The sequence below is a fragment of the Parus major genome, chromosome 2 (assembly GCF_001522545.3).
Source record: "Parus major isolate Abel chromosome 2, Parus_major1.1, whole genome shotgun sequence".
NCBI classification, from domain to species: domain Eukaryota; kingdom Metazoa; phylum Chordata; class Aves; order Passeriformes; family Paridae; genus Parus; species Parus major.
This window is the reverse complement of record NC_031769.1, coordinates 56,028,462-56,100,269: the sequence shown is the minus strand read 5'-3', so window position 1 is coordinate 56,100,269 and position 71,808 is coordinate 56,028,462. Positions and strand designations below refer to the sequence as shown.

Here is a 71,808-nt window from a genome sequence, read left to right as displayed (position 1 = left end):
AAGGAAAGGAAAGGAAAGGAAAGGAAAGGAAAGGAAAGGAAAGGAAAGGAAAGGAAAGGAAAGGAAAGGAAAATATTTTCCCTTTGTACATTGAGTTGCAGCTCTGTAATATACTCTGTCCTTATATTTGTTTATCAACATCTAAGGCTTAATGTTTTGTTTTGGCCTTTCCAGTGGCTTTGTGCATGAATGATGACCAGACAAACTGTGAGCTGAGTGATGATGGCTCAAACATTTAGTAGAAAGATTTATGGGAATCTATTATAATAAAACCAGGGAAAATCTGCATATTTAGATTACTTTTTTTTAAAATCAAAAAATACACATATATGCTTATACATATATATGCATTTAGGGAGAACATTCATATTGCAAATCTGCAAAACATGATACCTGTTGATATTGAGACATTAATTTCATAGGAAGTATGCAGATTGATTTTATAAGGCAAAGACAGTGAGATTTTTGTGAATCAAAAAGTAATATCAACAAATCTAGGTAACAAGATTGTACATTCTCTCAAAAAATCTACCCCCTAAAATTGGTAAGTGAAACAATAAATCTGTGTTTCGATGATCAAAAGCAAGCCATATCCAGAGATTGCCCATTCCCTGCCTATGTGACTGTAGGATTTTGTTAGGCTACTCAATTTTTCCTTTTCATCTTGCAGAAAATACTTCAGGGCATTGCTTCTTTTCTCAAGGCATGAGAGTCTACTGTGGCACTTTCTTGAATTCAGAACTATCTGAAGAATCAACTGAAGAAATATTTGAAGAATTATAGAGATTGGGGAAGGGAGGTGCAGAAAGGGAGGTAGGAAATATTTTTAAAGAATGACAGATTTGACTTTCTGACAGATACTAGACAAGCTGGGAAAGAGATGGTGGCTAAGAAGAAAGAGAAAAAAAATAGGAACAATAGGGAAACACAGCAAATACTTCTTTACCGTATGTAATTGCTCCAAGGGAACCGGTTTAACTCTCTGACCTCTACAAAACCTAGATATACTATTAGCCCACAGCAGAAGTTTTCCATGAGGCCCTCCCTTATTTCTACTGTTTTAAGTGTAAAAAATTGGATTTCAAGTGCAATCCCCATGTTTGCATATTTTTTTGGCAGTGTCTTGTTAACATTTCTTCAGTTTAAATGCCTATAAAGTATTAATTGCTCCTTTTCAGGATGTTTTCTGTTTTTACCGGTAGTTTTACCAATTTTTAGGAATGTAAGCCTGTGCTAATGTGTTACAATAATTAAAATCAAACAAACTCTAGTCAAAATGTGACATGTAATTAGGAAATATTTGAATTTTGGACCTTTTTATTCAGTAGGACAGCAAGAAAACCGTCCAGTGCTCTCTCTAGAACCTCACTTGGTACATACAGTGCAATAGGCTCTGCAGTAAGACCCAATGATCAGGGAACATGGAGGGATGCTAACCAAAGGTACAGTCGAGCTAACACAAAGGGGATGAACACAGGCTGTTCTCTTTTTAACATATTTTAATATTAAATATTTTGAATGTGTGTTAAAATGAGGCATTTTCACAGTGGCTCAAAATTATTCCACTTAACTCCAAGGACTTAAATTGAACAACTTAATGAAGTGCATTATTTCCTGATTTAAATGCTTAGTTTGGGACTTGGGGAGCAAGCCTTTGTGAAAAATCTCAAGGAAACAACTTGGTTTCAGTATGCTGAAGCTCTCAGTGTGCAGTATGAGCTATTGTGGTGATGCTGAAGATTCTGAGTGGTTCTAACATCTCAGATGTATCATGAACCCAGACACAAATACTTGTAATAGATAAAGAATGGGAAAGTTTCAGTTTGAAATGATGATATAAATTATAAATAGATATATGATATAAATATATAAAAATATAAATAATTTTATACATATTTATATTATTCACACATATATGATTTTTATGTATAATTTCTATATAACATGTAGAAAGAATATATATTTAATTATCTAAATCTAAATCTAAATACAAATTATAAATATAAATATGAAATTATAATTCCTAACATGGTTATCTTGGTAATTTGAGCTCATATACGTTAGTGTTTAGAATGATCTAAGCAATTATCTGTTTTCTCTCATCCCTTGTTTTCTGTAAAAATGCATATTCCTTGCCCCCTTGATGCCTTCTGTCTGGGCACCCTCCCTGTCTACAATCACTCCTAACTGAAGAAGCACTGCTGAGTCACTGACAAAACAAACAATGTCTAATGGACAGAAATATATGTATATTTATATTTAAGGGGGCAATGTTTCTCCCTCATATCACAGTACATTAATTTCCAGCTTTATCCTTTATCCTATATACTATTTCCTATGTAACCCAAATATTAACAGTATAAACATGCTTTTTGCCTGGTCAGAGGAAATAGGCACTTTGATGACATCCTTAAGCCTCTGTTTTGGTGGTTTTTGACCTACATCCAGCTTCATGAAGTTCTTCATGAAGTTCACTCTTAGAGCTACTCTCTGTCTGTCAAGTTCTCTCAAAATGGCATACCATTTCAGTTGTTTTCAGTGAGGCTGATGATTAGTCAAAGGACTTGAAAACAATTTATTATAATACTGGGGTAACAAAAACGTTTATGCATTTCAGACATAAAGCAGTCCAGTATTTACTGCACTGTAATAATTTTTTGTACTGCAAATAGAGACATAAATGCAACATTGAATCACTGGAGAATAGCAATCCTTCAAACAGAATTGAGGTGTTTCTTGAAAGTACCATTTGAACACTGAGAAGGCCCTATGTTTTTAAATTAAAAAAACATTCACTCAAAAGTCAGAAACTTCACTATGTTGGACAACAAATGTGAACAAATCCTTGCAATTAACTCTGAGGTATAAAATAAATATTGATAGAAAGTCTATCTTTTCAGAATGAACATATGTTTTTCTTATGGCCTAATTTAATTCTCATACTTAATTTTTTATCATACAGATGGTGAGAAACCCTCAAGGTCAGGTACAGAAATTATAGTAGAAATCATGGTAAATTTTTAATTTACTTTTTCCAGTATTCCTATATGAATCACCTACTTATGTATATCTTGAAAATGCAAATGGAATGTCTGGTAGCACAATAGATACATGTGTGAATTTTGAACAATTGGATTCAGTGGTAGCTTTCAAGCCTCTAGCTTGGAATAATTCCTAATATGTGACTGGGAATTATTCACAGATTCAACAGCAAGAAGAAATATAGGAAAACAAATTAATGAAGACTAATGTGCATGAATTGCCAGCTGTCTATTCAGTTTCAAAGAAGATGCTAAGTGATCTAAAATGTTGAAATTTTTTGTCTGGTCTAGAAATCTCAAAATATAAGGCTTGTGAGATTTTCAGGAATAAATACCTTATAGTGTGATGAAACTGAAAAGATCAAAGGAAGATGAGGTTGAAGACCAAGGAAAGATCAGATCTTAAATTTTGCTAATGATTTTGTAAAAATGGGAAAGCTCTGAGCAGTAGAGGAGAACCACAAGACTATTTTGAAACCCGGATGTTTTTGCCTTTGTCACTGCTGCTATGTGCATTGTGATGTTGTATTTGAGATTCAGCCAAACTTCTGCTAAAAATCATGTGAATCTTGCCTCTTTTAGGTTTCTTAACAAACTTAATTTTGTTTGTTAAAAGGGTTGTTAAGATTCACAAATGTCTTAAATTAACTTGGGTACACTCAGCTAAAAATCACATGAAATTCGTTATTTTAAACGTTTTGTTTGCAAAGAAAAAACAAAAAAAAAATCCTTTGGCTTTCTAGGCTGACTTTGTTCTGACTTTTTATTCACTGACCATCAACCTTCAAGGGGGGAGTGATATAGATTCAAACCCCGGATATTGACCTGGAATATCTTTGGAGTGAAAGAGAGCTTTGGTACCAGTTTTCCTCGTTTTCTCTTGTTGGTGCTGTATAGAACACATCTGGGTCTCTGCAGGTAGGCCCATCTATGAAGAACTGGAAAAGATAATTACCTACTGCCTGCTTTTAGTGTTCAGGAATCCAAGAGGTGGGGATATTGCAAGTAAAGCTTAAGACAAATTGGTTTTATTTGTTAATTAAGCCCAGCTGATTTATATACTAAAAAGGGAAGGAAGGAGCACAAATTCTTTCAAAGATGGTAAGTAGACTGAGCAGTGTGGAACTTGACTTGAAGATTTGTCCAGAGCCATAACTCATTGCAATGAGAAAAATCCCTTGGTTTCAGAATTCTTTGCTTTCCAGAGTCACACAGTACATTATCCCAGTGATATGGGGGCTTGTTAGCATGCCAGGATGTTTGGTCTTGAGGATTATAAGACTGGATGCTAATGCTACATCTTATTTTCTTTCCATCATTTATAATTTACTTAAGTTCAGAAGCTCTCCCAACTTCTTGCACAAGCAAATAACTGCTATTGCCAGCCTCAGTGCCTCCTCTCCCATGTCCTCATCTCTTGTCAAAAGAGAAAGAAGTAATTATAATACATTCATTTTTAGCTGACTTCTTGGAAGCATTCTTTGAGGAAAAGCTGACCTTTACTACTCTATACTACCTTCACCTTTTCTTCTTTTAATCTGCAGTCTACAGTAACTTGTGGCTTTTCCTCAGTATCTTACTGAAGTAATTTCCATTCTTTCTGCCTACTGCAACCAAAATATTTAAACTTATGATTCCTGATTTCTCTCACTTTCTTAAGAAGCTTTATTTATGTCTATTTCTTTCACCAAATATAAAAACGTTTTACACTAGTTCTCAAACAGGCTTCATTTTCTCCTCCTTCCAGGTGTCAAATTTTCTGTCTCAAGGTACCCTGTTTCTCAAGATTTGTAACAGGAAGATGTGAAAAACAGAGCAAAATCTTTCATAATTTGGACCTACATGTACTTCAGGGAATGTTTCTTTCACTTTCTTAAAGGAAAATTTATCTTCTCTGAATTTTCAGTGGAAGCTTTGGCTGTCAATCATTTCAAGTCTCTCAGATTCTATTGAACATCTTCAATAAAAAACAAAGTCTTCATTTATCTTCTTTATCCAAAGCTGTATTTGTCCAATCTTGGCACTAATGGATTTCAGAGTCTCACTAAATCTGCAAGGAATTGCATTTGCTTATATCAGGAAGAAATTAACTTTGCTGAGTGGAGAAATTGTGCCCTGATGTTTGTGTAATAAGTTAGGATGAACTCTAAATATTTTCAGGATCCACCTAGTAGGGGAAATGGATGAGAAAAACTGCAACTATCATTTTACCTCGTGGAAGAACTAAAAGCAAAGTGATACTGTTAGTGGGGAAAAAAGCCCCAATGACTGCATGATCAGAACATTCTCTTAAAAATAAAGTGGATTTCTTAGATGGTATCACATAAAATTTTAATTAGTTGCATTGCTTTGGAATCTAAGCCAGATTATTCAGTGCTGGGGAATAAAAATAAAATAAATAAATTTAATAAATTTATTTAATAAATGTAAATATAAAATAAATTTATAAATAAATAGATTTGATAAATAAAATACATAATTGGTTTAATAAATAATAAATAAATTTAATAAATAAAAAGTTAGAAAAAAAGTAGGTATTTCTGGACAGTGAAAAATCTGGTTAACTTTGGCACTGCCAAAAGGACAGGAGAGGGTGATGATACTGCCATTATGGAGCAGAGGCATTTGCAGGCACAGAAGGGATTTAACATAGGGCCAGCAGGATTTAGCTGAGGTGCAGCTGCCAAGAGCTGCACCCAGAGAACCTGATCAGTGACTTTGCTTTCTGGCACACTGGTCCTACTAGCATATTGGTCACCAGATTTGAGGTAACAAGCTCTCACAGAGAGCAGAGCATAGTGCAGATATTCTGAATGGCTGTGCTTACATAAAACCAGCAGCTGATGTGTTACAAAACACTAGATTCAGACTCACTGTGTGAAGAGCTGATGCTGGCTTGGGGCAGGAGGGATGAAAAGCATCTCCCTCTCCTGCACACCTCAAAGGCATGTAGTGCCCTGCTTCTCATCCAAAGTGCCTGTGGAGCTTAGAGCTTAGGCTCTGCTGCTCATGAAACTTCTGTACCACCCCCAAACTGGGGGCTGCCCTGCAGCCATGTGTTTGTGTCCACACTATCCCAGCAGGGACCCAGCCTGGCTCCAGACCCACAGTGCATGGCATATTTGGCTGTGCACTGGCAGACATTTCAGGTTATGTCTCATCTAGAAGTGGGTCTTTGCACTGTGTGTGTGCTGCATGTTTTTCAGCTGAAGTCTTCCATGGCAGCTCTCTGCCTCAAATTACCTCCTTCTGACAGTGGGACAAGAGGAATTTAGCTCAATTGTTTCTTAAACTGGGATTGGACTGAAGTAAGCCTTGTTTTGCCATGTAGAAATGAATAATTTTCTGAGTATTTCTAGAACCTAAATCCACAAGACTAGGAATAAGAACTTGGACTTAGGCAAAAAAAAATCATATCATCCTGCTGTAGGTGTTAAAAATCTGACAAGTTTGTTAAAAATCTGACAGAAATACAAGTGCAGTGTTATGCCTGTGTGCTGCTCAAGTGTTCCATCATCCCCTGGTGCTTCTGCAGCAATCATGGAGCAAATCTCTTCAACACAACAACTTAATCTGCAGCTGTCCTGGGTAGTGTTTTCCTTGTGAATCCTTTTTCCACTTGTTGGGGACCTCCTGACATGGTGGAACTGCTTCTCCATGCTGTCAGGGTTACTTGTGGACAGAGATTAGGACTATCAGAGGAGGTTAAAGGATGTCAAGAAGACATGGGAGAGTTTAAAATTGGAGGGGAAAAAAGAGAACACAGAAGAGGAACAACAGAGATGAAAGTGTTGAGGATAGATAAGCTAAATAAGACAGGGCAGGGGCCTCTGGTGATAAGAGCAAGAGACAAGAGTCTAACTGGAAAAAAAGGAGTAATTAGAAGAAAAGATGGAATAATCTGAGAGAGGGTGGAGATTTTTGGAGTCATCACATGGTATGTGGAATTGAAGCCAAGAACTGTGTGTCCTAATAATTTCTTTGCTGTTTTTGCTGATCTCACAGCAAATTAAATGATTTCTCCAACACATGGGTCATACACCCCACTTTACACAGATTGCAGATTGAAAGCTGGAATTTTAAGAATGGTAAGTCCACTCTGAATGCCTCACACTAGTCATATTTTTAGAGGAGAGCTTTCACAGAACTGTTAGGTATGAGAAGATTCTGAAGACCAGAAATGACAAATAAGGAATCTAGAGGATAGAGAGTTATCACCCATGATCCAGCTTGGAAGGGTGTTGTGAAAGTGGCTAGCTTGGTGCTTGCTGGAAACTGAGGACAGTATTTCTGGACTGCTTTTAAAATGAGACTATTCTGACTCCTATCACCCATCTCCCTGGTTTTAGAAGTCCTATATATCAAGCACATCACAGAAATGGGTTTGTTCACTCTATAGCCCAGTTACTGTCTCAGGGCCAGAAGCCAGTCTTATAGAAAACTTAAAATATGGCAGCTTTTCACTTGAATTTGCAATATCTTGTAACTGAGTTGTCATTGAATATAATACTCAGTATTTATCTAGCTGCAGTAATGTTTTTTTGTGCTGTGTGTAAACACAGCAGTATGAATGAAGTCTGACTCTTTTACAGGTGTCTGTGTCATATCCTCGCCATTTTAGAGGTTGGGTACTAAATTTCCAACAAAAAAATTTTGGTCATAGCTTTTAGTATTTAGTGTTTCTTTTGTGGGTTGTTGAAGTGAAACAAGAGGAGGTATGTGTAAGTAGGCTTTTATATTTCTAGAATTAATGGTGTTTGAGAGGAAAATAGATGTTTTACAGGCATGAAACTGTTCCAGAGAGAATATATTCTGCTGTGTGCTAACAAACTGCTATTCATTACACATTGCATGGATGAAATGATGTAGAATAAAATGCTTTTGGGGAAGAGAAATAGCTTCCCCTCATAGAGAAGGCTTATTTTCATAGCAGTGTTTGCTAGGAACAAAAAAGTGTGCTATGCTATAGATATTTTATAGACATACAAACACAGATATGCAAATCTACATATTTATACATTCCCACTCTCAATTTGGAAAATCTCCTGTGTAAAGCCCTGTTTGAAGTATAGCAGCTTCTTCTAGGATATGTAATATCATAAAAAGTTTGAAGATATCATTTCACTTACATATTATTTTCTTTAGCTCAAAGACAGTCGAGAACTTTAATAATGTGTATTTGTGTGTGCTGGTAGTCCTCTGATCTAGAAGCCCTTAATAATTTGCATGATTTTGGTCAGAGAAGAAGCTGCCTGAAGGACAGGAAGGTTAATCTACAAGTATCTGATCGTTATTAGGTTTATCATCCTTTGACAAGATATGGAAATTTCTGATTGTTGAATAAACATTCCTTGAGTTCATTGAGGAATATAAATTATCTAGTAGTGGTTTGAGATATAACAAATCTCACTCTGTCTACTAAGCTCGTAAGAGGGCAGCAACCTATTCACTGGTGAATATATTCCTTAGAAAATCGCTTAACTAGGAAAGGAATTGTGCATTTGTGTTTAGCATTGAAAATACTTTTATGAAATTGTACTTGTTTTTGAAATAATGATGTCACTAAACCAAGAAAAAGTTTGATTAGAAACCAGTTAATGATTTATAAGGTTTTCCCCTTTCAGTCATAGGCTGGATTCTTCTCCATTTTTCCCATCACCATAACAAATACAAACAAATAAATTCATGGATATTGTGATGAAATATATTTCCATTCCTTTAGCTAAAATTCATTTTAGGACAGCCCAGACTTTTAGCTGCTCAAACAAAACTTCTAATCTGAAGTATGCTTCTCTCTGTCCTGCATCTTGGAGACCAACAAAAATAAACTGACAACACGTCATGGCCCTTAGGAGGTGCTATAAGTGAACAAATTTATTATATTTTTCTTTTTGAAAATAAGGGTTTTAAAAACATTTACAGTAAATGAATGGCATGTGTAGCATGAAAAGCTCTGAAGCAGATTGAGGTTACTCTGTGTTTAGAAAGAATACAAAGGACTGTAGATACTTCAAAAATCACCAAAAATAATTGTCTTTGGTAAGTGTATTTGTGTTGTTACCTTGTAAGGATCTACACATCTACATCTCTTCTCTTTCCTTCTTTTTTTCCTTTACTTCCACCTAATTAGTAAAACTGCTACCTTTTTAAGTAATAGTTTCTGGAGGTGGGTGTGGTCTACCACTTTATTCAGATCAAAGTTAGAGGGTGCTGATCTTTGAAAGAGGACAATTAATAGAGACACTATTGACTATTAAATGAGGTTTCGGTTTCAGAGCTTTCATACACTCTCATCTTGAGAAGAACTATCTCTATGCTTTGTTTCCTTTCTAAAGATGATCTATTATACATTTTGTAAGGATGGTTTATTTCTTTAGGGTGACAAATATATATTACATGTTCTTCCCCTTTTTCCTTTGGCAAGGACTTTTTTTTCTTGCGGAAGGTTTTGAATCCCAGACTAAGGTTTGAATGTCAGACTCCTTAGTTTGGACTTTGAAAGCTGTGACAGACACTTCCACTGCCCATGGTTATGTGTTAGAAAGACCATGACAGATATGTGGGTTACTTGGTCCTTTTACACAGTGAACTCCTTGCCTTTGGAATGGGATTACCAGAAAGACAGTGGGTTAATAGCCACAGATCAAGATCACAGCTCAAGAGCAGCCACGTTTGTTGGACTGCTGCTGGTGAGTGTTGGCTTTCACACTGCAGGGAGAAGTTGCTGAGACAAATTCACGTCCCTGTTATGCAAACAGTTACCAAACTACTAAACAAGTTGCCTGCTTTCTTGAGGAAAATGCTAAAGCACATACATCATTCAAATATAAATTTACAAAATATGTGCATACTGTTTTAAACCCATTCAGTGAATGTGTAATGGTAAAAAATAGATTTTCCCCAGAAAGGCTAATTTCAGAACAGTCTCGTGTCTAAGAACACTAGGTTGCCTCTAGGTCAACCAAGTGGCAATGGGAATGGAGGTGAAACTACAAATGTGTCATTGGATTTAAAGCCGGTGTTGTTCTGGGTTACATTTGAGTGAATTTCACTGAGTTAAGAATATTTATATAGTACTCCCTCAGAAACAGAAAAAATTCAGTGTTCTTGCCATGACACATTTCAACTATAAATTTTAACTACATTTTTACAATGCAGTGTTTGGATAGCTGTCCTAAACAATAAAACTGGTACATATATCAGGAACAGATGCTGACCTGGGGTATACTGTAAAATGAATAAACAGTTTTATCATTCTCCTAAGGCTCTGAGTGACCTTCCTGAGCAGAAAGACAAAACTGGGTACCAAATACAAATCTTATCAGACTTCTGGCAGGCTGAATGCATTTAAACTGACTCATAATGCTGGCTTAACTCTCTTATCTATGCTGATTTATGTCCACAAAAAATGCAGATTATAAGAATATCAATGCAGAAAAAGATAGGCATACATTAAATAATTGAAAGAGGAGATAAATTTAAAATATGAAGATGTAGAAAAGGAGAATCACATTTCATCAAGTAAGCACTAAATCAGAATCAAATCTAGTTCATCCTATCTACGAGAGGTAGTGTACCATGGTTTGGCATTTACTCTGAAAACATAGTCTTAGAAGTAAATTCTGCTTATTTTGGAAGTTTATTCTTTCAATTCAACAGAATTAACATTTGGCACATAACAAAAAGCCTCTAGACTGCTTTAACAGCTTACTGTGCTCACTAAGTCTTTCAATCAGTTAAAAGACAAATTTATTTTTATGGCTGGTTTTGGATGTGGCTATGAATTATAGTCAGGTTTAAATATATTTCCTTTTTCTTTTATAGATTTATGCTGAAAGTCTTTGTTTTTTGCTGCTGAGGATGGTTTTTATTCTCATGACTAGCCTACCAAGTAATGTCAGTGGCAGAGGACATGGAAATTACACTAGAAATGTTACTAGTAATGAATTTCTTTAAAGTTGTTTCCTCTCACCAACCCCCAAACCTTTAATGCTGGATAGTGAAGCGCACACTTATACTGCCAGGAATAAGAGCCTAAGACTTTAGGATGGATTATCTGTATCTCTCTGGCAAGCAGTGACAGATGAAAACTATTTAGCTGTCTCTCAGCTTTTACTCTTTTGCTGTCTTCTTTCTGCAAGCTTAAAAGCACACAGACAGACTCACACTTCTTCAAAATTCTCGACACTTGTGCCTGCAGAACCGCTTCAAAGAATGCTTAATGGTTGGACGGGCAAGAACAAGATGAGACTATACTTGAGCAAGACGATTTTGTAAACAGAACTCTGGTTAGGAATCAGAGATGTTACTTAGTTCAATATGTTTTGGCTGAAAGGACATCTTGAAATAATTTATTTGACTCAGGAGTCCTCAGGAGCACTCAGGAATTCTTACTGCACATCCATTTGCCCAAAGAATAACTCCTGTTGTCTGTTATAGAGAGACACCATCACCACCAAGTGAATGACAGTTGACATCAATTACATTTACTGCAAAATATTTGAAGTAACCCTCTGTCACAAAATAAAATCATCTCCTCAACCTGATGAGTGACAGCAGCTACTGCCTCCTCTCTGTAAATGCTTTGCTGTCACTGCAGTGAGAGGGTATGTTGCAGTATGGTTTCTTATGTAGGATGTACCAGAGCAGTGTGAAAGAAGGGCCTTCTGTTGGCCTTGCTGTGGCTTCTGTGTAACCTGACTCAGTAGGAATCACTGAAGGAATAGGGGAACCCCAGGATCAAGACAAGCAAGGCTGGTATTGATTCCTAACATTTTATTTTACTGCACTTTGCCCATAATATCTTCTCTTTTGAAGGGCTGTCACATTGGTATTTCTAGTCTGAGAAACTGGAATTCCCTATGACTCTTAGTGGGGTTCATTATGAGAAGAGGCAAGAAACTGAAAATAAAGCCTTTGGCTAACCTGCAGTTGCTTCACTCTTGGCTAAATGCTTTTAATTATGCAGCAATTTATGTTTTATTCTTCTAGTATAATTCAGGAGCAAAGTGTAGGATAGTATAAATGACTCCTTTTTCTTGTGGCTGGGTCTTGTTAAGCCCTCCTTTTTTCAACATATATGGAAGAGCTGACATGGGTGTAATCCACAAATGCTGGGTAGGAGCACCAGGGAAAGCAGAGCTGTGCACAGTAACAAGGAAAGGCTTTTTTGAATGTGACCCTGCATGTCCTGAGGAGTACTAGCCAAATTATTACCTGTGTTTGTTTGGGTCAGTGTTGAGCAGGAGTGGAAATTAAGACAGTTAACTTGTTTCTCATTTAACTGAAAACATCTTCCAAAATGATGCTGCTTCTCACTGCCTGAAGGGGTTGAATGTGAGGAAGAATGATCACTGAGAAAACATGGGTAAATAAAGAGGTTGGAGAGCATTAACTGCACCTTGTAATATTCAGTTGGTACTCCTTTCTGGAGAGCATTTCTACTTGTCTTGATGTTATTGAAATCTGGATTTAGAAATCCAGTGCAAATATCTTAACCAGGTGTGGTGCCAGAAGAAGCTCTCTTGGTTATGTCTTTTTCTTTTTGTTGCCCTTGTGAATTAACATTCTCAAACATCCGAGAGATAAGAGTGCAGAATATTATGGTGTTAGGAAATGCAAAAAAATATAAGAACATAAAATATTGCAAAAGGCTGAAAGAATGCAAACTTTTAAATTGTTTGAATTATGAAGTGATTGGGGAGAATGGGAAAACATGACGTAGGAAGAGCTAAAGGACAGATGAATGTGAGGAAAGGCAGAGGCAGCAGGTGGAATGTCCCTGGTGTCCCTTGTGCAGTGGGGGCACCCTTTGAATCACCGACCAGGTGAGCAAGAGGGGAAATACAGATGGTGATGTTTGCAGTAAGTCCTGAGGCTTTTCTCTGCTAAAACACCCTGTGAAACCTTGATTTGAAGGCTGGGATCAAGGAGCACTGATCTTTTTGGAAACCACATGAACCTTCAATGCATCTGGCCTGTATTAGGGACAATGGATTCATTGAAGGGAGCATGATAACTCTACCTGACAAAAGCAACACTGGAGCTCTGTGGGGAAATTAAGCTGTTCTGATTTTAGATTTTTGATTAAACACACGTTACTTATAGTGTATATGTAGAAATATAAATAATTGGCTGGGAGAAAAAATATTTTGCCTTAATTGCTGAGATAGGTATATCAGAGGCACACAGTCTTTGGCACTTACAGAGACATTTATAAGCCTGCAAGAAGAGAGCATAGAATTGTCTCGCTATGGTACAACATCAGGCTGAAAGAAATTTTATTTCTCTATAGGTCTGCTGCAGGGGGAATGAACACAGGGAGGGGTGTTGAGCAAAAGTTCCTCCTATGGAATGGCTTGAAAGAAAAAAAAATAAAAGTCTGAAGTTCATGAAGTTTGAGACCACTGTGGCTAAGAAGGAGTCCAGATGACCTCTGCTGCAGGGCCTCACACAAGTTTCAGAGCACTCTAATAGCCACCAACTGAACATTTCAACAAGTGACATTTCAAAGCAGTTACTGGGGTGTACACTTCAATATATCCATGAAGAGACACACAAGGAGAGATTGACTTAGACAGAAGGACTAAAAAGTGAACTCTCATTTTCAGGAGAAGTTGTGACTGTCTTTTCTGAATTAGCTTCTGGCAGCTGAATATGAAAGCTTGTCAGTAACTTCTGTCATATTGTCCTGAAAACAGGATTTCTGAAAATTTCATTGACCATACTAGTTTTTGCTATTTCCATTGAGCAGTGGAAATAGCAAAAAAACTGGTTTATTGTTAAAAGCAAAAACCAAATTAAAATAATCTTACTAACTATATGGTCTGTGAAGTATTGAGCAAGGCTTTAAAAAGGACTAGTGTTTCATGTTGGGTTTCAGTTTGTTTAATAACGTGATTATTAATCATTAATGTGATTATTAATTATTAATCACATTAATAATGTGATTTGTCCCAAAATGTTAAAATCAGATTGAGCTCAGAACTTACACAAGAGTAACATATTGAAATGTAATACCACCAATAAAACATGCTGTTTAACTAGTCTTCAGTTTATGTTTTCCAGCTTGTACTCATAACCTGTTTCATAGAGTCACAGAATACCAGGTTGGAAGGAAATTTCAAGGATTATCTGGTCCAACTTTACTTGTAAAAAATCTGGTCTAGATAAAATGGACTACTTTGTCCAGTTTAATTGTAAAAGATTCTAGTTTTGAAGAATCCACCACTTCCAGGAGGGGATTAGTCCAATGGCTGATTTTTCATAGTGAAAAATCATAGCCTTTGTTATTGTTGCTGCTTTGAAGTTTCTGTGAAGAGTGTGTTTTTTCCTATTATTATTTCAGGTTGATTTTCATAACCTTTTTGGAAGTCCAAAGAAAGTGATAATTTTTTCCAACAGATTTGCCAAATGTGTGCAATGAGCTTGGTCTGAAATGCAGACAGCAGTAAAGACTTCTCAGTTCAGAGTTCAACTGATAATTTATTCTCATCATTTTGCTCCTTCACGTGGTAGCTCAGATGAAAGTTAACTAGAGGCAACAGCTGTAAAATACTCTAGCAGTATTTACTCCTTTGTTTAAATGAGCTTACATTCCTCATTTGTATAATTTTTACATCTTCTGTTTATTTAAGTGCTTAGGTTTTGTTGACACGTCTGCTCTTGGGAATGAATTCCTAAGCACCAGCCTACACTGGCTCAACAGGCTCAACTCTGCACCAGCAATTTCTCTTGTCAGGTAATGCTTATTCTTCCTGTTATGGTAGCGTCAGCAAAGTACCCACCTTACATTGAAAAGTTAATGTGTGATGGAGGTCAAAAACAGGTTCACCACTGCTAACAAATCAGTGAGTGGACAGCTCAGATATTGGTAGATTTCAGTATTTATTTTATACCATTAAACATAGTGACAATAGAGGGCAGTGGGCAAGGAACAGTGCAGCCAAACATTATTTTTCTGGTATGTTTTCATAATATGTGATAATGACTAGTAACACCAGTGAAGATGAGGTAATAAAAACTTCTATTTTTGTTTGTTTCATAAGCTTTGTTCTATATTTGGTATTTCTTGTGACTCCAAAGCACCTCTGAAATGACAGTTCAGACAATCTCTGATAGCAAGAAACTAACATCATGAAAAAAAAACAATCTCTGAGTGAACTTATTTTCTTTCTTTGTGTTGCTTTCTCCTTGGAGGGGAAGAGGGATAAAAAAATGTGGCTTGCTGTTCAGACTAAACCGAAAAATTAATATTTGCACTATTCAGAGAAAGACTTTGGAAAAGACATTCCAAATGCTTAACACCAGAGGTGAAGAGGCAGCTTTCTGCTTCTGAGAAGACCTTAAGTATTTCTGGAGAGGCGTAAATGTAAGAAGAAGGCATCTGATACTGATTTTTTACAAGAAGGAGTAGTTGAAGAATAGTTAGCATAAAAAAAATTGTACATATTCTGATTCTCTGTTTGATGGAGACCCTTCCCATGGGCAAGTTGATTTACAGAGATACCTAGAGAAAAGCCAAAGTCTTCCTGATGTTCACCTTAAGGAATGCAGCAGGCTGGGATCTGAAATCAAGGAGCAGATCATTTTCACACTGACTTCTTTCATGGGCTTTTTGTCTGTTTTGAATATGCATGTGGGAGATTAGACCTGACAAACGATGTTTCTTTGTGTCCTGTTTCTTTGTGACCATGTTAGCTGGTAGATAGGGCTGGTATGAGACTTTGTGGTCCCCAAGAAAACAATGTTCCCACCTGGCCTTTTGAGGGCAAGGGTTGTGGTCTTGTCACATCTAGGAATGATGTCTGTCCAACTTGGATTTGAAAGGATCCTGGTAGCTACTGCACACTAGCACAAAAAAAGTGCTTATGCTATCACTAAAGAGATGAAGAAGCTGTCTAAAGTAAAAAAGTAAGCCTTTAGCTGCTGTTAATTAACACACTTTTCCCCTTTGGAAAGTGTTTGGAGAAAAAAAGAGCTGCAAAATTCAATATATGTATTTTGCTGCTATATAAAAAGAAGGTAATGATAAAGGATAATTCATAGGAAAGAAAGAAATTTTCACTCTAAAATGCTGTGCTTCAGAAAAAAGAAAACATTGATATCATTGAAGAGGAAGTCAGAGAAAAGTGTTTACTGATGAATGAATGAACATAAACAAGATTCTGTGATTTCCTCTGCACAATACTTGGAAATGCATTTAAAATGGAAAAGTACTTTAGCAAATTAGATTGATCATTGGAGCATCATCTGAGCAAATTTTAATCTTGAACCAGTTTAGTGAAACCCTTTAGACTGCCATGAAATGAAATTATAAGAGGAACTATTCAATAATGTTAAAGACTTGCTTTCTTTATTACTTTGCAGAGCTTTATGGGATTATTTTTTTTTTCTTTTAAATAAAATATGAGAAAATACTTTATTCCTAGTTTCTGTAAATACAAAGAAGTTAGAAATATGCATATACCATGAGAAAATCTTATACATATATATACATTTACACTGTAGGAAAGAAAGCACAATCAAAAATATAAGAAGAGATTGCTCCTCCTTTTGATGCAGTAAGCAGAGCTGATTGAAGGTTTCAGAATACCTTTGTTTCGTTTGTTTGCTGGAAAGCCAAACTGGTTGTGCATAAAAGGAATTCACTTAGAACTCAGTGGTGAGTAGATTGAACTGTATATATATATTCCTGTTCCTAACCTCTTTTAAATGAGTAGCATCACAGGAGAACACTTGGCTGAAACACTAAAGCAATCTTCAGTAATCCAGTGGGATGCAAGTTAGAGCCCTTTCAAGACTGCCTGCAGGCTTGATGTGAGAGAGTATCTTGTTCTGAACAGGTCCTATCTTGTGCAGCTCAGCTTGACCTGGAATGTATGTCCAGCTACGGTTTTTGCTTAATGGCCAGTTAACTACTTCTAAGCTGTTGTATTTGTTTGCCATATTTAATCAGTAGTCAAGATGAACACTTTCCAGACATGTTTAAATCACTCCAGCTGTTCCACATTATGTTGATTGGTCATGTAACTCACAGCACTGCTTCTGTTCTTTGATAGTATGACAAAAACATTTAAATCAGAAAAAGTACTCTAGCAGGTAACTAAAAATAGCCACTTATTCATTCACAGTACTATTGTTTTGCCAAACATTTAGTGTTTAATCACATTTGTGTAATAAAAACCCCCATAAAAATTCCTGATCTTCCATTTCATTTGTAAGGATGGAAATTTAACACAGTTTCCTTTGCTTCTAGAGGAAATTGGTATAATAATCAATTTGGCTTTGCTTCTGTTGGGATTGAAAGATGTGTTTTAGTTTCACTGGAAACAAAATTAAATATGAGATTGCTCAACTTTTAAATTTTTTTTTAAGTAGAGCAATGAAATAACTAAGATAAGCTTAAAGTGGACTCTCTTTTACCTTAGGTTGCTGTAAACTAAAAACAAAACAACTAGCTACAGTATCTGTGTTCTGCTAAATAATTTACTTGGCACTAATACTAGAATATCTGTTTCTTCACGCTCAATGGAACAGGCATTCAATATCAAACTTAAAAACATTCTCCTTGAGTAAGATATTGAATTCATACCTAACATAATGGATCAAAGTCATAATTTGTCAAATTTCTAATTAGTTCACTATGAATTTGGAAAACAAATTGACCCTACTAGTATTTACAGATTAGGAGTTTAATGAATGAAAGGGAAAAACAGTAAATTGCTTGATTTTTATGCTACCTGAGTTTTTGACTTATTTTCATTTTAACAGTGACTGGTGAGGAAGACACCTTATTTTACTTTGCTCTTCATGGGATTACTGTATATGTGCTTTCAATGACAGACCATATCTAAGGCAATAGGAAACATGGAGACAGATGCTTTGAGGAGACAAAGCAGAAGCCACTAGAAAGAGAACATGAAATTACTTCTAGGACCAAGGAAGTTAACATTTCAGTTGCAAAGATGAATAGCTCCTTCCTCTGTAAATGTTTGCCTGCAGAGGACAGACCTTGATTTAATAAAAATGTCTCTTACTGATGTTGAGATATGGCAATCCTGAAGCTCAGGTAACAGGGTGTGTGCAGACCTGTGGTTTCTAGCAAGGCTGGAGAGCTGTTTATTTCTACAGTTGAACTAATGAAATGTCATGATAAAATGACTGGGAGCAGATTGTTCCCTGTCTCTAGGCAAGATGAAGCAGGATTAAAATCCCATCACTGGAAGTAAACATGGCTGGATTTTTCATGGTATGCTGAGTTGACCTAAGGTGCAATGACCAATCTTCCACCCAGTTTCAGGTGTGCAGAGAAGATAAGAACTGAAAATAGCAGTGGACAAGTGGAAAGATGTGGACAGCATGCAGGTACAGTGAGGGATACTGAAGCAGAAGTACCATCTCTGTGAATTACATTTTTACAGATATTAAATTAACAACTTGTGTCACCTCCTAACATTTCTAAATTGACCTAAGATCCTCCATTGAAACTGCCTATGTAATGTTACATTTTAATTACAATGCAGAAGAAACTTAAACCTAGTGGCCTTCTATGATGGAGAGAGTACATCAGTGGGCAAAGTAAGGGCTGTGGATGTTAATTATCTGGACTTCTGTAAAGTCTTTGACATGGGTTTCTACAATACCCTTCTCTAAATTGGAGAGAGACAGATTTGATGAGCAGACTGTTAGATGGATAAGAAAGTGCTTGTATGGTCACATCCTGAGGCTGAGGTCAATGGCTCAGAGTCCCAATGGATATCAGTGACAAGTGGTGTCCCTCCAGGATCCAAGTTAGAACCTGTGTTATTTAATATCTTCATTAAGGGTATAGACAAAGGAATTGAGCGTACCTTCAACAAGTCTGAAGATGACACCAAACTGAGTCATGTGGTTGCCAGACCTGAAGGATGCGATGCCATCCTGAGGGACCTGGACAAGTTTTAGAAGTGGGCCCATGGGAATCTCATGTGGCTTCATAAGACCAAGTGCAAAGTGTTGCACTTGGGTTGGGGCAACCCTTGCTGTAAGTACAGGCTGGGGAATGAGCAGAAAGCTGCAAGAGCAGCCCTGCCAAGAAGAGTTTGGGGTTGCTGGCAGAAGAAAAATTGAATATGAGCCAATAGTATGTGCTCACAGCCCAGAAAGCAAATCACATCCTGGGCTGGATCAGAAGCAGTGTGGGCAGTGGCACAAGGGAGGTGATTCATCTGCTTTCCCCTGGTGACATCCCACCTGCAGCGCTGCATCTAGCTCTGGGTCCCCAACACCAGCTATCCAGTACCTGAAGGGAATCTACAGGAAAGGTACAGAGAGACTTTTTAGGAGAGTGGCAGGAGATAAGGGGGAATGGTTCTAAGTTGATAGAGTAGGTTTAGATTAGATATTAGACAGGAATTTTTAGCTAAGAAGATGGCGAGGCACAGGTTGCCCAGAAAAACTGTGGATGCACAGGGGTGGTCATGGCCAGGCTGGATGGAGCTCTGGGCATATTCTGATTTAGTGAAAGTTGTCCCTGTAATTGAAAGGGGGATTGGAACTAGATGATCTTTGAGGTAACTTCCAACTCAGGCCATTCTATGGAATGGAATTCCTGGAATTTTTCTACAGTATGGATGGTAACTGTGAAGCAGGGAGAACAGGGGCTGTGGAATAGCAGGCCACATAACTTTCTCAGTCTTGCCTGAGAAAGTGGCCTGGGAAATCATAAGGAGGAATTAAAACAATCGTCAGAGATAGAGGACAGCCTTGCAGGTGCTGTTTGTCTGTTCTTTGTTTTCTTGCAAGAGAAGGTCGAGGGGTGGTGAACCCCACTGACCAATGATGGTGATGTGTTAGTTTACTAACCAATAAGAGTTTTACTTCTCTCTACTTTCATGTATCAGTCTATAAAAAAGATCTGCGGCAATAAATTGGGAGAAAATTCTCCTGTCGACTCCCAAGAGAGTCTGTGTCGTTCTTCTCGCCATTCCCAATAGAGCGACGCTACAGTAAACTTGAAGATCCTGAGGCAGATTGATCAGCTTCTTTAATTATTATAAGATACTACATTATTCATTTCCTGCTCAAAGTAGAATAGGTGAAGGTGTGCAGTGTGAGACATTGGCCATGACAGAGATCTTAAAGGAAGAGGTCCATTACACAGACAAAAAGGATTATCAACCAAAAGGCCATATTTTTCCACTGTGAGGGAAGATTTTCATCACAGCTTGACAGCATTGGTGGGCAACCCAAGTGTTGCAAACTTTTAAACTCAGTTTTGAATGTCTGATCTCTGTCAGAACATAATAGTTCCTGATGTACATTGACAGCAGTGGGATCGCAGTCAGGGCCTGGCAGAAGAGCAGTTCACTGTTAACTTCCCTGCTAACTTTTTTATTCTCTAAGTCTCATCTGCAAAGGAAGCAATTGTTCTGTTTTCCTTCCTGAAAATTGCAAGTGTCTGCTTCTCTTCAGCCCACCACCTCCAGGTTATATTTCCGGATAATGAGTGACTATCAGATCTGTCACTAAGCCATGATCTGTCTCTGGGAAACCTCATGGTACTTTCTAGTGGTCAAATAGTACAGCAGAGATGTCAACAGAAACAGTGCTACTATCCAGGAACCCTTACTCTTTTGTTTTGTTTGAACTCTGACTGTGGGAAGTGCATTTACTTTGCACGTGGCTTTGGTCACAAGGAATTTGCTTTGTGGCCTGTCTTGGTACAGTTCCCACAGTGATCTGACTTCTCAGTATGCCACATAGGCCAGATGTGTAGTGCTTGAAATTTTCATCAGTACTTAATGATTTTTAGCATTTTCTAAATAAAGAAATAATAAAAAAAAATACAGTAAGGTGAGTGAAAAATAATTTTCATATTATATAGCAAGGAGACAGTTAATTGGGGGTTACAATTAATTTTGGAGGTCAAATAAAGGTCACTTTGGATGGGTAGGTTCTGAAAGAGGAATACATATCAGATAGAAAAACTGCAAATCTCCCAGTTTTGCCGTGTCTTTGGATGAAGTCTTTGATTTTTGCTTTGTGATTGCATACTAGTCTTAAAATACACATAAATGTTTACACATATTATGCAGGCCACATGAGACTCAGACCTAGAGGATAAAATATTAAGTTAAAGCATTCTTTAGCTTAAGCATCAAAGCTCCAGTAATACAGAAACAAATAACTAATTGAAAATACCAGAAAACTTGGACAGAATGATGATGAATTTATATTGGCTTAGCTCCAATGGTTTTGGACACTAATATTTTGTGGATAAAGCTGGTAACATTCATTCTGAGTTATCTGTTCCCATTTAACCACACATAACTTGCAGGAGAGAAAATGTGTCATCTACTGAATTTCTTGCTGCTCAGAGTCCTTATAATAACACTGTGCCACTGATGTTTCACTAGAATGGTGAAGGATAATATTGGGTGAGTTCACCTATCAGGGAAGGTGATAATCCCCACCAGCAAGGCAAGAGTGTAACTAATCTTTAAAACCTGTCAGTCTTTGCTCAAGAAATCCAGAACATTAAGAGTTTAGCCAATAGACATTTTCAATAACTGTTCCATCACTGAGTAATAGGCTTTCATTAATTGTGTCTACTACTTGGTGTCTAAATGCCAGAAAATCTCCCACTCTGGTTTGTGTAGGTGCCAGATGACTGAAAATCTGAATTTTCAGTGGTGTAGGAAAAGGTAATTGTTGCCATCAGGGATTATCCTTGTCTTGAGGAAGTGGGTAGGAAAAGAGAATACCAGCTTTTGTGGTTTAGAATCAAAATTTAATTTCTATGTGGTCTCAAGCATTGCAGGCAAGGCTTTTTCACTGAAATGTGAAGCATTGATTTCCACATCAACATTTATGGATGGTTTGTCATTGTAAAAGGTCACTTCCCTTCCTGTGTTTTCCTTCCCTTCTATAGATTTTTACAGGGACTATTCTGATCACATGTGCCTTGTGAAGTAGAGGAACCACACATAATTCTTTCCATGAGAGAGGGACAGGGATTTGGCATTTGTCTCCTTGTGGTTCAAAGCAGCTTGTGGTGCACAGCACTGGACTAAAGGATAAAGTCCTCAGGTTATGCATTTTGCTTTTTGGAGACTGTGACCACAGAGAAAAGGATGCAGGTTCTAAAATAAAGCAGCTTTGTCTGGGTATTTCTTGTTTTCTGCCACACTCTGTATATACAGCAGTGTGGCTGCTTAGCATGTGTTAAACAAACACAGGAATTTACATGGATGCTCTTTTGTTCTCAAAATCAAAATGTATAAACAGGACACTTTAAATGTGCTTCTGTCAAGGCAGATAGACAGTATGTTTATATTGGGTCAGTAATTATAGCCTGTAGAGGTCAAACACTTTGAGAACAATTGGGTTGTGCTCTGACATTTGTGTTTAGTATAATGTTTAGTAGCTGGGATGTCAGGAGACATTAAGAAAGAACCAAGCACTCAGACTTTGGCCAAACAATTTGAGTCATGTATTTCTTAAAGCATTAGTAATACTTGCATTTAAGATGCTAAGTAAAAAGTCTTACAAAAAACAGAACTATCAGAAAGGTAGTTTGGTAAATAGCTTCCTTATATGAAAGTGCTTTAATAAGTGTCATTTGCTTGATTTATGAACACATTTGGGTATAAAAATAATTAGGTCTATTAATAGATGTTATATTAGGAAACGCAAGAGCTAATTTTACAGCTGTTTCCTGGTATCAGTTACTTTGACCTTGACATGTAGTGTAACAATTTCACAGAGGTTTTTTGTTGCCGTTAAGATAAGGAAATTTTTCAAAAGTCATGAAGAAGGAAAGAAAGACAGAGAAATGGACTTTCTGTCTGGATAAATATTTTACCTTTTATTTGTGTACTGTCAGGTGTTTAATCTCCTCTCACGATGGAGCAGGATCAAGAATTGTGTTAGAATAGGATAAATATCAATTAGTTTTGAAAAAGAAACAAAATCAAAGTAACCAGGAAAGCAGATGATCCAGGGTGAAGGCTTGGATGAGAGCCTGAAGATAAATGAGGAGAGAATAAAAGTAAAACAGAAGGGGTTGTGAAGCACAGGAGAGAGAGAAAAAGGGAAAGGAACAATACTTAGAAAACCCTCAGAAATCCTTTGATCACACTATGGATTTAAATATACAGAATAGGACAATCAGCTGCCTTAGGCTCAGCCCCAAAGAAAGCATGGATATCAGTTTTAATGGCACACAGAGTCCACTGAGAGAGAATCAGACTCTGAAATTCAAAAGTGGTAAGGAAATATCCAGGTGAGATGGAGGGAGCATGTGAGATGGAGGTCTGACATACTTGATTGTTAGAGAGTGCCCCATCACAAAAGAATAGTAATGTTTGAAATGTTGTATAACATAGCCAGGAAAATACTGGGTGTATGTTGGAGGCTAGTGGGTTTTGCAACATGAAAGAAAACATACTCAGAGTTGATAAGCAGCTGGAGTTTTTACAGCTTGGTCTGCAGCCAGGACCCCTCCTTGTCTTTGAAAATGTGTAATGAGAAAAACCTGACCTCTGTGAATTGTGTACAAGGAACATCTGTTCTAAGGAGGTGCTGTTGAGTAGACAGCCTGCTTATGCTACAAAGTTGTTAGGGCTGTCTGCAATATTCCTCTCTCCATTTGTGAGTCTTGATCTTGGTATATCAGGTTGCCTCTAAAATTATTCTTCCCCTGACTTTGTCACAGGAGTCATAAATGAAAACTCCATGAAGTACTAAGGAACACTTATTTAGTAATTGCATTAAGTAAATTAAGAACATAGCAATCAAAAGACCTCTGTATTGTTCTTGTAGCATATGGACAGTAAGAGCAATTAAGATAGTGACAAACATTTAAATCTCTCAAATGTCGTTCATAACTTAAGAAAACCTCATGAACAGAACTTGCTATTGGAGTTAAATCAAGTTTCAGTGTTTTCCATAAACCTTGATTAGAGAGGCTCGGTCAGTGTTTGTTTCTTTGAGAGCAAAGGGAGTTGCTCTTTTCACCCAAGGACAGATTTCCTAAATCAGCCTCAGAAATGAGAGATCAAGTGGAGGATGAGAACGCAGCAAAACTGTAGCCAACTCAAACATACTATTACTTCCTCTTTGCATTGGCTTTGTCTCCTGCCTGTGTACTATCCTCCTGCAGTAACAGGCTCAGCAGGAGCAGTGGTTTATATTCCCAGCTGCTGCCTGCTGAGAACACTTTTCCCTTGCATACTCTTTATTTTATTTGTTCCCAACCATGCAGCATGATCCTCCTGCCTCCCAAGGTAACTTGAAGGTATAGTAGAGCATAAAAATGAGTCCATCTTTCCATCCAGGACCACCCACGAGCTGCATGACTTGTGAGAGAAATACAAAGTTCATCACTAGGGCTGGGGAGATGCTTATTCAATCATGCCACTACACAGCTAATTGCATGGTTTTTTGAACAATACCTCTTGCAACATAAATTTTTTAAGGAAGAAACCTCTGAAATTTTGTTTCTCTTGATAGAGATGGTAGGCTTCCATTATTCTGTTCTCTGCTTGGCAACACATGATATTCTGCATGCATGCTTGTTTTGGAAGTTCTTGCACAAAACAATGTGCAAGTTCTTATTGAAGGATCAAATCAAACACCACAGCTTTAATTCTGAAACAAGATATTTTTTTTTACTAAAAAAGCTTATGGTAATTCAATTCCATTTTAATATTTTGTTACAAAATAAATGCTGTAAAAAACAGCATTGAAAAACTTGGCAGATTTGTTAGGAAACAAAGAAGTGGCAAAAAGTCAGTTTAGGGAGGGATGATTCAAGTTCCCGTTATTTTCAAATTTGAAAACAATTAAACTTTTCTTTATAATTCTCCAAGTCACCCACTCTTATAAACTCAGAAATGTGATCTAAATGCAGCTGTGTAGCAGGGAGGTATTTTTTTTCTGATTTATTCAGGATGCCACCATCCATTTCAGCACAGGAACATTAATTAGGGAGACAAATGATAACAATGAAAATAAGCAAAATAAAAGGAGCAATCTGATTTATTGATTTCAAGTTTATACAAGGAAGAATGGCAGGTGAAGAACTTCATGAATGAAGCATGAGGAAACCTCATCCCCATCTTCAGCACTAGAAGGCTTTTTCAGCTGAAATGTCAATAGCAACATGTCATGATTGCTCAGGGGGCTAATTTTCTGCCTCATAAGGTTTGGCCAAAGCTGGGGTGGCACGAGGCCTTTGATTCAATTCAGTTTCACAAAACCATGTTGACTTCTTTGGGGTCTCAGGCCTCCATTACAGGTCCTGCTGCTCTTCCTCTCCTCAGTCCCGTCATCTCTTGTCCTTCTCTGCTCAGGCACGTGTGATTTCTGTAACACCTCCCTGCTCTTTCGGCAGTGGTACAGGGACAAGATTCCAATGAGATGAGCAGAGCAGATGTGGTCACACTCCTCAGCCCCTGGGAGTTGTTAGGCATTTGGTAGTGGTCTCCCAGATTCTTCTTTTGTCTCAGACTGAGTGAGTACATGTTGCCAGATGGCTAATACAGGCAATGAAAGGAGCTTCTGGTCTCCTCTGGATGTTCTTCATCTGGCAGCTGCAGCTAATAGAATAAATCATATTTTCTTTCAATGCATAAGATTTTGAATTAATATGTAAATAGCTTTCAATATTTGTCTGAGTTCCTGAGTAAGGAACTTTTAGGTCTAAATACTTGTCAGAAAGGGAAGTGCTTAGAATTCGGGACCTTCCCAATGTTTAATTTGTAGTACACTCTCGTGTCTCTTAAATTTGATGTGGTGTAGAACAGATGATCAAAGGCATTTAGTAGTTTCAACACAGATACTCTGAGCTGGAGAATTTAGCTAAATCAGCCATTTAACACCTGCTCTTGGCTTCAGTCTTGCTCTTGGCAGAGTGTAAGGTGGTGTTGAAGGGTAATTGTGCTAGGAGGGCTCTCTGCCAGCGCAGAGCACTGTTTTGAGTGGCTGAATAGCTTATGCTATGCATGTTCTAGCTGGCACTATTGCCACCTCTGGGGCACTGGTTAACTCAGGAGCAGAATCTTTGAAGACTTGTACCTGCTGCCCTGTTGCTTGTATCTCTATATTCAAGGATACGGTTCTGGCTGCCTTGCTTGTGCAAGGCACATGAAATGAACCAAGGACATCTACATGCATCCAGTGGATAGAAGCTGTAAGGATTTAAAAAGCATGTGTCTACTTGTCTACAAAACAAAAAGGGAAAATAAACATTATTTTGGTTGGTTTTTTTTTGTTTGGTGGAGTTTTTTTTGTTTGTTGTTTGGTTGGTTCTTTTTCCTCAGAGCATTCTAAGTTGAAAAGGAAGGTTATGTATGCATTAGTTAAAAGCTAGATATCTTGTGATCAAAAAAAGACTTTTTGTTGTCAAATCACTGTCATTCATGTTCATGGGTACATTCCATAGATCACTGTTTTAGTACAAGCTAAAGTATATAAAAACACTACAGCATTATTCAGTCATAATTATACTTTGATAAATTTATCAAAATTTGTGATTATTTCAATGTACTCTTTGTAACTTTTTTTCATTTCTAATGTGTAGAAATATTTCAGGAAGTAGAAAGGAGGGCTATTTCAAAAAGTAAAAAGAAAAGGATGAATTTTAGTTTATTGTTTGAAAACTGGTCAACAAGCTTTTAATCTCTATATAAAATTCAGGAAGGTAATGATGACTAGGAATCCATATGGTGTTCCTACAGTAACTGATCTAATGCTCTCCAGCTGTAAAACAGGTTATGACAAGAGCAGGAACAAGGCAGTTTAGCTTCCAGTATCTGTGTGGAAAATAATGATCCATTTTTATCTCTGATCTGACCTCTTATATGCAGGATGTAGGTGTCATTAAAAATAAACCATTCTAAATACAGAAAACTTATAAAGTTCAATTTTGTCTCCTCATTCCCAGTGCCCACAACAGCTCAGTCAAGGATGGACGAATTTTTGTAATTACTGAAAGCTACAGGAGAAAGCACAGGAGTTAGACCCCACAAAAAGTGACATGTATCTAGGACCAAAGTGCTGTGTTGTCTATGTGTAGGACAAGAAAATAAAATAATAGTTCTCAAGGAAGCTACACAACTGAAATCCTCATAAGATTATGAGACTTTCTATCTTCCATCTCACACTAGACTGTGTGCTTGAGAATGCATAGCCACAGCTACAAGGTAGATTTGGGTTTTTTACCTACAATAGTAAAAACCTATCATCTATGGTAATTTTCCTTTGCCAAAACAATTTAATGCTTAATATATCCCTGCTTGCCTTCTGTGAGTTCTGGTAAAAGCAGAAGTCAGTTGTGCCACAGAATGTCAAGCCCACCCTCATTTTGTGTAACCATGAGACAGACACCACCAGGTGTCTCGTCGTTGTGGATCTAGTGATCCCCATTCTCTATAACATGGAGGAAAGGATTATAAATTAAATTGTTACAGTTTTAGGATATTCTATATCAGTGGTTCCAAACAAAGCTCACTCTCAGTCTACTTCAGCCTGAACTTCAAGGCTCCCTAAGTTCCCAGTTTTTCCCCTTTTGTTCCTGTGTCAGGACTGTGCATACTGATCCATTTTTATCTCTAACATCTACCGTGACTGACCTCTGCAGATATCCTCCTAGGTCATGTGCAGGATGTAACTGTCATAAAAATAAACCATTCTAAACACAGAAGGTCTATAAACCGTGCACTGGTAACAATTCCTTTTCAATTTATTTATGGGTTATTTTCTTGAATTATTGTACAGGGTTTCAGCTATAGCAAAAAATCCAAGTTCTTAACCCTTTGGTGCAGAAGTGAAACATGAAGCTGCCTGTATACAGTAACATTGCTTTAACTGATGTCATTCTCTGCTGGAGATAAAGCTCCTAAATCACAACTAGCCCCTTTGTTTACAGTACTTTAAAAGCTAAATATGCAAACATTTGTTCAGGATGGGCTTCTTGCAGCAAAGAGAGGTTCTGCTTCATCCGATATATTCTGTCTGGAGAGGAAGGATGTTTTCTGGTCATGTTGGCAAGACTGTAAGGAATGTGATTCATCTTCTCTGTCCTATTGCCTGGGCAAATAAGGAGCTGCAGGAAAGCAGGTTAAATAACATTTTAACTTGTGGGTGAGGTAGTTTCAAAACTCTTATCTGATGAAGCCATGTGCCAGCTGCTACTTAGGATAAACTAAACCCTCAACAAAGATCACAGCTTGTTTTCTTAAGTTATCTATACATTTCCAGAATGAGATCCTAATCTTTAATGAACTGTTGAGTCAAATGATTCGTAGCCAAATTAAAGGAAAAATGTGGTAAATAAATGTCAAATCACAAAACTATAATTAACCTTGTCAGGCCTAAGGTAAACTGTTTTATTGGTAAATAAAGAAAAATAACATTATGTATAATTCCCCTCAAGGGCATCTGCAAAAGGGGCCTGCTCCCTCAAAGCATGGTTGACTCTGAGACAGACAATTATGTTGTGTCACATAGCATGACTTTGTGTAGGGACTGAGGTCCTACATGTCTTCTTTTCCACTATTGTTGCCTCCACCGCTAGTGGTACTAAACAAGAATAAAATTTTTTATGCCAAAAATTTCTATTGTCCTAGTAGTGTAACTGGATGTTAACCATGAGACTATGTTACATAATCAAACTATTTCATAAATTAGCTCTTGTTGTGTATCTTTTTGCAAAACAGTAGAGATTCTTAGTAACAAACCCCCCACTTTATTAAAGGAAAATGTTGCACAAAGTGGTTCATAGCATTGCTATCTGACCACAAATGCTTAAATACACAGACTTTCAAGAAGTCTGCAGTACCAATTGAACCTTATTACTGGAACCAATATTTAGCCTGAACATTTTACTACTTTTTTAGCTTTAGTACATCAAGACTCATGATTCAATTCCACCAAAGATAAATCTAATTATTTTTCATTTTCACAGAATCATAGAATATTCTGAGTTGTAGTGGACCTATGAAGATCACTGAGACCAACTCCTGGCCCTGCACAGGTCACCCCAAGATCATGGGTCTGAGAGTGTTGTCCAAACACTTCTTGACCTTTGTCAGGCTTGGTGCTGTGACCACTTCTCTGGAGAGCCTGTTCCAGTGCCCAACCATCCTCTGGGTGAGAACTGTCTCCTGATATCCCACCTAAATCTCCTCTGGCACAGCTTCACACCATTCCCTTGGGTCCTGTCAGTGGTCACCAGAGAGAAGAGATCAGTGTCTGCCCCTCCTCTGAAGTTGTAGATTCCGATGGGGTCTCCCCTCAGTCTCCTCCAGACTGAACAGCCCAAGTGCCCTCAGCTGCTCCTCACACGGCTTCCCCTCAAAGGCCTTCACCATCCTCACAGCCCTCCTTTGGATACTCTCTGGTAGCTTTATACCTTTCTCATATTGTGGCACCCAAAGCTGCCCCAGCACTCAAGGTGAGGCTGCAGCAGTGCAGGGCAGAGGGGACAGTCCCCTCCCTTGTCCAGCTGGCAATGCTGTGCCTGATGCACCCCAGGACATGGGTGACCCTCCTGGCTGTGTGGGCGCTGCTGACTCACATTCAACTTTCTGTTGACCAGGACCCCCAGGTCCCTTTCCATGGTGCTGCTTTCCAGTGTCTTGTTCCCCAGTCTGTCTGTACATCCAGGGTTGTCCCATCCCAGGTGCAGAATCCAGTACTTGCCCTTGCTGAACTTCACAGAGCTGATGATTGCCCATCTCTTTAATTTGTTGAGGTCTCTCTGCAGGGCCTCCTGGCCCTTGAGGGAGCTGACAGCTCCTCCCAGTCTAGTATCATTGGCAAACTTACTTACTAATTTTAATTACTTTTGATTACTTTAGTAGTTTAATTTTATTTAATTTAATTACTAATTAAGTAGTCAAACGAAGTATGCAGAAACTTGGAACCTAAAATAAAGCAATCCTAATGGTATATTCAATGGCTAATCTTTTTTTTTTTTTTTCTGTAGCTGTACAATGCTTCAGTAGTGTCTTTACCTATGAAATCCAGTATAATAAAGATAAAAATAAATATTAAATAAGTACCTCCACCATTGTACCAAAAGGCATGTCTTGCATGCAAAGGCCACCAGAAAGTCTTGAGTCCCTGGTTATCCCTATTGCAAATTTTCTGTTTGCTGTGGAAATGACCTGCAGAAAAAGACCTGGCTAGGTCTGAATCAATGAAATGGAATCATAAAGTTACTTCTTCCAGCTAATAACTGAACTGAGATTTTTGTATTGTCATTATTTATCTGCTTTAGAAAATTAATTTTTTTCTTTTTTCAGACATTCCAAACTGTGGTGGGTAACGTCTTAATAAATGTTTATACAATAGTAAAATTTTACCTTCACAGTTTTTTCCTAATAGCACTAGTGGAAATTCCAGCTAAAATATATTCACAGGAAGATTATAGATCTGAGCACTTAAAATCTCTGCATTACCTTCTTTGTAGGGATTACCTGAGATTTTTAACCTAAAAATTTTTGGAACTACATTCCATTAGACTCAAAACCATTAGATATAACAACAGACCATGGAACACTACATCAGAGATGTTTCACAAAAGGTCATTTATTTCTGAGTCATCAAGATAGGTTACCAAAGAGCGTTTAAGCTTCCATTAAGTCACAATTTCTTATTAAACTATATTACAGAATGAATAATGTCCTTAATATTCCTAAATGGCCTCAATGATTTTATAAAGGTTATCTGTAATACACCACTGAAAATTCTAAAATAATAAGCCTCTTTATTTACATGGCAGAAATTCTTCAGATAAGATTAATGAGCAAGCTAAAATTTGGCAGAACTAATTATTTTGGAGTGGGATTTGACAAATGTCAAAAAGCCAACAAGTCTAAAATGTCAAAAACTCTAACAAATTTTAAAAGTCTAACATTTACAAATGAAGTAAAGGACAAATTAGGCACCAACTCATTATGTTTTTAATCCCAGCTAAAATATTGCTAAGCAGTATGTAGGTCCAAGGTGTTTGTGACATTCAGATTGTTGTGCACCAGAATATCCTTGTGGTACATGTAGCTTGTGTAGAAGCTCCACCTTACAGACAGCCCCCATGGCATTTCAGGTTCTCTGCCTACTCTAAGAAAGGCTTTTGTTGATAAGTAGAAGTGCACTAGTCTGCAACCTTTCATGATTTTTCAATGGAGTAAAGATATTGAGGAATTACAATAATTAAATGTAACTTAATGAGCCCACCATGCAGAAATTCCCTCTTGCAGCAGCAGAAGCCAAGAGTGTCCTGGGCTGTCCGCAGGTCAGAGGAGGACATCCTCTTCCTCTGCTCTGTGCTGGTGAGGCCACATGTGGAGTGCTGTGTCCAGTTTGGGCTCACCAGGGTAAGGGTGATATGGACATACTGGAGAGAGTCCAGTGAAGGGCCACTAAGATGATGGACTGAAGCATCTCCTCCTGTTGAAGAAGAAGAATTTTTCAAAAAGGCGAGTATAAACAATGTTAACATTTCATACCTGTAACAGAGGCTGTAGATGAGAAGAAGGTGATCCATGAGACAATCAGCTTGTTATGTCTTTGGTGATGCTAGTCCCTGTCGTGTTCTGCATACCTCTCTGGAGAGAGAACAGCAGGCTGTTATAAAGACGTATGCTGACGTCTTGCTTTGCTGTTCAAGCAATGAGAGGTACAGGTTTAAAAGAAACATGAAAAAACGTGTATACAGAGTCCTGTGGCACCCTACCTGAATACTGAGTACCTACTACACCATAGAAGGTCATGTTCAGCCTAGAACTGTGACTGATGAGACCCTGGCTGATGAGAAGAGATGGAAATTGTACAGCTGGTTTAGTCTAGGGAAGTAAAAAAGGTGGAGGAGAGCTAAAAGACTATGAGTGCAAACAAATACAAGTGTTTCTCAGTTGCTAGCTAGAGTTGCATTAGTGTGACTTTTTCAAATAATTTTTGATAATGGCACACAATATAATACCAAGTGGTTTTTTTTATTTGTCATTGTGGAAAAACAGATACTGGGATTTCAATTTTTGTTTCCAGACCTGTCTGGACATAAAGACAGAAACAAATAATTTATCAACATGTTTCTTTCAATATTTAAAAACAGTATTATTGTACTTCAACTTTGGTTTTGGCTAAGCTAAAAATGTCTTTTTAGACAAAAACTGAATATTGCAGTTTTTGTCAGCAAAACTGCAATATTCAAGCCACCAAAGATGGATAGACAACATAAATAGGCTTTTTATTCCAGTATCTTATTTATACACCCTGGTGTCGGTTCTGGGCTGTTCAGTCTGATCTGGTACTTTGTGCTTTCAGTTACGTGGATGTGCTGGAACCACAGATGTTACAATGAAGCAGATCTCATGTTACTTCAGCAATCTCAGCGTGAAAGTTGATTTCAGGTGGTGGTGAGTAATTGAGTTGGTATTTTGTGATTCAATGCAAGGACAGGCAGAGAAAAGAAATGCTATTTATTTACCTAATATATCCCCCAATCTCAAATTTATTTGTGTTGTTGGTCTGATTTTTTTTCTTTTTTAAGAAGAGAAACAAATACAAAATCATAGATGCCTTCACATGTTTCACCATCGTAGTTCAAACATACATTGAATCCTAATTCAGTTTTAGTCTGTTGGACTAGATTGTGGAAATTCAAATGTCCTGCACACCAATAAAACAAAGCAGTCAACAACGTTAGAGACCTGTCTGGGCTCAGATCAATGTATTTCATTCTAGTTAATGGGGCTATAATGTTTTAGTTGGATCAGTATTGGATTCAGTTTGTAATGGGCCTTTTGGGATGAACATGTGTATTCCAGCACAAAAAGTATGGTACATTTTAAAACAGAGGATTTAAAAAATATGTTTTCTTAGGAACAGCAGGGAGTTCATACAGCCAAGGGAATTACGTTAGACTGACATTTTTGGATTAATGGGACCGATCAGATATAGATCTCTAATTATCTCTAAACCTTTAACTTTTTAACACTTCTGGTAGCTTATGATAAACCAGTGAATTTTCTCAATCCAGTTTCTGGCAAGAATGGATATGCTCCTTAAAACTATATAATGCTTTATTTTATTTGCTGTTTTAGCTTTGGGTTAAATGGGTATGGGAAAAAAAGCCCAAACCAGACTTGCAGAAGCTTGTAGTAGGAGGCTGATTTACAAGACAGTACCACTTCAGTAAGGTTTGCTTATTGGATTCTTAGAATTTGAAAGGTGAAAGACTTGGTCCTTCCTCTTTGTAATCCCACATTGTATGATTCTGCATTTATGAACAGTAAATTAATTCTGGTCTGTTGCTTTATTTATAAACTTCAATAATTTTGAGCTTTAGGAGTGACACATTAAGTCTAGAAGGCTTGTATTTTATACACTCCTTTCAGAAAGAACTCTACAGTGTTTTTAAAAACCCCAAAACTAAACCAATATATAGATTTACCAGTATTACAGTATTTGTACCTGGAAAAACACACCATTTTTTAAGGAAGCCTATGCCTAAAAGCATTGTAGCCTAGCATAAGTTAGTGGCGTGGGAAGGAAGCCACAAACTGAAGTATTTCTAAAGGCTAAAATACATGTATAATTTAATACTTGTTGTACAGTGAAGCATTAATTAGCTCTGATATTCCACAAAATAAAATAATCATTCCATAACTCAATTTACTGCAGCACAGGGAAGAATATTAAAAGCTTTCTAAATTATGAGATACTAATTTTAGTTTCTGCATTATTTCTATTAATGAAAATTGTGTGCTATATGGAGATTTCAGTGGAAAGTTAAATTTCAGATTGTAAATCCACCACATTGGAAAAGGATCCAACACTTTGTTTGAAATAAAAAAATACTCTAATAAAAAATGAAGTGGCAGGTGTTTATGTACTATCTTGAGCCAAATCAGGTAATTAATATAAATATAGATTTAAAATGCAAATATTTAAGGATTTAGTCACAGGTTGATTGGTAAGAATTAAAAAGTTTCAGTTGACATTCTGGATTCTGAGTAAATAATACCTCGGTTGAAGCATATTTCCTCAGCACTGTTATTCTTTGTAGTTCAGAACATTTGCATGCCTTTTATTTAATTTCAGTCAGACTGGATAGTTGCTAGCAGGTTGACTATGGGCAGAAGAACAGGCAAGGCCCCCAGGAGAGGTTATCATGAATTACAGGCTTAAAATTTGGATGTGTTTAAGTGCAGAAGGGCATGAAGTCCATGGAAGCAGCTGCCTATAATTCTCAAGGTTGTGAGTTGGCAATGCTCCCTCATACATTCGGGTCACAGATGCTGCTTTCATGTCAGCTGAGGATACATTCTCCTGGTAGAAACCCTCAGCTGTCTGTTTGGACACTGAAAGGCACCAGAACATCAGAAAAGGATGGTGGTACTGAGCTGAATTTAAATTAAAAATGTACAACTCTTGCATGGCAGCACCTGGTTGTTTGTTGGGGTTTTTTGGTTTGGCTTGTTTGGGTTTTTTTGGTGTGCGTGTGTTTGGGTTTTTTTGTTTTGTTTCATTTTGTTTTTTGTTTGTTTGTTTGTTTGCTTTTTTATTAGGTTTATTTGGTTGATTGTGGATTTGTTTGTGACCTTTTTCTAACCTTTCTCACATTTTTTTTTGTATAATCTTTGTACTAGTGAGATGTTTAGTTATCTATCTTTGGTGGCACCAGGCAATACTTTTTGAGGGAACGATTCCTCCTCTGATACTGGCACCTGGGTGTGCCTGATGAGAAGAGGTCCTTGGTGAGTCTGTCACATTGAGAAGAGTAGAGCAATGTACAGGTAATAGAAAAGTGTATGGAAATATTTTTTCTAGGGTTGTATAGGGGACAGTGTGTTCGTGTCTCTGGTGTTAAAATGAGAGGAGTTTAGAGGAGGGAAATTGGTCTGCTTCTTCTATTTTATTTGCTTTATTTTTGGGAACAAACATTGTCTGTTAGTTGATGCAGACTGATGTCAGAGCTTAAAGCAATGGCTTTTGTGCCTTGAAGGAGGCAGATTCATGACTACCTGGACTGGCCCATCTCCCTGGCCAGTGGCTGTGGGGATGGGAGGCTGCTCTGGAGAAGGCTTCTAAGGATTTATAAATCTTCCTACTGGGAAACCTGGAGGAGCCTGACAGTTTCCACAAGGAAGCACTTTAAGAAGTGCAAGCAAGGGAAGTAAGAGGAAGGCTGGCTAAGAAACCCAGATTTTTCTGGGAGAAAGTGCTTGGAGCTGTGAGGTTGCAGAAGTCAGAGGAAGTGCGTGAAATTCACTGTCAGTTACAGAGCTAAAAGTGACTCTGTACTACTTGATAGCAAATTGAGTGAAATGATCAAATGAAATTGTGAAGAATGATTTATTCCTCTTCAATGAGAAGTTGCCAGCATATTTGTTCTGGAAGATGGCAAATTGTGCTGAAAAGTCAGATACTTGTGAGTTGGATGTTGACATAATAGTGAACTTTTGAAACATTTATTGGTTCAGCATTTGCTATTTTTGATGTAGCATCTTAGGCTTTGTGCTGTATTTATATGCAGAGGAAGATTCTTCTGTATTAGGGAAGTCAGTTTCTATAAAGACTTCTTGGCTGTATACATGGTTAAAATAAATAGAGGTATTTAAATCATACCAAATCAATTGAAACCACTACTCAGTTATTTTAAGATCCTCTTTTAGAAAACTGCGTGCAAAGAAAATTTAGGGTTATCTATTCATTCACACTGATTTAAGTACCAGGGAATAGAGTTTTAAGCAACTTCATAACATAAAAAGGACTTGATAAAGTAAGAAATTATGAGGTCAGAATGTTGCTTTGACTGATAGTATCAAGTTTTGTTTCCATGGAGAGTATCAGCTAATCAACAGTGGGACCATGAATTACCAAAGTAGCAGTGTCCTGTGCAGATGATCCCAATTCAAATTTGTTTCTGACCTCTTCAATTTTTAACTCCAAAACTTGTATTTTACGTAATTGAAATTGCAACCTATTCCTGTATTTTTCACTTTGAACTTCTTATCATGTGAGCAAGGGGCAGTTCTAGGGCCATTGAGAGGAGATTTAAATGGCTACAGGGAGCATGAGGAGCAGGAGTGTGGTGTGGCAGTGCAGGAAATGCTCCTCCACCCTTCTGGCTCCTGGTGGTAGGTTGTGCATTAGGAGCTTGTGGTGTTTTGGCTGTTTTGGTCTGTTTTTTCCCCAACTTCACTAGATCCATCAATGGTTTACAAATGGTCAAAAAGCCATTGCTGATATTGCAGCAAGAGTGTTCTAACCCAGGCAGAATGCTCCAAGGAGGACCCAGCTGTCCAGGGCACTGGCAGCAGGGAGTGTCTGAGCTTGCTGCTAGTACTGGAGGACAGTGCAAAAGACACTGGCATGTGATGTGTGCAGGTGAATGATCCACTCTGGTGGCAAAACTTAAGGAAGAAGTGGAAAGGCTCAGGAGTATTAGGGAGAGTGGAAGAGAAATAGACTGGTGGAGTTATACCCTTCCAACCCTGAGAGAAGCTCAGCAGGAGTCAGAAGTGTCCTGCCCTGAGCTAGTAGATGAGAATAGGGACCAGAATAGTTCCCCTGTAATCCAGAAGGAAGCAGTTAGTGACCTGCTGAGCCACTCAGATACTCATAAGTCTTTGGGACCAGATGGGATCCATCCTAGGGCATTGAGGGAGCTACTCCAAGCTGCTCTTCATCATTTACTGTCAATCTTGGCTAACCAGGGAGGTCCCAGATGACAGGAATCTGACCAATGTGATGCCCATTCTTAAGAAAGACTGTAAGCAGGACCAGGAAACTACAGGTCATTCAGCCTGACCTTGGTGCCCAGAAAAGTTATGGAACAGCTCATCTTAAATGTGATCACATGGGACCTACAGGATGGCCAGGGTATCAGACCCAGCCAGCATGGGTTTAGGAGAGGCAGGTCCTTCATGACCAACCTGATCTCCTTTTATGACCAGGTGACCTGCCTGGTGGATGAGGGGAAAGCTGTGGATGTTGTCTACCTTGACTTCAGCAAAGTCTTTGACGCCATCTCCCATGGAATAATCCTGGAAAATCAGGCAGTCCATGGATTGGACAGGTGCACTGCTCACTGGGTTAAGAGCTGGCTGGATGGCTGGGCCCAGAGAGTGGTGGTGAATGGTGCTGCATCCAGCTGGTGGCAGTGATTAGTGGGATTCCCCAAAGATCTATGTTGGGCCCAGTCCTGTTTAATATTTTTACTGATGATCTGAATGAGGGGATTGTGTCCACCATTAGGAAATTTGCAGATGACACTAAGTTGGTAGTGAATATCAATCTGTTGGAGGGTAGGAGAGCTCTGCAGAGGACTCTGGACAGGCTGGATTAAATGGCCAAATCCAACAATGTGACGTTTAACAGATCATATGCTGGGTCCTGCGCTTTGGTCACAACTCCCTGCAGCATTACAGGTTGAGTCCAGAGTGGCTGGACAGAGGCCAGGCAGAAAGGGACCCTGGGGGTACTGATTGATGGCAGACTGAACATGAGCCATCATGTGTGCCCATGTGGCCAAGGCCAATGGCATCCTGGCCTGTATCAGGAACAGTGAGGCCAGCAGAAAAAGAAAAGTGGTTCTTCCCCTGAACTCAGCACTGGTGAGGCCACACCTTGAGAGCTGTGTCCAGTTCTGGGCCCCTCAGTTTAGGAAGGATGTTGAGATGCTGGAGCATGTCCAGAGAAGGGCAACAAGGCTGGTGAAGGGTCTGGAACACAAGTCCTATGAGGGGCAGCTGAAGGAGCTGGGAGTATTAAGTCAAGAGAAAAGAAGGCTCAGGGCAGAGACCTTACCACTCCCCACAGCTGCCTGAAAGGATGGTGTAGCCAGGTGGGGGTTGGTCTCTTTCTCCAGGTAGCCAGTGACAGGACAAGAGGACACAGTCTTCAGCTGCACCAGGGAGGTTTGGGAAGACATTAGCAAGAAGTTCTTCACAGAAGGAGTGATTGGGCATTGGAATGGGCTGCCCTGGGAGGTGGTGGAGTCACCATCCCTAGAAGTGTTTAATAACTGGATGTGGCACTCAGTGCCATGTTCTAGTAGGTTGGACTCAATGATCCCAGAGGTCTTTTCCAACCTAGTTTATTCTATGATCCTGAAAATGTTGCTGATGGGATTTTGTATCTTTAATTGCTTTTTGTTTTGTTCTTTTATAAAAATATTTTTTATTTTTGCCAATCTGCTCCACAAATATTAATAATTATTGTAAAAATCAGTAGCTGCAGATGACTGATTGTCTTAAGGATTGAGCTATTCCTGATGGCACAGAAAAATGACAATTTGATGTGTCATGAGTTGGGGTTAATTGCTGCAAAGGATAAAGAAACAAGATTTTCCAGTGTTTGTTCCATTTCACATTAGGAACTTCTGCAAAACACTATCATCTTTATTTGTGGGGAGATCCTGCCTATATAATTTTTAAAAACTTTATTAAAATAGAATTTAAAAAATAAAGTTATAATACTTTCAGGGTGAAAGAGTAGAACTGCTGCCTTTTATGGACACTGTTGTCATTTGCATACAAAATAGCATGACAATAAAGTTGATTCCTTTGAGAAGAAACATTACAGCATATTGTGAAGGCAGGGGTCAAATTGCCTTCCCATCAAAGCTTGTGCCAAGAGCAACAAACGTGACTGTAATGCATCAAAGCACTGTATGTAAGCACGAGAAATCCTTCACAAAAGTTTAGGCTGGATGAAAGCAGTTAAAGTCAGATTGTTTGATTCTGTATAATCCTGTGAAACATTCTTAATAACTTTCATGACACAGATGGATGATTATTGGGTGAAGTAAAACAAGCAGCTATGAAGACATATTGCCAGAGCTGACACTGCAGATAACCCACCTGCTATGTACCACAATGCAGTATCACTGAATCTTCTGTTGTTTATTGCAATTTTTCTAACCTGGGACTGAGAAAAAGACACTGTTATATATCTGGTTGCCAGAAAATAGCAGAATTCCATTCACTTTACATTGTGAAAGACTGGTCTGCTGGGTTTAAAAACTGCATATGTTTAAGGAGGGAGGAAACATAAAAGAATGAAAGACAGGTTGTGGAGAAGGGTGCTGTTTTCTCAGGTTTTATTTTTATGTGGAAATGCTGTTATTGCTATCCCTTTGTCTATTACCTGCAAAATTCTCTCCAATAACTTATTTGATTTCTGTTTTGCTCAGAGTCCCATGGATATTTGTGAGACTAGAGTCTCTGTAGTGAGCAACCCCTATATATTGCAGTGAAAATATGCAGCCAAATCAGCACAAGGTATGCTGAACAGTGCAAATCTGCATTTATTTCCCATCTTGTTCTGTTGATGATCATCTATCAGGAGTCAAGCAGCACAGCTGAAATGCCTGATACCTGGCTTGGTATTGCTCACCTGACATATTCCTTCAGAAATATTCAGGCTGGGGAGAATGATTCAGCTGTTGGGTAAAGCAATGAAGGAAAAAGCTCTCTGACATTAGGACTTTATCACAGCAGTCTATCATCCCTGCAGTTATTCATTTGTATACTTACTAAATCTGTTTAGTATCACCTTTTATGGATAATACGTCTCCAAAATTAGGCATTTCAAATTAATTAAACAGATCTCTGAATATCTTGGCTCATTGATGTTTCTGTACAGTTTTTGAAGGAGTCAAGGGAATTTGCTGTGCACAATATAATCTGATTAGAAAATATATACTAGATTAAGGAAGCTGTCTTTGCCACTATATATTACTGAGTCTAACTGTTCCTAGATATCTGGATGTAAAAATAACTACTCATTCCTTCCATGGTGGTAAATATCCTCATCCTCACTGCTTTTCCACAGAATGAAAATGTCATAAAACTAGTTAGCACTTGCCTGCTTCCATCTAGCTAGTTCTTAGCAAATGCTTTGCAGTATATTTACTTTCTTGTGAAATTTGCTTAAAACCTCAAAGATGAAAAAAGATAATTTCTTTAGTTGATCCCTTCTCCCTTCTTTCCCATATGCATGTAAAGAACTTTTTGCAGTAATAAAGTGGAATTTGAGGAGGAGAAAGGAAGAAAGCCTTTAAAATAAATCAGTTCTATATAGATTGACGTTTCTGAAAAAGAATTTTAAATTAAAAATCTGCTGCCTTTCTAGGAGTTGTTGTCTTTTTCCTCTTACTTGCATGCTGTAAGGGGTGCCTTGGTTGCTGACTTCAAGACTAGAGCAGGGGGTGAGTTTCATTCCATGAGATTCCTGTGGTATGTGGGGCATGGAAGAAGTTACCTTTTTCTCTTTGAATATGGGAAAGTGTCTTCCCATTTGCAATCTCAAAAAAAAAGAAGTGAATAATACTCTTTTTAATGTTTCACAACTTTGTAGCTCTCTTATAGGTCTTAATAAAAGGGAACAAGTGTGTTTGACGAACTGCTGCAGGCCAGCAGACTTTGACTTCTAGCACTATAGAAGAAAAAAAATTCTAAACACTTTCTCACAATGCTATTGTAACATTAAAAAAAAGGTCTATGTGCTTTAGTCTAGAGTAAAACTGAATTATTCAACTTTCTAAACAAGATTTTCATGTCTCTTTAGAAGCTGACAACATGCCTGCAGCATATTCTTCCAGAAACTTTCAGAAAGCATAGTATCTGTGTTTGCACATTTAAGTAACTCTTTTCTGCCTCTTGAGTAATTATAAACATAGAATAGAACAATAAAGTGGTTTGGGTTGGAAGGGACCTTAAAGACCTTCTAGTTTCAATGGTCACCTACTTCTAGTGCTGTGGGCAGACACACTTTACACTAGGCCAGGTTGTTCAGCACACAATCCAGTGTGCTCGAACAATAACAGGGATGGGAATCCACAACTTCTCTAGACAATGTGTGCAGTGCCTCACCACCCCCACTGTAAAGAATTTCTTCCTAATATCTAATCTAAGTGTGCCCTCTCCCACTTAAAACCCTTTACTCCTTGTCCTGTCACTACACTTCCTCATAAAGAGTCCTTTCCTATTTTTCCTGTTGGCTGCTTTTAGGTACTGAAAAGCTTTATAAAGTCTCCCTGGAGTCATCTCTTCTGCAGGCTGAACAGCCAAATCTCTCAGCCTATCCTCATAGGAGAAATGCTCCAGCCTTTCTCTGGATTTGCCCAAACAGGTCCATGTCTTTCCTGTGCTGGGGACCTCAGAGCTGGATGCAGCACTCTGGATGTGGTCTCACCAAAGCAGAGTAGATAGAGGAGCAGAAAAACCTCCCTTGACTTGCTTGACACACTGCTTTTAATGCAGCCCAGAATACAGTTGGATTTTTGGGTGGTAAGTGCACAGTGCTGGTTAACGTTCAGTTTCTCATTCACCTGCTCCCCCAAGTCCTTCTTCATAGGGCCACTCTCAATTCTCTTATTGCCCTGCCCAGAGATTACCCCGATACAAATGTGGGACCTTACACTTGACCTTTCTGAACTTCATGAAGTTTCACAGGCCCATGTCTCAAGCCTCTCAAGGTCTTTCTGTATTCTTCCCTCTGGAGTATCAACCAGATTGCTCAGTTTAGTGTCTCCAAGAAGCTTGCTGGGCGTCTTCTCAGTCCCAGAGTCCATATTCCTGACAAACACATTAACAATATTGGTCCCAGTATGGACCCGAGGGACAATACTCATTACTGCTTTCCACCCAGATGTTGAGTCATTGACAGGAATTCTTTGAGTGTGAGGATCTAGACAACTCCTTATCCATGGAGTCCTCTAGCTGTCAGATCCTTGTCTCTCCATTTTAGAGCCAAGGATATCATGTGTGATAGTATTGAGTGCTTCGCACATGGCCAGGTAGATTGTATCAGCCACTCCCCCTTATCCACCAATACTGCAATCCCATTGTAGAAGGTCACAAAATTTGCCAGCCATGGTTTGCCCTTAGTGAAGGCATGTTGGCAGTCACTAATCCCTATTTTCCATGTGCCTTAGAGTAATTTCTAGGAGGATCTGCTCTATGATCTTGACTTACACTGACTAACTATAGTTCTCTGGGTGAGTTTGTGTGTGATATTTTTTCTTTTCCAGACAGGAGAAACTTTCCCAGCCTACCATGACTTTCATCTGATGTATGCATGGTGTAAATGACCTGGAAGACACCTGTCTTTCTGAAAAAGCACAGAAAAATACTTAGTGGAGATATTGGCAGTTGTATTGATTATAGTATTTAATATAGTGCTTGGGTCAAAATATTGTTAGCACAAAGCATTCACGTCAGCATCCTTACTAGCTCTATTATATAAGCAATTAGCATTACCCCTATTTTACAGAGAACAGTGAAAGAAGAATGAGGAGAAACTTGGCTGACTCTGTAAGGATGTATTAGCCAGCTATGAGGCAAAGTTAATGTCAGGAAAGCTAGAACACTCTGTATTGTATTTAGTTCAGTCCCACCATCCTGGAAAAAATAAGCATGCTTTTGAAATTAACTTTTCTTTGTCAGACCTGTCTTTTATACTAAAACTATATTTAAGGATGATGGTCTTCTTTTTATCCATGATTTTGCTTTTGTTACACTATTGTTTTTTCTCCTTGCAATGTAGGAAAATACAGTTTCAATCCAAGTGGCAATGAAAATTTTATGCACAGAAGAACTGGATTATATAGGAGTCTAAGAAAATGTTGTTTCTTCCTTGAAAACATTATGTGAAACAACATGCACTGTGTGCATGTTTGTGCAATCACACAAATTTGAGTTTTGACTCTGAGTTTCTATCAATGAAAATTGTAACTGTATCAATTAAACCTGGTAATTAACACTCTGTGTCATTAGCTCTGTTGGCTGTCAGTGTACTATTAATTGTATGTGTATACATGTGAATAATGCATATAATAAATGTATTAAATGACTTCTAAATGTAATTGATATTTCTGTATATGATATTTTGTCTGTAAATAACAATAGATAAAAATTTGTGGCAATTTAATATTATTTTAATAATTAGCTGAATTATGAGTACTCTATTAAAAAATAAACAGCAAAAAAGTTGCGCAATTTTTTTTTAGCATTTGTTGAATAAAAGCTCCTGATGAAGCTCCTGCTGTTTCTCTGAGCTAGTTTTTGCCCTTGGGAAATGATTTCAAACGGCATGGGAATAATAAGTCATTACAAACAGACTGAGAACAAGTGTGAAAAATGTAAACAGGAAGGCAAAAATACTATACTGAAAAGATTACACAGATGTTTTGGACAATGGTTGAATAAAGAACACGCAAAGCTGAAAGGAAACTGGTGCTGCTAGTATGACATAGCTAAAGATGTGAGATCAGACTCTACAAACAGAAATTTACTGTAAAAAAGCATGAAACCAGCCTGAAAAGTGTGGCCTCCTTAACTACCAGATGGAACTGGGATTAATTCTCGTCGGAGAAAGCTGAAGTTAGGAATGACTGCAATATTTTACCTGGGTCATCCCAGCAGTCTGATGTTTAAACTGTTCACAGTCTCATCCTTACTTACATTCTAGCTGATGTGAATCTCTCACTAAAAATGAGGGACCACAACAGGGTCCCTCAAATAAATCACTTGTTTGAGGCTTGTGGGAAGTATTTAATCCAGGAACAGTGTAAGTTTCTGTTCCATTACCCTACATCAGTCACCTTAGTAGCAGTTTGTGTAGATACCTATAGCTCTCACCAGTGATGAAACATGAGCCAGGTGAGGGATATGAGAAGCCTGGGACAAAGTATCTACAGCTTACATTTACATGTCATATACATATATGTGTATATATATGTATATATATAGTGCAACAGTTTGTAGGCTTGTAGCTTGCCCTTAAACTAAGCTGGGTATCAGGAGCAAAATATCTGCACTTGCACACCTCCTGTTCTCCCTGAGCTGCCGTGTTCAGAGATAGGTCAGGTTTCTCTGTGCCATGTGGCAATATGCCATGAAACTATATGCTTTAAGGTAAGTAAAATTATGGAAGACATTTTTCATCTGTGGAAAAACAAGAGGGGAAAAAAGCAAAGATAAAAATCAAAGATATACAAGGAGAAAAAATGACAAGAGGAATACAATGGCATGTCATCTGACAAATGATAACATGTACTATGAATGGAGATAAAAATGCAGGTTGCCAGAGTTGGTAAGTGACAAAAGAGTTCTGGGGAACACCCACAGAGTGAAGATAAAAGAATGAAAATTACCATCACAGAACAGTTTGAAAAGTGAGTCAAACCATAAAATACTAACCACTGGAGTAATGGGTGTAAGATACACTAACAGTGTGTTTTAAATCAGTGGTAAAGAGGTATCTGCAGGGTGGAAAGCTGAATAATCACAAAACAATAAAAGGATGAATCAGGACTTTCACACATCACCTGAGCTAAGTCATTAATGATGAGCAGACCCAAAAAGGGAAGTAATGCTGGAACAGGTCTGTGCAATGTCATAGGCATGGATAGTATACTATGCAAAATGATGGATCCCTACAACAAGACTTTTGAGAAGTGTGGAGAGAGGGAAAGATGACAGTAATTTACCAGAACAAAAGTTGAAATCATGTGGAATTTTCTAACATGGAAATTGTCTTTCTTTTTTCACCTCAGGAGACACATGAATAATGAGATGTAAGAAGCAGTGGTAGAAAGAGGGAAAAGAGAAACTTGAGGTAAAACCCACCTAACGAAAAAACACAGCAGATAAATGAAGTAAGGGGGTAAATAAGAGTAGAAGGAAAGCAGAGGTCTTTGTTATTGCACTCAAAGGAGGAAATAACATGGATACACATACTTCACACTTCGCTGATGAATTCACTTCTACTGTTTAAGGAATAAGAATAGCTTCGTTTGAATACTTGTGATAGAAATTTGGCCTAAGTCAGACAAGAGAAAAAAACTGTGGTCATTATTGGTGTGCAAAGAGCAAACTGCAATATTTTCTTAGTTGAGGGTGCCGCAGATGTTCTGAGCTTCTCATTGTCAAGCTCCTGTTTTTACTTCATTTGATGCTCCTGCAAGCTGATTGGAGCCAAATGACAGGCTTCAGTAAGAGCTGGCATGTTTTTTTCTATTACATTAAGTGGTTTCTAAATTGTGCCACACAGTAAAAAAGTAAACTAGTGTAAAAAGTTCTAAATTACATACTTCTTGTGACTGCGGATTCTATGGAGTGAATTGCTAAAAAACATGTTTCCCAGATTGATGTTCCCAGAATTGCAGACAATAATCGATGCCTATAGTCATGTGGGGAGAACTTGTCCCAGGGCATATTGTTTTCTGTTTATAGTCCCTGGTGACTTGTAATTCTTGCTTTATTTGCTTCCACACTCTCTGCTTTCCCTGCACCCATGGGAAAGAAAGTGTGTTTTGTTGTCTTGGGAATTGAGATATAATGCACTAGCTCATGCCTTCCTCTGAAATTGGTTTATGTCTGAATCCCTGCAGTACAAAGGCACATATTTTTTGTGCCATAATCATCTCCTTAGGAGTAGGCTCAAAGAAATTCTGGATTCTGTGGCAGGACTCTCTGAGGTGGGCTCTCTAATGTGGCCCTCTGCAAGAGCCAGTGGAGTGATTGCCTGTGCTCCCTCACAAAGGAGCTGTACTGCTGTACTCCAGCTATTTGTACCTACAGGGAATGGTCTTTTGGGGGTGACTCACAGCTGAGAGAAAACTGTTTGTGTGGTAAATCAGAGCTCAGGCTTGATCCTAAGTCACTGTTTATTCACAGTGAAACCCCAGATGAACGACAGTGGGACCCTAACCTGAGTCTGTAACCTTGGGACCTCTTTAGCAGTGAATCCTTATTCACAACAAAGTCCAATTTGCACAGAATCAAACTTAGGCAGGGAAATCCTAGCTGAGATAGAAGCTGCATTTCTTAGGCCCAAGCTGTTGCTTACTGCTTTTCAGCTGAGAGGAGCTCACTGCTGGTTCTCTGGCCACGCTGTGGCTGGGAAACTGTAGGCTTCAGCTGAAGAAAGGAAAGGATTCTGTTTATTAATACCTTCTTGAAATAGGCTAGAAAGAGAACATATGGGCTCACATTTTTCTGAAGGCTGGGAGATGAGGCTTGGATTTCAGCTTTGAAGAAACACCTGATATCTGCACTGCTGGGCTCAGGCCAGCCCTGCAGAAGGCAGAGGCAGCTCCTCCAGTCTCTGTTGGCCAGTGGCACTACTAGCCTGAGTGTTTTGTCAGTGGGAACAGCTGTCACAGGTGCTAAATCTCAGACCTCAAGCTAAGGTGTCGTGTAGAGTTTAAGGTTATGTGTACGCTGCAGTACAAGACACTGGTACTGGATGCCAGGTAAGCGTAGTAGGGGCCATCTTGTCCTTGCTGTGGTGAATAGATGATTGAGAATTTGGTCCTCATGAGTTCTAAGTTCTTTCAACTCTTATCTTCTGCCCTCTATGCTGAGATGCTCAGATCACTCATTATCTTCATAGTACTTAAATGAGGTAGACTATTATATCTGTTTTGATTATCCAAATAGGTACATCTTCTATCCACGCATATACAGTTTCTTTAAGCTACACAGGGTTTCTAAACTGTTTTTTATGTTATTTCCTGTTTATAGGTCTATCTGAAGGCATTTTGTATTATTTCTTTGTCAATGACAAAAAGTAGATCACCACCTGTGTATCTGAGCTTCTTATGACTCTGTACATAACGTATAGAAGTGCTGGTAATAAAGGCTAGGACATTTTGCATCTATTTTTCATCTGCATCTCAGAGTTTGATTTATCAGTCCTTTGAAGCATTGGTGAGCCTTCTGCAGCTTTTACAGTTTATGTAACAAATCACGTACTATTGTTATTTGGAGTTAATTTTTCAGTAATGTGTTTCAAGAAACACAGGAACTTCTTTATCCCTTTACTAGCAAATTTTGTCTTTCAAGGTATATATTTTTGTTCTACTTGTACTGGAATTTGATCAAGAGATGTGTTCTAGCTGTATTTATTCTTAAAATCATGTTGGTATCATTTGTAGTGTCAGATTCCTTGCAGTTCTATTTCATCTATTTATAAGGTCTTTTTTCTTCTTACAGTACTGTTAAGCATCTGATTCTACACTTGAAGGATATTAATTACCAGCATAGTTGGATTTCTCATTTGTGGTTTTATTAATAAAAAAGAATGGTACTAGATTATTTTTCCAGTTCTCTAAACAATGTTTGGTTTTATTTTAATTGTTAAGAAATTCGTTTTAGTTCAGTTATACTGTCCTAATGTGCATGGAGGTGAGAGGGAGGGAATTTTGTCTTACATTCCATCCTAGGGCCACGTAAGGTTTTTATCAGAAAAAAATTAGCTCTTAGTAGCCACAGTATTTACAGGTTCTCACCTAAATACAGTTCTTTCAGAACCCTTAAAATCTGACTCTCTCTTCTGTATATGCACTTATCGGCATCTCCATCTGTCTTGTCTAACTCCTAGCACCCTGTTTTAGTTCGATACCTAAGAAGATGCAGATTTATTTTCAGAGAGAGCAGAAGTTTATTTTCAGACAGAGCAAAGGCACTCCAAATAACCTCACTTTTTGGATCTCTCCTTAACACACAAAAGAAAAAAAATGCATGCACTCAGCTGAGCTGTAAACTGTCAGTCTTTCTCCATAGGCTTCTTGGACCACAGAGATAACAGTATTTAAATTATTTTTCTGCGGTATTAAACTGAGATTGGTCAAAGTTGGTTTAGTTCAGCTGGGCCCAGTGAGCTTGTAGGCAAGCAAGATCTGGGCAGTTTTCAGCCAGGGGCTGATATGAAGATGACAGCAAAGATGCCTGGTGGTAACAGCTTGTGCTCCTGTATAATAAAGTCTTGTAAATTCAGGAGGAGAAGTTAGTGACGCATGAATGGCATTTTTTGAAGGGTGATCATAGCAGTCCTTCCCATTTCGTGCTTTGTCTTTGGCTGCTGTTTCAAAGCTAGGACTTAAATGATGGTATAAAGTTCTTGTTACATTTAGAGAATATTTCCAGTAAGATCTTAGATGGTGTTTTCTGTGGCAAAACTTCTGTCAGAAATGTAATGAATCTTGACTAATTTACCCCGTTATTGATTGAAAGTGTAAATAATTAAAACTGAGTTTCTAACATTATTATTAAACAATCCTATTTCTTAGCAATGATTATCCTCTATAGGGAAATAAATTTCACCTACAATTCATATTATTCATATAGCTTTTTAAAATTTTTAATATATTTATCCTTGGATCACTTCAGTAATATAGGCATACATAGTTTATGTTCTTACTCCTTATTCTCTTTAAATTATCAAAGACAGACTGATAATAACTGATTTAATTGCTGAAAGAGGCAGACAGGTATCTGATGAATTTTAGAGTTATTTACATGAGATAGACACCTAGCCAAATTAGCTGTTTTCAAAGCTTCCAGTAAAAGTCACGCAGAAACATAGAAATCTATGCATCTGTGTTCTATTTGAATCACAAAATATGATTGTGAAAATCTCTCTTTCTTACAAGAAATATCCTGTTTTTATTTCAGGGATGACTCTTTGTATTCTCTGTAAGTGAGAGGTTGTTACTCTGGGTTTGTGCAGAGGCCTGATTGGGACCAAAGGGAGCTGCTCCTTGCCTGGTTCATGCCCAAGACTGATCTGGATTTAGAAATGCTGTTCCTTGGCAAACATCACCTGAGCAGCACAGGCAAAGCATTCTACTGAGCAATATGCAGGTGCTTCCCTCTCCTCCCTCAACTCTTTTTTCTCAGAACAATAGGGGAGGAAGTAAAGGTCATACTTTTTATAAAAAAACTTGCAAGTTGAAGGATGTGAGAGACCCAGGTTTAGTTCTCCCTGTTACCTTCACACTTGCCTGGGGTCCAGGCTGCACACCAAGACCCCAGCCTGGCTGCCAGGAGAGCTTCTTCCCAGAGCTGCAGCTTTGCTTGGGAAAGGAGTGAAGGTTTATCAGGCTTCAAGAGGGTAAGGGATCATGAAAAGAAAGTAAGTCCTTCCAAGCCCCTTTTGGTTTGATAGTAGCTGTGTCCCACAGTGGGTATCTAATCCAAAGGAAGTATTACTATTACCCCCTTCCACCCAGCTGCATTTTAGGTGAACCAAATGGCTTTAAGGCAGAAACCAGGAGCACTAATCTTTAGCAGAGCTCTAGAGATTCCCTCACACTTCAATAGTATTGTTGAGCTAGGTGCCAGGAGAGGACCAGATTAAACACACAGCCATGCAATGCATTTGGCTCTGCTAGTGGGACTAGGCATGTTCTCTCCTCCTGTACTCAGCACTGGTGAGCCTGCACCTCGAATCCTGTGCTCAGTTTTTGCCCCTCACTACAAGAAAGATGTTGGCGTGCTGAAGCTCGTCTAGAGAAGGGAAAAGAAATCTGGTGAAGGATCTGCAGCACAAGTTGGATGAGGAACAGTTGAGGGAGCTGGAGGTGTTTAGCCTCAAGAAAAGGAGGTCCAGATGGGACTTTATTGCTTTCTACAAGTGCCTGAAAAGAGGGTGTAGCCAGGTAACCAGTGACAGGACAGGAGGAAATGGCTCTAAGTTGCACCAGGGGAGGTTTAGATTGCATATTAGCAAACATTTCTTCAGCAAAAGCATTGTGAAACACTGGAGCAGACTGTGCAAGGAGTTGAGTCACTATCCATGGAGATATTTAAGGTGCGTGTAGATTTGGCACTTAGGGACATGGTTCAGTGGTGGGATTAGCAGTGTTAGGTTAATGGTTGGACTCAATGACTTAGAGGTCTTTTTCAACCTAAATGTTTCTATGAGTTCTATGGTTATCTCTAGCAAGATTCCCACTCAGATGAGGTTATTGTTGTTCCTGTCTGAGATACTCCTCTCTTTGTTTTTAAGGTAGAATCTGCAACTCATTCAGGACTCCAGAATGGCTAGGTCAGCACCAGGCTGCAGAAATTCAGACCCCAGCTGTTTAAGATACCTGATGTTACCTCAGGGACTGTGGAACAGCCGATGTGGCCTATAGCTGCCACTCCAGAGGGGTACAGATGCCCAGGAAGTCTTGTGTCACACATATTTGCCAGCCCATGTGGGTGTCTGGGATGCTCTAAGAAGTGCCAAAGAGCACTGGGAATAGGCAACCTGCATCTCTCCCATAAACATCTCTGCAAATCTGTCCTTCCTATGTCCTTGTACAGGTTTGTGAAGAAAGTCCTCTGCAGAGCAAAAAGTTAATCTCTTGCTTTTTTCAAAATTCCTCTTGCTTAGCCATTGGATTATATTTTTTCCCTTGAGAAAGAGAAATGGAAGTGTTTGCTTCTCTTGGGGTACTGAACTTTCGCACTGCAAGGATCTCCAGTTGCACAAGAACACAGGCAAGTGAGCAGAAATAAAGTAACAGTGCCCTGATTCAGCTGAAGAGGGGCTTGTGGTTATTTCTTGAGTGTGTTCTCAAGTGCCTAATGGCTTGAGTGAGATTCAGATAGATGCTTTATTGAACTGCAGATCTGCCCAATTCGCTCCCCAGCAAAGATCCGTGACAGGTTTTGTGCTTTGAAAAAGCCCTTAGCTAAACTTAGGTATTTGATTAAATTCATCAGATATTAACAATTTAAAATGTGATTTGGAAAATATCTTGGAGTTAATTACTTTTGATATTTCACACAATATGAAGACCTCCCACAATCAGTCAGATGAAAATGTAAAGGGCCATCACTGCAGTATACCAAGGAACAGAACTTTTGACTTATGAATCTTACACACCCAAGAGACTTCCAGATTTCCTAAAATATTGTAATACTTGCATTTTTATACCTCCCAAGGTATTTTTAGAAGTTTCTTTGCTCCTTATCTTCAAGGTACTATAACAGAGTGCACATGATAGTCTACATGGCCTTTAGTCCACTCAGGATCAGTAATCTACAACTGATTTTTTTTTCCTTCTTTTTAAGTATGATTGTGTCTAAAGATCTTGACTGGCTGTGATTAATCTCTGTCCAAAAAAATCTTCTGAAGGGATTTGTCATGTCAGGCTGGAGAGAAGCATTAATGAGCATGCAGCCCAGCCCTATATATGAAAACTCTTTGCACAGTTTGCAGTATTGTTTAAATGAAGGGTTATTGAAGGGTTATTTTCCTGCTGCTACAACCACATCATTTTCTTTACAGACATTTTCTGTTCTGAAAATAGTCTGTGGTCTGTGTTTCCCACACCTTTCTCTTTGATTGCAACAAGTTTGTGAGCAAGCTCTCCAAGTTATTCTAGTGAGAAATATCTTGGAGATGTCCTTTGCAAATGTTCCTGAGCAAGAGTGTTTTTTTCACACTGCAGCCTAAAGTCTGTAGGAAGCTTTGGCTCTCTGTTTCATCCTGAAGGATTTTTTTCCTCAGATCGTTTTTAAAAATATCAGCTTTTTAGTTTATATAGAAACCATGCTGATCTATGCTTAGTGAAGTGGCACTTGTCCTCTTCTCCCAGTGAGAGATTCCCTCTTGAATATATATAATTTCTGTGCACTATTTCATTATTTATTTTCTTATAAGGCAAAAGCCAAATATTTGACAGAACCTGCCTTCCTTTTCTTCCTAAATGGTAAAATTGGTATCTGCTCTCCACTCCATTTCTTAGACTTTTGAATTTGCTGAAGTTTATTGTAACTTTTCATTTTAGTCAAGAGATATTTTATTCTGGTTGCATGCTGGGAATCTTCTTCCAAGATGGCTATAAATGTTTGAAAGGTGCACCATTCCAGTACCAAAAATTTTGAAGGAATCTCTTTTTTTATCTTTATGATTTGTTTGATGACAGTCTAGGTTCAAAATATCCATTATGTGTATAATTTCTCTATATCTGAGCAAAAATTTTCCAGACTCCCTTGGGAGCTGGCCTCTTAGCTTGCTTTAGTCCTTCCTCCTTTGAGAGCTGGGCAGCTGGGAGAGATCAGTCATGGAATTTTTGTAGCACTGAAAATTTGTGATTTAGTACAGAATCTGAAAGATTTTTTCTCTCACATGGAACTGCTTAGATTTGGGATTTACAGCCGAACTTTGGTCTTAATGTCTCATCTGCCCTGTGGGTGGGATTTTCAGAGTTTGCAGCTCTTGGACAGGGTTTGTCCACTTCCTGCAACTATTTTCCTGTAGAGTCCCTTTTCACCAGCCTGAGGCACCTTCAGAATCCACAATGGCTTCATAGCCCATTTGAGTTCATCAGTAAGTCCTTGACATTGATTGCAAGGAGCATATTTCACTTCAGAAAGAGAGTTGTATCTGAACAGAACTGCTGTTGGATTTCAGATCTGTGATTAAAAATTCTTATATGTCAACTTTTTGTCAAAATTTTCTATTATTTTCTCTTCCTCCTCTCAGTTGAGGCTGCCACTCAATAGCAATAATTTAATTTATTCAATACCTTTTACCATCTATTTTGAATGTTTATCCCTGACTTATCCCCATGAAAATAGAGATGTTCAAATTCATTAGTTGGAATTCTTTTGTTTGCAACCATGTCTTGGCTTTTCAGGTATCCTGAGAAACCAGTGATATACTATCCCTGTGCTGTGTTAGGGGAGGTGTATTTGCAGACAAAACTTTCAGAAAACTAACTAGGCTGCTAGTTAAAAAATACTGGCTTTGTCAAGAATATGGTGTGGATCTCATCACTATGCAACTGCTGTGTAGTCTGTAAAAATTTTCAGCTAATTTTTGATAGAATATATCCTGGTTAAGTAACTTCAAGAGTAGGTGGTACTCCACCAAGAAACCTGATCTTCAGTGATGTGAGAGCACAAAATAGAGGTCCAGATGGGGAAAAGAATGCTTGACAGTGGCGTTTTTCCCAAATTTGGTGGTTGCCATGGCTGTCCATTCTCCATGCAAATCAAAACAATGAGTAGTGCAGGCCTCTCCTGCATAGCTCCTTTCTCAAGAGTTTTGCTTTGAGTTATTGAGAAGCAGTCTGTACGCTGCCTGCATTTGATCTGCCTATGCATCTCCTCTGTTTATGCCACTAACAACAAAGTTTCTGGCTATGATGATGTGATGCAACAGTTTAAAGCTGAATTTTTTTCTTCTGCTGAAGGTAAGAGACTGGTGGTTTGAGAAATAATTGTGATGGTGGGGAAGGAGGGCACATGCAGCTCTGTGGTTCTCTGCCTCGGTGATGGTTGCTTGACTTATCTTATTGTACCAGTAGTTTGTTTCTTGGTGGAGAAGGGGTTGGGGTTTTTTTGGGACAATACCCTCTTCCTAGGAAAAGACTTTGTTTTCATAGCTATGACTATTGCTATCCTATTAAAACAAACACCAAACCTTTTAATTTCCATAAGTTAAAAAAAAATAATAAAAATGTGGTGATGGAGGAAAAAGATTCAATTTCAGTCCTCTAAAACAGAAGCAACTTCAAGATGTTGAAAAATTTCACAGGAAATCATCTTCAAAGAGACCTGATCTTGTCAACTTTCCCAGCAGCACACAACCCATGAGCAGGATAACACAGTGCATCTCCCATTTCCTGGCCTCTCTTGAACATTCTGCAGATGCACTGGCTGACCACCATGGGTGCTCCCCTGTCAGGGAGGATGAGGATGGGGTTTCCCCCCTTGATTCTGCAACTTCTGTCTTTTCAGAATAGCTGGTCCCAGGACTGAGAGGAGGAAAAGCAGATGAATATAACCAATGTTTCCTTGTTTTATAGGTCTGGGCTGGGAGTATGTACACGTGCTTCCTCACTCAGCTGGTAACTTGAAGAGAGTTGACAACAAGATAAAACATGGAACAGAATCTAGCTGAAAATATGCACAGCGACCTTGAGGATTTAATGAGAAGAAGAATATAATGTTATCTATTCTTCTGTTTGTTGTTGTTCTTTTAATGTGCTTTATTGCATTATTAGGAAAAATAAATATTGTTTATTTAAAAAATACTTCTGTTTTTTGGTTTTGTTTGCTTTTTCTCCATCCCTTCTGCCACGTTAACAAATCATATACCCTGCTGGGAATGGATGAAAATAGCTTAATCTACCAATCTGAAAAGCCCATAAATTCTAAGAGGAAAGAGTGAGATTTTTATATACAAGCCTAGAAGAACACAGTGTGATCTGCCTCCAGGAATGTTTTTTACATAGGAAGTTGAGCTCTTCTTCATAGCATATCTGTCTTTGTATCATTACCAGTTTTCTTTATATTTATCAGCCTGTCTTGTTTGATTGATTGAATATTACAAGCTCCAAGTTCACTTTTTATGTAATAGCCTACATTCAAACTACTGATCTCCAGTGTGTCACCCGTATCTGTGCTTTCCAGACTTCATCCAGAAAATATTTATAATCAAGTTCTTAAGTCAAGTTCAAGCCAGCCTCTGCAAACTGTTGAGCTATAAACTATATAAACATTCTCTTGCCATATTTCCAATAATTTATTGTTTTCCTGGTTAGATTGATACCTCCTCCTCTCTATCACAGGCATTTAGGCTTGCAAAACATAACTTCTGAAGGCTCCAATAATGTGAACAGCCAAGACTTAATGATTCTTAATGAATCCATAAAGGGCTTAGTTGTGTTTTAACCCCAGCTAGTCACTAAGTACCATGCAGCAGATAGCTCACTCCCTCTCTTTATTACTGGGCTGGGGAGGAGAATCAGAAAAAAAGATTAAATGTATGGGTTGAGATAAGAGTTTAATAGTTGAAATAATGTAAAATACAATACCATTACTAATAATATTAATAGTAATAATAACACTACCACCAATAGTAATGAAGAGGAGAAAGAGAAATAAAACCAAAGAGAAAGCAGTGATGCACAGTACCACTGCCCAGCACCTAGTGACTGATGCCCAGCCCCTCTCCCAGCAGCAATCAAGCCCCTCCAAGCCAAATCCCCCCAGTTTAAAAACTGCACATGATGTTCTGTGGTCTGGAATATCCCTTTGGCCAGTTTGGGTCAGCTGTCCTGGCCATGCTCCCTCCCTTGTGCAGCTCCTCACTGGCAGAGCACAGGAAGCTGAAAAGCCCCTGGCTCAGGATAAGCACTGCTGAGCAATGACTGAGCCATTGGTGTGTTATCAACATCAGTCTCATACTGAATTCAAAACACAGCACTGTAGGTTAGGGTTAGGGTTATGTGTTATTGGTTATGGGTTAGGGTTAGTAGGAAGAAAATTACCTCTATCCCAAGTATAACCATTGTATATAAGGTTAGGGTTAGGGTTATGTGTTATTGGTTATGGGTTAGGGTTAGTAGGAAGAAAATTACCTCTATCCCAAGTATAACCATTGTATATAACAGTGGCAGTTATATGACAGATGTGCAAATGGGAGAAATATTTCTTTTTGTAGACATTTATAAATATTTTAGGTATCATTGGTGATAATTAAGATGAAATTTGGGATGGAGGAAATAAAATTTTGACTAAAAAATTACACATGATTCCTGGAATCTATTTTCTTTTTGCTGTCTTTCAGTAAATAAAGGAATACTGAAACAGAATATGAGAAATTCAAAATGAAATCTGTTCATAATGCATATTTACTAAAAAATTTGAAAGATAACCTCTCTTTATGCAGAAGTCTTGTTCTTCCCTTTGACTAAAAGTATTGTTCTTTCTTAGAGTTTGTTTAGAAAGGCTTAACGTCAATAGGAGAGCAGTGGAGAGAGATTCACAGAAGATTTTTTCTCAGTGATTTTAATACCTTGTTTCTATTCAGTTTCCGAAAATTGGAAAACAGAACTTGTAAATATTTGGTAACCATGTGGAAAAAAGAATGCTTGAGGAAGAAACCTGGTACAGCTAAAGTAAAATTAATAGGATTGGGAAGAACCAAGTACCTTTTCAGAGACTGAGAAACCTTGTCCCTCAGATTGTTATCTGCAATGGCTTAAGCAGCTCCATCCACAGGAGGTAAGGAGTGCTTGAAAAAACACTGCTTCCTTCAGTGCATTTTTTTCATCTGAGGAGATTTTCCCTGTCATATTGCTGGTGTGAAATCCCATGGGCTGCCTATTTCTGGTGTGAATTTTGTACCTGGCATGATATTTTTCTCTGCTGAGCTTAGGCATTGAAAGGTACTGTGCTGCGTGGCAGCAACAGCACTCCCTGGTGATTGAATTGAATAAAACTGCTGTTTCACAGATACTTATTTAAGAAGAGCTAATGCCTTGTAAAGACATAAAAGCCATATGACCCTCTTCAATGGTAACTTGTTTGAGCAGCACATTGTGACTTCCAGAATGGAGTTGGTTCTTTGGCAACATTTGTCCTTCTGCTAACATGTTTTTGCATTTCAGTTCCCTGTGACAAGCTGGATATTGCATAGAGATATTACTATTTTTATGGTAATAGCAGTTGCATTTTGTTTCTAAAATGGAAGCATACCAGTAATGGGTGAAATATTTCATTTGTGCTCTTTGCTGCCCATGAGGAGCTATATCTTACACAGTTATCATGCAGAGCAAGTGCTATAGCATCACAACTGACATTTCAGTGCCTTACACCTAAAGACAGGCATAGACAGAACTATTTTCTTCTTTTGCACTACTGTCCTGACTTGTTGATGTATATCCTTGACAGATCGAAAACATTCCTCTGGGGCTCCAGCTAAGCTGGAAAAATAAAATAAATTGATGTCTCCTCTAGAGTGTATGAATGTATTTAAAGATGGAAGAAAGATGAATTTACTTGTGAAGTCTAATCCAAGTGTCCTTATCTCTTATATCACTTATTGGTGTAAGTCTTAGTCAGCCAGAAATAGGCTGTAAATAGTAATAGTATAGAATATATGTGTAGATCTGGTAGGAAAAAAGCAAGGTATATTTTCTTCTTAGCAGAGAGGAGTGTTTAATCTAGTTGTATTGCATATTTGTACACTTCAGAAATTCCCAACTTATTGGGACTAAACATACACAACCTATTTGTTTTAAGTGTTGTATAGAGGTAGGGTCATGTGCAGTTGTAAAGAGTTGTCAAGTCAGTGAACTAGATTTAATAAACGAGACCAAGGATTTTTTAACAGAGGAGTTTCTGAAACACTGAAGTGTAAAAGCCATTCTTCATTTCATGTAACCTCACATATAAAGAGCTATAATACAGACATCAGTGTATTATAGTAGTTTGCTATACCAGTATTATGATGAGACAGCAAAATGCTGCTTAGAAATGTCTGGATGCTTCATTCATTGTAACCTTCTGAGGTCTTGCTTTTCCAGGAAATTTGTTAATAAATTTTCTTAAAATTGGCAATTTAGTCTTTTGTATGTGTTTTTTGTGTAAAAAAAAATCACACTATAAGTTCCTAGTCAGGTGTGTGATGATTTTTCCTGATCCAGATTCCTTCCCAAATTAGAAATCATGACACTAATGACTGCTTCAGTTTACATATTTGGTTATGTATTAATTTGTTTTATTGCAAGGAGTCAAGTCCAAACAGAACTCTTCTAGTATCATCTTGTCACTCTGCTTTGTAGTTTTCTTTTTCCTTATATTTTCTTTTTTTTTTTTAATTATGGTGGATAATTCCTGCCTTTTCATTCTTTGGAAAGAGCTTTAGTGAAAATAAAAAAAACAAAACTAAAAATTATTTCTATGACTTTTTAAAATCTCTTTTGTTATGTTACATGTAATTAAACATAGGCATGGGGATGAATCACTTGGAATTCTCTTGTAAGTTCCCACACAGATACTGCTCCAAAATCCAAGAGTTTTGACTACCAGTTATAAAAAGGTTGCTCATCCCACCCCAACCTTGTTACTACCAGGATTTAGCTCTGCTTCTCAGAAGGGAACTTGTTATTTCTTTCTACTTTAATAAATATCTTTGATGATCAACTTGCTGATACCCAACTACTTGTGGATGATCAGTTTCTTTTGAAAAATAGGTAAGAAACACAAAATATTGCTGTTGGCTTATGTTTACTTTAGGGTGATCCAAGACATTGTCAGAACATTTTTAGAGTTGCTGAAGAAAAATGTTGAAGATTTTAATTATTCATTTCCAGCTATATGCATCTGAGTTAAAATTCTTATTACCTGTAAGTTAAATAATAACACTATAATGAACTTTTTCATTAAAAATTGCAATTTGTTAAATTATAATAAAGACTATAATTGAGACTACAATGAATTTTTAAAAGTATGTAAACTGCTTTCCTTGCTAAGGCATTCTATGATTCTATGAACTTTGAGATGCAGTTCTACTGCACATGTTCTGTTGTGCCTTAAGTTGTACACTTCAGCTGGTACTTCAAATGGACTTAATTTAAATATTTTCTGCACTTAAAACATTTCATTACATAGTTTTTGGTTTAATGTCCTACATCATGATATAATTTTTTTGATATCCTGTCCTCCTCTTTAAAATAAAAACGTTGGGTTTATGTTTTGATGCATTTGATCCATGATGCATTTACTACTAAGTGTTTGGGTGGAAAAACTATGACATCAACTTAAGTCTCTACGAAGTGAGACTTCTTGGCATTCCTGTTTATAGGGATAATTTATGAACTTCATTGCTTCAGCTGAAATTTAAAGTGTTTTTGGTGAAAGGCATATTTTTAATTTGCGCAAGGAAAGTTTCGTGTTCTGAATTACTTGCTGAATGAAGTAATTTATTTGCTGTGAGGAAACAAACATAAATGAATGAATAAATATCTTGGTTTATAATCACCTCTTCTTCTAAGGTGACTTATTTGCTTTCCTGGGTCATCCTAAAACCTGTGAGTAATTTGATGTATTTTAAGCTGAGTACCAAAGTTACCCCAAATAGTTCTTAAAATATGTGCAGATATCACTGGGTTTTTTAGTACTGGGTAGAAATAACTTGCCTTTGGGGGAGATTGTACCTCCTAAAACACAGCTTTTCACCACTTTCTTAAAAAGTGAGACTTAAGCCTACTAGCAGATATGAGTGAGTTCACAGGTAGAATGAGTAATGACACATACCACACTTCCCAAGATGTCTTTGTTAGAGACAAGGTTAGATGCCTTGTTTATTTTGCCTGAAGATAGTGCTTGAGCTAAGGAATCATGACCCTCTTGATCATTGTCTATGAAGCACTTGTGAACACTCAAACTCTTAGCCACAGTGTTCATGCCTATTATCAGTATATTTTCTCTATAAACAGTGCCTAAGCATCATATTACTCACTGCCTTTATTTTTAAATTCAGTCCTCAGGAAACCATAATTTCCCATCCCAAATGCCATTTTATTTTAGTTCTAGAGTTAATCTTCAACTCCCTCTGGAGAAGTGATTTAATTTCATATTAATACGAAGCAAGTGGAGCCGTCTTGTTCAAGTGTGTCCCAGCGGGCAACCTCCACGGTACCAGTCCTAGTCCACTGGACTCTGATGCCTTGGACTACAGTCAGCTGCATGTTGTGACCATGTCAGAAGGAGCAAAGATAGTATGTAAGCATGTTGCATCCTTGTGCTTTCCTGCTACAGCAGATATGCAGTCTGACTCCAAGATAAGGCTCAAAACAATTAGTCTGTGAACAAAGCCAAGCTTGGAGGATTTGCTTGTGGAATAAACTGCATATTAAAGAAACCCAAGATGTACCTTCTAAAAGCTGGTCTGATATTTTAAGTTCACTTTACCTGAGCTGTTATATTGAGATACCAAAGAAAATATTTGTAAACTTCTGAAAGCGAAATTTATCAAATGAGAGCTGGGATACTCCTGAGCAGACTTTGTTCTTGAAAGAAAGAATTTTCTTCCTGCCAATTCAGTGTCTTAGACTTAGTTACTCTTAGTCCCAAAAAATTATTCTTTGGGCTTTTTGAAGGGCTGCCTGGGGCCTTCCTGCCAATTCAACAGATTGTTCCTTTCTCTGCATGAACTGCAGCTTCCAGAGCAGTGCTGTATATCTGGACTGGTTGCACCCCATCACCTCCTTGGCCATCAGTCTCACCAGCACACACAGGGAAAGGAATGCTTCTCCTCCTTTTACTCTCAGTCTCATCTAGTTTTCATAATGGATTTTAACAGTGTTGTGCACAAAATAAAAGTACCAAAATCAAAACCAAGTGCTTTTCATCACATTTCCTCCACCTTCTTTTGAGGAGTGCATTTCTATCTAGTTTATTACCAATTTCTGCCCAGCAATCACTCCACATTTTGGTAATTTAAATTGCTCCTGCAGAAATTAAAAAAAACTGAAGAATGTTCCATAATTGGGATTTCTAGTGTTGTGCAGTAAGATACAGTGTGCCAAAACGAGCTAGAAACAAACATATCTTAATAGATGTATTTGAAACAATTAAAACAAAATAGGAGTAAAGAGTGCTCAAATGCAAAATTAAAACAGTGTTCAACCACATAATTCAGCCCATACAATGGATTGAGTGAATCTTGGCTGTGATCGACATTTTGCAGACACTTGACCTATGATAATGCTTATCATGAACTAAGTCTTGAACATCCTTTTCATCTGCTAAAGAGAAAGGTCCTCTCCCTTCATCTTCTCTCACTTATCTTTGTAATATGTGCAGAGCAATTCTTTCCCATTTCAAACTTGAGGTAATAGTAAGTGGTGAGATATTACCTTAAGACTTTTTCTTTATTTTCCCCCAGCAGTGAAGGTTTTTCCACATTTTCTGAAAAGTTTTTGCTTTTCTGTAGCAAAATGAGATGACTTAAGAACAAGCTCATCATGTTTCAGTTTGAATGAAGTCAAAGTGGAACAAACCAATATCAGGACACAAATAATAGGCTTCCCTGTAATACGGAAAAAATAAAGCAGTGTGAATCATTCCATCTTAACCATTTAAAAAATCATAAATAGAAAGAACAAAATATGGCTTCAGTGTTCATTAGCAATCAGCGTAAACAGGATTTCTCTTTGTTAAAAATATTTTTGTTGTTGTTGTTTTGGTTTGGGTGTCTGTTTGTTTGTTTGTTTTTAATAATTAGGCACATACCCAGTGAGAACATCTGCCTAATAACTCTTACACTTTAGGAAATTGTTGATTTTTGAACTACTTTTTCATTTTAGCTTCATTTGAAGTAAAAGCTATGTACTATACAATAAGGACTTGCCTGAAACAAAGACAATTTTTGAAACTGACTTATCAGAGGATTCTTGAACCAAGATGATACTAAGGCATTGTTAATACTCAAAATATACTAACTCAATCTATTGAATGAAAATGTAAATTATTTATAATTTATATGAGGAGGAAAAGAAATAAAAACAGAAGAAGCTTAAAATGGGCCCTCTAATTGCTGTACAAACTCATGCATCATCCATTACACTTTAGTGTTGTATTGTCACTAGACTCGAACAGAAACTTTTCAATGAAACCAGAACATTATGTGGGAAATTGATTCTGCTTCAGCTAATGTGTGGCTTCTTAGCCTTAGGGTAATTTTCCTAAATCAAAGGGGAGAGTGAGACTTGTCCCAGAATTTACAGTACTCTTGTGGAAAACCTAGCTCAAAGCATAGGATTTGGGCACTGCAATCCTAGCCTTCTATGAATGTCATAGTTCCTTTATCGGTCATTGTTTCAGAGCACAGTGCTCATGTGAGACCAGATCCAGTGCTGTGTTCTGTCTGACAACAGCAGACACCTAGAGAAATAATGAAACAGGCAGACACTGATGCTACTATACTATCTTGGCTTCAGTGATTTCCTGAGATGAATATTGTTTATTTGTTATTAGTAGTTTTGAAGATGTTTCTCCATGGAGAACTTGTCTGATCTCTTTTGAGCTCATATAAACATGAACATCTATCATGTTCTTAGGCAAGGTGCTCCATGAGTCTATTAGCCATGGCATGAAGCACTCTGAATGTGTGTGTAAACATCTCAATTTCATTTGTTGTTTTATTTGTTGTCTTTGCCTCTTGTTTAAGAAATTGAAAAGATGTTAAGTTTCACTGTTGGAGAGATTCAAAGTGCTGTTTTTCTGCCCACAGAAATCACTTCTTGCCAAACACTGGTTAACATTATATTATAGACTGATGAAAATAATTGATGCAGAAGAAGTCCACTTCATACAATTGCTCCAAGGGTAATCCCTATGAATATTCTGAACTTAGACTGGTAAAAATGTGCAGTTTGGGATTCTGTTCATAACAAAAGCTTGAGCAACATAACTCACAGATAGTGTAGGCTGTATAAGGATGTAAGTATTGTAACATTTTCTTATACAACTGCAGTATGTCTGTTACTCAAAATGTCCACTGAACATTTGAAGTACACCTTGAAATATATCTATTTCAAAAACTAAAGCTGCTGCCAAAAGCTGTTCCAAAATGAAGGAAACAAAACAGACTTTCTGGATTTTTCTGTTACAGCCTGAAGGATATATGCTCAGCACACAAGGAGCCATAATGCTGAAATAAAACACTGGTTAAGGTCTTAAAGACAGCAGCAGTAAAAATAGTCATTACAATAGCTGGTTTCCCTATATTAGTAAGGAAAATGGAATTCAGGCTCCTTAGTCATTTAAATTAAATTGGTCTCTACAAAGAATATGTGGAAAGAATTTTTCTTTTCATGCAGATGATGATATTGGGATATGTATATTCAACCACATAGATTTTGTGCAGAAAAAGAGGTATTTCAATGGGTTTCCTGCCTTAAAATTAAAACTTCTATTTTTTTAATAAGAAAGGGAATGGCTACTTATCTCAAAGCACAGGTTAATGAAAATATTAAAAATGTTTCAAAATTTAAAATGTAAAATTAAAATTTCAAAATTAATAATAACTTCTCCACTGCAGTTAGAAGTCTTTCACTTTTTTTTCTTCTTGCTGTTTTGGGTTTTGCAATGAGGTAAGAGCTAGGCTAGCCAGTTGTTTCAACATCTTTGTGTGGACTCAAACTTTGTGATTAAGAGGCATAGAGACTTGCTCTCTTTCAGTCTCCTGGCACCAGGCCTCATACAGACAGCATGCCTTCATACATTGAGGCTTCATTTGTCTGCCCTCCGCATGGGCAGCCAGTCTGCACTGGAGCTCCTGCACCCTGGCTCTTATGTTTTGGATTCTGTTAATTCAGGATTAGAAAATCTGGAACCTGCAGGTTCACAGGTGTCTGACCCTTCTCTTTTTAGAACTACCCGGAGCTGGCTTCCCAGCATTTACTGCAGCTGAGCTAGTCTATGAGCAGGACCCAGTCCTTCTTGCCTTCCTTCCACAGTCCAGCCCTAAAGTGATACTGGCCCATTGTTACCATGAACTCAGTGTGTGGAAAAACCCCCACAATTCATAAGAGATGTGGTTTAGGAAATGGCATTCTCCAATTTAGTGCTACCACTAAAACCATGTGCTGCTTGGTCCCACTCCTCTCTGTGGCAGCTGGAGAAGAGAATTGGAGGCATAAAAGACCAAAATCATGGACTGAGATGAGAGCAGTTTACTGTAAACAGCAATGAGATAAGAAGGCAGTAACAACAACAACAATATTAATGACATGGTACAAGATGGTACAAGAAAGGAGCGATTTGTGGGGAAACCCCCGCAACAATAGACAATATTGGATGGCTCTTTCTTCCACTCTAGGACTGGGACTGAAACCACTTCTCCCCAGAAGGTACCCCTTCTCCTGCCCCTGGTGATGACACAAGGTGGTATTGAATAACCTCTGGGCCCTAGCCATGCCACCTCCTGCCTACTGCAAAAATTAACTCTGTCCTGGCTGGAACCAGGTCTGTAGGCTTTCTTCTTGAGGAGATATAAAGTGGCTAGCTGGTGATGTGAAATAAAGGACACATCTTTAGCACTGCTGATTGCTAAAATAATGGTAATTGCAGTGTGAGCAGAGAGCTGCCAGATCAGATCCAGACAGATGGCAGGTGGTGATGGTGAAGTAGACAGACTTATAAAAACCAGGGAGAGAACAAAATCTTTAGCTAGTACAAATGTTCTGACTGTTCCACTCAAACTTCTCTTTTATTTTTTGGAATGCAAACATACTACATAGTGTAATTTTTTTTCTTGGTACCCAATTATTATAGTGAGCAGTTTTTGCCAAGCCTGTTAAACAACTAGAAAATACTTGATACTGTTTCTGCTTGGAAATTTCAGTGGTCTGCAGAATTGCCATGTTTCTTGGAATCTCTTGGATATAGAGTTGCCCTTCCCTGATGGAATGTCCCAGCACTAGTTTGCAACTTGCATGGCATTTTTGACATCATCAATCAGTCCTGGTGCTTGTGAGATGTGACTGCAGAAAAACACCAGATCTATCTGCTGCAATGTCTGAGACATCTTACTGCTGGGAGGACAGAGAGTACACCTGTGATAAGATTGTTCTGATAATTTCCTTTGTTCTATGTGGCTGGAGGAGCACTGATAAAGTGCTCTGAAATCTCTAAGCCTCTCTGATAAACCTGCCTTGTAGCTGAACTATCCTACATTTTATCATGCAGTGGGGATGCATGAGATATCATTAATTAATCCTATCATAAGAAATTTTTAATCCTCTCATCTGGCACTAACTCATAGCTTGCTAGCATAGTTTCCTGGAGATAAAATGTCTTTTGCTCACATTTATGAATAAATTATTTTTGCTGACCTTTGACTCCTGTCCCAAGAAATGGCAAAGCATTTCAGAGGTTTTCTTGGTGAATTCAGCAATGGGAGAGAAAGAAAGGTCACTTTCCTAGGTCAGTGGTAGACAGTTTCTGAGATAAATGCGTGTTCAGTTGCAAAAAGCTGGAGCTTTGAAACTCTGGCAGCTGATGGATTGTGTAGTTTGGAGTGTAACTCAGTGTTCTTTTTGGATACATCCTTTTTGAGAACTAAGTGCCCTTGTTTTACAGTGTTATTCTAAACTTAGTGTCATTCACTCTGCCATTAATTTTCTGTGGTATTGTAACAGACTGGCTGGAAAATGTTAGTTTGCAGGAGTAAGGCAGGCTTCCATTAATTTAAAACTGCACAGTCAATTTTTCATGTCTATTCTTGAAATTAAGGAAATAGATACCTTAGATTATTTTAAAATGATTTAATATGATTTTTTCCTAATCCTTAAACACAGAAAATTTGTCAGTTTATCATTGAATTGTGGAATTCTGATAGCAAAGGGGCTGAAATAGGTTTAATGACACAGAATAGAATTAAATTTGGGGATGTAAGAAACTGCTGCCTGTTGCTTTGGGTTACTAGGAGGAACTGCAGGTTTCTTTCAATTAGTAAAGTGAGTAATTTCCTCTTAATCATAACTAATAAAAATTAACAGGTGAATGAAGTATTTTCAGAAACATGTAATGTGTTAGTGAGATACAGTTTGAAAGAAAGTCCTCATTGCTCCTACTTTGTCTAGTTGTACTAACATTCATAGAAGTAATAACAAAATTTTCATTTTCAAATGTGGTATTTATTTTATATCCACTTATAATGACAGACAGTGAGATACTCTTGGCTTTCAACCAGTGAACATGATTTTGACAAGACTGAATTTTTTAAGAGAGTGAAAACATTCCCTTTTGACATACACTGGATTTTGATAAAATAATTTAGTCTGGAATAAAGAATGTTCTTCAGTTTATCAGAAATTGATGTATGTCTTCCTGCTTGGAAGCAATGAAACTTTCTTGTTATGTAAGTAGAAAATTGGTGTTATGTAAGTAGAAGATTGGACCTGGAATAGATTTCTGAATGCTTAGGCTTGGAGTCTCAGATAATGCAGAAGAGTTTAATTAGGTCACTGCCACCATGGTTTGGGAAGCTCCTGGACTCAATACTGTTTAAACTAGATCTCTTTGAAACATGGGTGGTTTTATACAGTTGTAAGAGTATTTAAACAATAAAATTTTGAGTTAGAGTTCTCAGTCATGATCTACTAGCATAAGAACAAATTGAGGAGAGAGGCAATATCCCTTTTCATACATAACTCATGGTTATAAACCCCCAACAAACAGACTAGCATTCAAGTTGAACTTGTTAAATTGCTTCTGAGGCTCCACAAATTACCTATTTTGCATTATTTGTCATTCTTATAGAATTCTGGTCTTATTACCATACAAGTACTATAATGGTGTTTTAAATTTATGCTGTTTAAATGTCATATATGAAACTGTACATTAATGTTACAAACAGTGTGTTTATTGAAGCTATCTATAGAATTAAACAGTTAGTGAGGAATATTTGAACTATGAATCATTTTAATTAGGCTACCAAATTACAGATGATACTGAATGGAGAATATTAAAGGTAGACTACAATTTCAGCATCGTGCACATAATTTATGAATAGTCCTTGAAAGATTTAGAAGAAATTTTGGGATTGATAAAAAAATTATAGAGGTCTGGAGGATAAGTAGAAAATGTGAGGAAAATGTGGCATGAGTTGAAGAAGACTGCTTTTTACCATGCTCTGATAAAATAGCTGTGTAGCTTTTCTTTCAAGACTTAAAAATGTGATGGACTTAATATCTCTAGAACTCACTGCTGGAGAATATTCCCTGTGCAGGCAGCTCAGTGAGCAGCTGCAGTGCAAGTTGCAGGTTGTGCCCTGGGTGGGGAGATATGGCTGGAGCCCCCAGCAGCAATCCATGACCTGGCACCAACCTTTCCCTAACAAAGGACACAGGGGCCTGTGGGGCTGGCTGTCCAGTCACACAGAGATTCTGTGTGACTCAAATGAACAAGGAGAAAATGCCAGGCCCAAAATCACCATTGGAACATAAGGACATTTAAGGGGCATGAAGTGTGTGTGAGGAACATGTGCTCAGACTGTAAGGGTACAAAAGCCTGGAGGCACCCAGCCTGGCTTTTAATTGTGTTGCTGCACTAGAGTTGAATTCCTGAAAGGAACCAGAGCCAGAGGTGTTCACTTGAGCTGCTCAGTGTGAAGGTGGTTTGGTTCCAGCAGTAAGTCTGGGGTGGTGCAAGTGGGACTGCAAGAGTGGCTCCCAAATGGTCAGTCAGGAAAGTTTCCCAAGGTCACTAAAGCCTAAGTGGTATGGTGCCACAAGATGGACCACCAACTGACCTGGTGACAGCGAAGTTTTCTATTACAAATATGATCTTACAAATCTGAGGGTGCATCTGGTTGATAGTGAAGTTTTAGTAGTGTCAATACTGTCACTTTCCCATTGTTAAGGAAACTTCCCTGTCCAACCATCCAGGAGCCACTCTTGCACCCCCTAAACTGGCACTGAGGTCCCTTCACATCTGCACATCCCACACTCACACTGTGTGTTTCCTCACTGGGCTAACCCCAGGTTTCCCTTATCGGTTCTGATCCTTAAAATAATTAAATCTTGGAGCAATAACAAAATTAGCAGCTCAAGCTGTGTGCCTGTGAGGAGGGACCCCAAACAAAGGAATCCCTGGGCTTTTGTACCCTCTAAATCTAAGCGTTGGGAAGCCTGGAGTCATCTACACCTGCAGTACCTGGTCACCTGGCTGGGCCAGGGTCCCCAGGCCCTTTGTTGTGCAGAGGGTTGGTAGGTCATGGCCTCTTGCCTCAGAGGCCCCTGCCTCTCCAGAGCTCAACCTGCAGCTCACACTGCAATGTATTCTTGCACGCCTTTGACATGGATTTGATGTTTGGCCTGTCAGCTCAGCACCTATGAGAAGCAAAGTTTATTCAGCTGTCCAAAACCAGAAAGGAACAAAATGTCAATTTCTTAATGATGCTGTCTTATTCAATACAAACCCTACTATTTGAAAACTTCTCTTTTCTTGGAGAACATCTTGCTAAACCAAGATGTTGCAAATAAAGCTGTAAGTTAATAGCCTTACTGCTTCCTGGATGCTTGCTGAGAGGAGTTGTCTTTAAAAGGTGTGGAAGGCAGTTTTCAGAGTCCTGTTGCTTGTCTAAAGCATTTTTCTTGTGAAACATGAAAAGTAGAAATAATTTATTCCAGGTTTCTCATCAAAGAGAACACTGTTTTTGAGCAGGTTGTCCTTTTGAATGCCGCTGAAGGACATTTTCATCTATCGTAGGAAAATATTTAGGTTCAATCAGCCACTTGAAAAACTTAATGCAACTTAGTTTTTATGGTTTTTTTTTCCTCATTAAATTTTGCTTTTTTTTGTTGGTATGCCACATTTTTCACTTATTCATGTGTGTCCTAAAATATCTAACAGTACTGCTGCATGCATTGTTTTATATTCTACTTCTATTAATGGATAGTAATTGTGTGAGATGTGTGAAAAGTCAAAGAACTAGACTTCTGCTGAAAATATTTTTTCTGCTTTTATGGATTTTTAACATTCATGCATCAAATACTTCATGGTGTATGTAGTAATGACTTTTAAATGTTACATGCATGAAAAACTGTACATGCATCTGTTCTGAGAACATTTCTCATTTGTATGGAACAGAGAAATACTTATTTAATTTGAAAAAAATCTTTTATCCTAGCATAGAAGTACCCAGAAAAACATTCTGGTCCTTTTTATATAGAGATGAATAAAAGTGTAGTAGTTCATTAGCTCTGCCAATTATTTTGGCTTTATTTGTTTATTTCCTTTTTTCCTCTTCTGAAGTAAAATGAAGGACAATTTTTTCTGCTGTGGAAATCTGTTTAAGGTCACTAATTGCTTGAATAATATATATAATTTTTATGCTAGTACATAAAATTTAAATAACAGGAGCACTTCTCAATCATGAAGTTGTTCTGGGAGGTAAAGTGAGTTACCATTTGAGGAGGAGCTTGAGAAGATAGGGATAGAGTAGACTGTAAGCAGGTAAAAGCTGCAGTCTCTGTGTAAAGGTAGGAGCAAGCAGTGGTTCAAAGACCAGAGTGCAGACCAGTGAGGTGAGGAGATGGGAAGAGCAGTTTTGGGAGCTGCTACTCTAAGCTGTAGTTTGGCCCCTGTAATCAAACTGAGTCAAGGCCCTGAGCTGCCACAGAATCACAGAATGAATTAGCTTGAAAAAGACCTTTGAGATCATCAAGTCCATCTATGACCTAAACCAACAGCTCCTCATCAACCACTGAGTGCCACCTCCAGTCTTCTTTTAAACACGCCCAGGGATGGTGACTCCACCACCTTCCCGGGCAGACGATTCCAGTGCCCAATCGCTCTTTCAGTGAGGAATTCCTTTCTAACATCTAACCTAAACTTCCCTTGGTGCAGCTTAAGACTGTCCTCTTGTTCTGTCACTTGTTGCCTGGGAGAAAAGACCAGCCCCCACCTGGCTACATCCACCTTTCAGGCAGTTGTAGAGACTGATAAGGTCTCTCCTGAGCCTCCTTTTTACCAGGCTAAACAACCTCCCTACGTGTCATTACACATATGCTGAATGTAGAATTGTAGGCAAGAGTGCAAAAAGATGGTGTTTCAGACATGCAGTCTCTAGGGTAATATCAGATTATACACAATTTTTCATAATATTAAGTAAGACCATGTATTTTTAATCCAGGATCTAAAGTTAGCTGTGACTTTATGGAATAGAGAACATCCTTGTTTATGAAGTTTATAAAGTTTATAAAGACTTGGGGAGCAGATAACAAATGTTCTGAGCCTGAATAGAGAAAATGGCTTATGACTAACAAGAGTAGAAAGAACACTTCTAGTTAAGGTTTAAAGGTCATAAGCAAGCCTTTAAACTACTCAAAACTTGGTTCTCTAAGTAGGAGTTTTACACTGAAATAACATGGCAGAAAATCATTTACTCTGAGAAAAAATTGTGATGTATCTCTGAACCATGTCATGTTTTATTACATAGTTTTTTTCATAAGCTCTTCATTTGCATCACAAAGCAGGGTTCTCATGGAACTGTAGTATTTGTGAATTTTATTTACATTATGACAAAAAAAGTGACAAATCACTGCAGCAGAACACAGCTAAAACATTAAATGAGGGCACCTAAGAGGCACTCTGCCTGTGGGTTTTTGATTGATCTGAAGCACTACTTCCTTCGACTCAGGGAAGTAATTTTTTTCCTGTCTTTCTAAAGCTAAGTAGGACATTTGATATATTTTAATTATATTTGTGTAATTTTGTAAAATCACAGTGAATTATGCTCTTTGCACCTTGAGAAAAGGCAAGGGATATTTCCTTTATTTTGTTGTATGATGAATTGCTTGGAAGTTATCTGTTGTAGTGAATCATAGAATCATAAAATATCCTGAGCTGGAAAGGAAACATAGGCATCATTGATGTCCACTCCTGGGCCCCCACAGCAAATCCCCAAGATTCTCACCATGTGCCTGAGGACATTGTCCAAAGAAGTCATCCTTCAGAAAAACTGAGGAGCCTTGATTGTGGCTGTGAATACACACCTCTTGCCAACACTGAAACCTCACCTGGTATTTGCTTTTCTCATGACTACTTTGTTCTGGTAGCTTATACTTACCCTTGGCTAATCAATACATGCAAATCCATCTCCTCTTCAGTTATTTCCTGTTGAGAATGTTACTGTTTGTAAGTCCCTTTATACTAATCTCTTAATAAAAAGGTTTGCATTTCATAAAACTGAACATTTAGTGTGCCTTACTCCTCTCTTCAAAGTCCTTTAATTCTGATACTACTCTGATCTTTTTCTGTGTTATCAGTAATTTCTCACTTGCATGTAATTAGTACTTGCCCATTATTTTGTTAGAGCTGTTAGGGAAAATGGTAGGTGACATCAATCTCAAAACAAGTTATTGGATTATTCACCTGATGTGATTTTCTTCAATTTGACAGTTTTCCTTCTAGTATATTATTTACTTAAAGAAAGTTTATTATTTATTTGTCTTAGAATCCCTTTTGTGATTCTAGTGTCTTTAATTTTTACTAATAAGACTCCATGCTATGGAGAAGCAGCTACTTCACCATAGGGGACTTGTTTCACTTGCCTAGGAAGCATATTCACCTGTACTATACTCCTATTCTCCTAGAATTTTAACCTGAGAGAAGCCTCTCAAATCATCACTTCCATTTTACTTCACCAGAGTTTGACTTTTAAACCTTGCAGAGATCTGAAACTCCTGGGTTTGTATTGATACACAAAAAGCTCAAGGGCTTTACAGAACACTTTAATAAAAGTAGCTCTATTTCTAAATCTTAATACAGCTTAAGATTTATTTTTTTTTCTGCTTGGCATTGTTCCCACTGGCAGAACTTAAAATTTCTAAAATTGCTGCTGCTTCTGTAAAAATAGTAGTTTTTAAATGTCCCAAATACTGTGAAAAATATTTGGAAAAAAGATCTGAAATTCAAACAGCTTGTAAAAGTCAAGCTGCATTGAGACTTTCACTACCAGAGTTTCCTTTTAAAAAGAGGATGCCATGATGATCAGGATTAACAAGCAATGGCACTATGTTTAAAAGAAAATCCACTTTTTCTCCTCCAGAAAATGAGCAACTTGTTCTGCTCAGTTTTATTCTGTCTCAGTATCTTTACCTGATTGTATTCTCTTGCTGTTGTAGGTCACTAGCTGTGACTTTTTCGTAGGCCAGTTTGAGTTGTGTTACTCTGTTGACCATTCTTTGATATTTTCTTCCCTGTGAAATGTGAACCAAGAGATATTCACAGCAGGTTTTACCAATGAAGCTTCTACTGAAACAGCAGTGTTAAATATAATGTAATGGATCTATAGCTACCCTTATTAACCTATGGTGCTCATTAATTGGTGCAGTGACATGATAATATTCTAATTCTGTATTTCATTTACCTCTGGATTTTCAACTTCAGCATCCTAAGAGGGGATGACAGGATTCCAGTGCCAGATTTATGATAAAAATAGGCAAAAGAATACCTGCTTTTGGTATCTTTATCCACAGGTTTTCATGAATGATGGTAAATGTGAGTATGGACTGTGTTTTTCTATTGGGTATTATCTTATGGGACTGAGGGGCTGCACTGGGGCTGCTGGAATTGGCTGTGCCTGGCTTGGGGCAGCCTGAGCCTCTACTCTCACTGAGGCAGCAAGTCCTCTGTTCTTGATGTGCTCTCTCTGTCCTGTGAATTTACCT

General features: G+C 38.0%; 2 long non-coding RNA genes across 2 annotated transcripts; both read left to right on the top strand.

Moving 5' to 3' along the window:
• The first annotated feature begins 14,685 nt into the window (after positions 1-14,685).
• LOC107214936 lies at positions 14,686-29,276 on the top strand. Its single transcript, XR_001525059.1, has 3 exons — positions 14,686-14,781; positions 16,551-16,704; positions 28,993-29,276. It is a non-coding gene; the product is annotated as an uncharacterized LOC107214936 (long non-coding RNA).
• A 2,072-nt stretch (positions 29,277-31,348) lies between these two features.
• On the top strand, positions 31,349-43,023 carry LOC107214931. The gene is made up of 3 exons (XR_001525056.2): positions 31,349-32,449; positions 41,175-41,332; positions 42,076-43,023. It is a non-coding gene; the product is annotated as an uncharacterized LOC107214931 (long non-coding RNA).
• Positions 43,024-71,808: the final 28,785 nt, after the last annotated feature.